The sequence below is a fragment of the Mus musculus genome, chromosome 11, assembly GCF_000001635.26.
Source record: "Mus musculus strain C57BL/6J chromosome 11, GRCm38.p6 C57BL/6J".
In the NCBI taxonomy this organism is placed as follows: Eukaryota; Metazoa; Chordata; class Mammalia; order Rodentia; family Muridae; genus Mus; species Mus musculus.
In genome coordinates, this window is record NC_000077.6 from 95,949,170 (window position 1) to 96,020,491 (window position 71,322).

The window sequence follows — 71,322 nt, forward strand, 5'->3', positions numbered from 1 at the left end:
GGAAAGCAAGCAGGTTTTGCAGTGCTGCCCTATGGAATCGGAAGCTGTATGTGGAGGGACTTCAAGGGAAGCCTAGTTCATTGTCCCACTAAAGGCATAACTAGTCCTCTCTTCTCTATAGCATGTGTCTTAGTTAGGGTTACTAGTGCCATGATGAAACACCATTACCAGAAGCAAGCTGAGGAAGAAAGGGTTTATTTGGCTTACACTTCCATATCACTGTTCATCACTGAAGAAAGTCAGGACAGGAGCTCAAACATGGCAGGATCCTGGAGGCAGAAGCTGATGCAGCGGCAATGGAGGCTGCTTACTGGCTTGCTCCCCATGGCTTGGTCAGCCTTTCTTTTCTTTCTCTCGTTCTTTCTTTTTTTTTTTTTTTAAGATTTATTTATTTACTTATTTATTATATGTAAGTATACTGTAGCTGTCTTCAGAAACCCCAGAAGAGGGCATCAGATCTCATTACAGATGGTTGTGAGCCACCATGCGGTTGCTGGGATTTGAACTCAGGACCTCTGGAAGAGCAGTCAGTGCTCTTAACCGCTGAGCCATTCTCCAGCCCCTCTCTTTCTTTCTTTTGCTCTTTCCTTCTTTCTTTTTCTTCCTTTCTCTTTATTTCCTTTCTTCCTTCATTTCCTTCCCTTTTGTTTTTGTTTTTCCAGACAGGGTTTCTCTGTGTAGCCCTGGCTATCCTGGAACTCACTCTGTAGACCAGGCTGGCCTCGAACTCAGAAATCCACCTGCCTTTGCCTCCCAAGTGCTGGGATTAAAGGTGTGTGCCACCATGCCCGGCTTTTCAGGTTTCTTCAAAGAGTGAACTCCTGGCTATATAATTGAGAGACCCATTTGAATAGATAGATAGATAGATAGATAGATATTTAGATAGATAGATAGAGATATACAGTTATATAGATAGTTATATATACATATAGTTATATTTTATAAGTGTTTGTCTTCTTGTATGCATGTGTACTACATGAATACCCGAGCCCAGGTTCTATTCTTTTAGCTGATAGGAAGTAACCCTACTTCAATGGACCGAAACAAAGTCTGAATATCTCCACCTAGGATCTGGAGCTGGAGTTACAGGCAGTTGTGGGAAGCCTAACCTGGATCCTGGGTGTTGAGAATCAAACTCAGATTTTCTGGAAGAGCAGCAAGTACTCTTCACTGCTGAGACATCTCTCCATCCAACCCCTCGTGTGTGTGTGTGTGTGTGTGTGTGTGTGTTAAGATTTATTTATTTATTTTATGTATATGAGTATACTATAGCTGTCTTAAGACATACCAGAAGAGGGCATCATATCTCTTTATAGATGGTTGTGAGCCACCATGTGGTTGCTAGGAATTGAACTCAGGACCTCTGGTAGAGCAATCAGTGCTCTTAACAGCTGAGCCATCTCACGAGCCTGTGTGTGTGTGTGTGTGTGTGTGTGTGTGTGTGTGTGTGTCTTGAAATAAGGTTTCAGGTAACCCAGACTAGCTTCAAATTCTCTTTGTAACTGCCTTGAATTCTTGATCCTCATGTCCTGAGTGCTGAGAGTACAGGTATGAACCACATATCTGTACCACCTGTACTGCCACAGGATTTTGTGGTGATTGGGATGGTACCCAGTCTTTGTGCATTCTCGATAAACACTCTATCAATTGAGCTGTATTCTTGGACTCAGCTACTACTACTACTACTATTACACTTTCCCTCTCAACTTATGTTTTTCTGAATTGCTGTGAAGTAACATCTTTGGGTTTTCGTTAGGTTTAACTTTGTGGTACTGGAGATGAAACCCAGGGGCATGCTGGGCAAGCCTGTTCACCTGCTGCACCATCCGAAAGGCTTCCCTGCTGCACCATCCGAAAGCCCCCCCCCCCCCCCCCGCTGTCATGTGCTAATTTTGATTTTCCTAGAGAGTTCCTGGAGATTTAATTTAGGTTTGCATTTTGCATTTTTAACTTTTTAATAGCTACTAGTTATCTCTTTTTTTGGGGGGGGGAGGGGAGGACGGAGGTGGCTTTTTTTCTTTTTTTTTAAAGAATGTATTTATTATATGTAAGTACATTGTAGCTGCCTTTAGACACCAGAAGAGAGCTTCATATGTTACTACGGATGGTTGTGAGCCACCATGTGGTTGCTGGGATTTGAACTCAGGACCTCCTGAAGAACAATTAGTGCTCTTACCTGCTGAGCCATCTCACCAGCCCCGGAGGTGCCTTTTCAAGTCAGGGTTTCTCTGTGTAGCCCTGGCTGGCTCTGAACTCTCAGAGGTCCTCCTGCCTCTGCCTCCCGAGTCCTGGGACCAAAGGTGTGCATCATCATGCTCAGCCAGTATCTCCTCTCTCTTCTTCAATTTGTTTATGATTCTTTCCTTACATCTTGGCTAGATTTTCCAGAATTAACTAACTTTACTGTGATTTTCGAGAGCACTGACTCTTGAGTTTGCGAAACGACTATCATTTTTTACTATCCTGGTAACGATTTACAGGTGTATAAGAATTTTTTTTTTTTAGATTTATTTACTTATTATATGCAAGTACACTGTAGCTGTCCTCAGACACTCCAGAAGAGGGCGTCAGATTTCGTTATGGATGGTTGTGAGCCATCATGTGGTTGCCGGGATTTGAACTCGGGACCTTATGAAGAGCAGTCGGCGCTCTTAACCACTGAGCCATCTTGCCAGCCCCAAGAATTTTTAAGGTAGGTGTAGGAGTGTTCTGTTTATTTGTGTGTATGTGTGCCACCTATGGGCAGTGCCCAAAGAGCTCAGAAGAGGGTGTCAGATTCCTGGGATCGGAGTTACAGATGTTTGTACATGGCCATGTGGGTACAAGGAACCAAACCTGGGGTCTCTGCAAGAGAAACAAGTGCTCTTAGCAAGGGAGCCATCTCTCCAGACTCAAGGATGTGCAAACTGTGCATCCCTGTCATTGAACCCCAAGTCTCAGATGTGCTAGGAGAGAGCTCTATTACTAGCAAGTTTTAATTCTCTTTCTTTTTTTTAAAAGAAGATTTACTTATTTATTTGATGTATAGGAGTACATTGTCGCTGTCTCCAGACACACCAGAAGAGGGCATCAGATCCTATTACTGATGGTTGTGAGCCACTATGTGGTTGCTGGGAATTGAACCCAGGACCTCTGGAAGAATAGTCAATGCTCTTAACCACCCAGCCATTTGTCCAGCCCTTCATTTATTTTTTAATTAAATGTATGTATTCATTTTATGTATGTTAGTACACTGTAGCTGTACAGATGGTTGGTTATGGTCAACCCCTTTCGCTCCAGTCACCCACTTGCTCCAGTCAACTCCACTTGCTCAGTCCCTTCTCACTCTGGCCCAAAGATTTATTTATTATTATACCTAAGTACACTGTAGCTGTCTCCAGACATGCCAGAAGAGGGCATCAGATCTCATTATGAGTGGTTGTGAGCTGAAATTTGAACTCAGGACCTTCTGAAGAGCAGTCAATGCTCTTACCCACTGAGCCACCTTACCAGTCCCCTTTCTTTCTTTCTTTCTTTCTTTCTTTCTTTCTTTCTTTCTTTCTTTCTTTCTTTCTCTCTCTCTCTCTCTCTCTCTCTCTCTCTCTCTCTCTCTCTTTCTTTCTTCCTTCCTTCCTTCCTTTCTCTCTCTCTCTCTCTCTCTCTCTTCCTTCCTTCCTTTCTTCTTCTTCTTCTTCTTCTTCTTCTTCTTCTTCTTCTTCTTCTTCTTCTTCTTCTTCTTCTTCTTCTTCTCTCTCTCTCTCTCTCTCTCTCTCTCTCTCTCTCTCTCTCTCTTCCTTTTCCTTTTCCTTCTTTTTTTGGTTTTTCGAGACAGGGTTTCTCTGTGTAACACTGACTGTCCTGGAACTCACTCTGTAGACCAGGCTGGTCTGGAACTCAGAAATCCACCTGCCTCTGCCTCCCGAGTGCTGGGATTAAAGGCATGCGCCACCACACCCGGCACCAGCCCCATTCTTATAGAATTAATCATTTCTTCAGGTCAAACAACCCAGAGTGACTCATTAAGTATCAGTGGTTACCATTTTCTAAATATAGAAACAAGTCTACAAATGTACCTTTCCTTAAAAATTGTGTGAGAGGGGCGCATACACTCGTCATAGCTCATGGGTGAAAGGCAGGGCACTACTTTGTGCCTTTAGTTCTCTCTTCCTAAATAAAAACAAAAGGATTACATACGTTTTAGGTTTGTTTCTATTGTAGGTGTATATATGTTTTGCCTGGTTGTATACTAAGTTCCGTTGTACTATGCACATGCAATGGCCTTGGCAGCCACAGAGATCACCTGGGTGGTTGTAAGCCACCGTGTGGGTGCTGGGAACTGAACTAAGGTCCTTGGCAAGAGCAGTACACCCTCTTAACCACTGAGCAATGTCTCCGGCCCCTCCTTCTGCTTTTATGTGGGTTCAAGTTGCCAAGCTTACATGCAAAGCAAGAAGTGTCTTTACCTGCTGGGTCATGTCACTGGCTCCTACATCAACGGATCTCTGAAGACAGCTTTGGTGGCATTGCCACCCAGTCTTGACACAAAATATCCTCATTCTGTACTTTCCTGTCAACTTTACTGATTAGCATAGTAAAGGTAAAGTCACAGGGATCCTGTACTTCAAGAAAAGAAACTGGATGTGGCAGCTCACGCCTGGAGTCCCAGCACTCCGGTGTCAGAGATGGGTAGATCTCTCAAAAGTTTGAGGCCAGCTTGGTCTACATGATGGATTCTAGGACAGCCAGAACTAAATAAAATAGACCCTGCTCAAAAAAAATTGTGTGTGTGTGTGTGTGTGTGAGAAATCTGGGTCAGTAATAGATGTGTGTGTAGCATGCCCAAAGCCCTGGGTTTGAACCCCAGAACCAAAAAGAGCTGGGAAAGAGCGAATAATCCACCTGCTACAAACCAGGTACTTGACGTGACTCGGTTCTACAAATGAGGTCGGTCAGTGAAAGCAAGCTTTGGCCCACTTCCTCAGATACCATGGTCGTCTGAATGAGAATGTCCCCCCAGGCTCATGTTTGAATTCTCTGTCACCAGAGCATAGAACTGTTTGAGACAGATTATTAGGATTAGCAGGCACCAGGATGGGCTGAGGTTTCAAAGCCCCATGCCCAGCCCAGTCTTTCTTTCTCTTTCTGCCTGGGGATCCGGATACAAAGCTCGCAGCTACCACTACCACTCTAGCACCTTGTCTGTCTGCTTTCTGCCAAGGTGTTCACAGATGAACCCTATAAAATTGTAAGAAGTCCCCAAATTAAAGGCGATTTTGTTTTTGTTTTTTTCGAGACTGGGTTTCTCTGTATAGACCAGGCTGGCCTCGAACTAAGAGATTCGCCTGGCTCTTCTTCCCAAGTGCTAGAATTAAAGGCATGTGCCACCACTGCCCAGCAATTAAAGGGTTTTTTAAGCTGCCTTGGGTCATCATGGGGTTTTCTTACAGCAATAATAAAAACAGTAACTAAGACAGATATTTAGCACTTTGAGAGCCACAGGAACTCAAAGTAAATCAATGTAATTTTTTCGTTTGTTTGGGGTTTTTTTTTTGTTTTGTTTTGTTTTGTTTTGGTTTGGTTTTTGGTTTTTTCAAGACAGAGTTTCTCTGTATAGCCCTGGCTGTCCTGGAACTCACTTTGAAGAGCCTGCCTCTGCCTCCTGAGTGCTGGGATTAAAGGTGTGCACCACCACGCCCGACTTATCAATGTAATTTTTATTAAATTAAAAAAATATAAATTTGGCTGGGAGTGACGGTGCAAACCTTTAATCCCAGAACTCGGCAGAAGTGGGAGGATTTTTGTGAATTTGAGACCAGCCTGATCTATATATTGAGTGCCAGGACAGTCAGGACCATGTAGAGACCCTATCTCAAAAAAATAAATAAGAAGTTGCCAAGATGGCTAAGAGGTTAAGAGCCTGTATTTTCCCAGAAGCCCCAACTTCAGTTCTCCGCATCCACATCAGTTCATATCTGTCTGGTTCTCAAGCTCCCAATGCTGTGGCCCTTTAGTACAGTTCCTCAGGTTGTGGGGACCCCGGCCATAACTTTCCTTTTCTTATAAGGAAAACATTTCATTGGGGCTGAGGTTCCATCCGTTATCATGGCAGGCCATGAGGGTGTTCAGGCAGACACAGTTCTGGACAAGGAGCCTGAGAGTTCTGCATCTCGATTCCCCGGCAGGAGACTACATCCAATAAACTTATTTTTGTTGCTACTTCACAGCTGTAATTTTCCTACTGTTTTTTTGTTTGGAGACAGGGTTTCTCTGTATAGCCATGGCCGTCCTGGAACTCACTCTGTAGACCAGGCTGGCCTCGAACTCAGAAATCCGCCTGCCTCTGCCTCCCGAGTGCTGGGATTAAAGGTGTGCACCACCACACCGGCCAACACCCGGCTTTTGCAATCTTTTTTTTTTTTTTAATTTTCCTACTGTTATGAATCCTAAAGCAACTCTGTATTTTCTGATGGTCTTAGGCAACCCCTGGGAAAGGGTAGTTTGACCAATCCCGGGGTCGAGGTCCACAAATTGACAACTTGTGTGTTAGCTCTTCCTGCCAGGATCTCAGATGACAACTGCCCTCCAGAGCATCTCTCACTTTGTAGTTCAAGAGTTTCTGTGTAGGGCTGGTGAGATGGCTCAGTGGGTAAGAGCACCCGACTGCTCTTCCGAAGGTCCGGAGTTCAAATCCCAGCAACCACATGGTGGCTCACAACCATCCGTAACAAGATCTGACGCCCTCTTCTGGAGTATCTGAAGACAGCTACAGTGTACTTACATATAAAAAAAAAAAAAAAAAAAAAATTTCTGTGTAGACCAGGCTGTCTTCACACTCTGCCATCTGCCTCCCAAGGGATAGGATCAAAAGGCCACCATGCCTGGCCATTTCTCACTTTTTAAGCTTAGGATTTAACTCAAACTTTAGAAGCCAAATCCTCGCCAGGTGTGCTATTATGTACTCAAAATGCCAACAGTGAAGACTAAGTAAGAGCAGGTGATTTAGTCTGAGGCCAGCCCAGGTGTGGAGTGAGAGCCAGATGTGGGTGGGGGAACATCTGTAATCCAGCACTTGAGAGGCAGAGGTAGCTGGATCTATAAAATTCAAGGCCAACTTGACTATTCAATGAGACTAGCAAAGGGGCCAGAATGGCCGGGTGACAGTCCTTACAGTCCAGTAATGGGTAATTATGAATGGTCTCATTCTGCCCTTTGCAGAAGAACTGGTCACAAACGCGCCAGAAAGCATCGTGCTGGAACAGGAAGTTGATCAGTAGACCTCGAAGAGGAATCCAGAAAAAGCTCACCTACCTTCCAGGACAAATCAATGGTTCCCACATCTAAGTCAAGCCAACTCCCCTTTGGTGGCCTCAAGGCCCTCACAGCTAAGGGTTGAAAAACCACTGAATTTTCATGTGGCCAATGATGGTTGAGCCCAGAAACTATAGCCCAGGCAGTAAAAACAGACTTGGCGCTCTATGCTATAAATGGCAATATTTTTGTTGGAGTTTGCCAAACAAGAAACTGTGGTAAGAACAAAGAGGAGGAGCCACTAAGACAGGAGAGCAGGGGAAACCCTTCAAAGGCACAACATTGCAGACCAGGTTTGAAACACAAGGGAAATGGCTGCCGGGTGGGTTTGCTCCGACTGGCCAGGCTGGGCTACACAGTGAGAATGTACATCAAAAACCAAATGGGAAAAAAGCTGAGTTTGAAAGTTACCTCTTACTATATTAGCTACTTTTATTCCTGTAATAGATGACAAAACAACTTAGTATTGTAACCCAGTGTTCTAGGTCTATCAATGCAAAGGCCTGGCAGAGCAGAGCTGCACCTCATGACAGGGAGAGCAGAGGCAACCTGGCTCTGAGCATCCTATCCCAGCCCAGCCTAGAGGGGGTCAGGCCAATCTCCCTGCTCTCCCTGGCAACTCTCTGGGACTCTTTTCCTAGCAAAGCCCTCCCCTCATCCCGAGCACCCAAGCTCCCCAACTCCCAGAAGCACAGACACACTCAGCTTTCAATATAAGTTTCCTTTTATTTTGAGGCTGAAAACAGTGGAATGAGATTGCTTTGTGGCTGAAACAGCTTTCCCCCGGAAGGGACCCCCGGGAGTGTTCGTTCATCCATTCAATAAACAAACTAGCCAAGTCCGAGCCCGCTGCCCCTCCCCCAGCTTCAAGAACAGAGAAGGGAGGGAGGAAGGCACAATCAAATTCAGGGTCAGGATGGCCGGCAGAGTTCTGGTAAAATACAATCCCAAAGTTATCGCAATTACAGAGTCTAACAGTCACAAGCAGCAGCCCCCCAATGCCTCCCAGACATCCACTCAGAAAAATAAAGCCCTCCCCGGAAGCCGTGTCCTCGGACTGCCTATCAACCCATTCTGCCAGAGTGGGCTCTTCTCATTCAACTCTGGTTTCGGAGAACAGAATCACGATTTCTGAAGAGAAGGGAGACTCCAAATGGTGGTAAAAGGTATTTATTCATCATGCAAATTTATAATCTGCTTAAATTCATTTCCAATGAGCTTATAAGCAGTGGTTCACATAAAACTGTGGTCACATGAGGTTCCCTAACGAGTCCAGAAGCACCCCTGCCCAGTGCTCCTGTTTGAGATGTCCAGGTCACCTGGCCAGAGCTGTGACAGGAAGCACAGGTGAGTCTCACTGGCACTCCTTGGGGTGGGGATGTGACCAGACAAGGAGATCACTGGGAAAGCCGTATCATTACGTGACATGTGACAACTGCCAAAGAGGAAACCATATGTATGGGGGAAAAGAGTGTAGGAAATTAATCCCATGGTTACTGGAAATTGTCTCCCTCCCTTAAAAGAAAAAAAAATTTTTTTTGGTTTTTATTTTTTTTTTTTTTAAGATTTTTTGGAAAGTATTTTTAAGGTAATAGTTTTTCCTTTGGAAAAAGAAATCTTTCCCCCGCCTAACCTAAGCAAGTGGAGTTGCCACTACCTAAATTTCTCTATATTGTTTTGCTAAGAGGTAGATTAAAACCAAAAGTGAAACAGGCTTCTATAAGGAGGTCATTTAGGGGTGGGGAGGGCTAGGGCACCTGGCGGTGGTCAACTACAAAGGTGGCCTGAGCGAGCCTGGTAGACTGGACCAGGCCCCAGGGCAGAAGGATCCTGCTCTATCTCAGAGCGCGCCCCCTCCCCCCATACACACACACACCTCCCGAGGGGACTCAGTGGAGGCAGAGGATCTTGAAGAAACCCTGTTGAAGAGGCCCCGGTTCCCAAGTTAGGAGCTGACTAGGGGATTCCAGGCCGGACCCAGAACCACCCTCCATCCAGCTCTCTAGGGAAGGAGCCCATTCCTTTCCTCACATCAAGCTTAAGCTTAAGCTCTGAGAGAGAGGGGGAGGAGCTGGAGTGAAGGGATGAGAGAGTGGGGGAGGAGAGCAGAAAAGGGGATGGGGTGGGGGGGAGGGGACACGAGATGACGGAACCCTGCCAACCCGACCAATGTGAGTGGGGACCCGGGCAAGCCTGCCCGATCCCCATGACAAACCTAGTGTGGCATAAGCCAAAACTCTCTCCTGGCTGGGATTCATCCCCGAGGCATGAGTCCCTGCCCTCATCTCCAATCTTACTGTGAGGACTGAGGTAGTTCATCCATTTATACTCGTAGTATTCATCATCTGTGATTATGAAAAACACACGCTCCAGGAGCATCCTGCTATTTAAGAAAAACAAATTCTCTTCTTTTGTCAGTCCATAGTCACCCATTTGAGGGCATCCGTAATGATACCACATCAGGCCGTGCAGGGTTGAGGCTTTGGCCTAGCCTCTAGACCATGAAGCATGTGGCCTGTCCCGGATCTTGAACCCTCACTGAGATGTATCCAAAGGAAAGAAACACCATGTTTCAGCTGGTATTACTCTATGTATGTCTGAATACAAGAACAACATTCTGCACCTAAACCATTGAGTATCTGGAAGGAAAATGGCTTTTACATCCCCTGGCATTGATGAGGGGGTCTCTTCCTGCAATGTCCTGCCAAGCTGGTCTCCTTCTATTGGTTTTCAACAAACAGGCAAAAACAGTTGTGTGGTCTGAATGGCAAAGCCACTAGGATCTCCCCCAGGAGCACTTAGGACAAGGAAAGGCGACCTCGTCCCGAGAGAGGGGGAGAAGAGTTGCCTAAATCGACAGCTCCTCCTGGGGCTCAGTTAGGCTTGGCGCCCTCTGGGGCTGAGGTAGTTAATAGCACTGCTGGTTCCCAGTTTGGCAGAGGGTGTCTGGGAAGGGAGGAGGGGAAGGCACCCTTGAGAGCTAACTGAGGCCCCTCCTCACTGCCAGTCTGCCAGGCCTGAAGGGAACTCCACGGTGCCATCTCTGCAGTGGGGACAGGGGAGGAGAGCAGTCCCACAGGGAGCCCAAGAGTCCCTCCTTCCCCAAAGTGCAACAGGACCCCCTTTTCCCTGCTCCCTAGCCCTGGGCAAGCACCACACCCCAATCCCCCAGGAACTTAACAAGAGTGGTGCTTGTCTTTAGTGTAGTCTCCAGGACCCTCCCCCTCACAGACAGGCCTAGGAGATGTAGAAAGATGGCCGGCCACTGCTTTGTCTTAGAAACAGCCTCTCAGCCTCTGTCTGTCTGTCTGTCTTTGGCACAAAGGAAAACGGACATACAGAACCAACTGGAACATCCTGTCCCAGCATCCTCGGGGTTTTGACATGGTGTCTCCAGCCAATAGCGAGGCAGGAGTTTTCCCCAAAAGCGGAGAGTTTAGGGAAATGAAAGACAGAAAGGACCGGAAAGAGTCAAAGGCCACACGACTTCCCTCGTACCTAGACCTCCTTCCAGCAACTAAGTCCACAAACTGCAAAAGGCAACCAGACCCCAGAGGGGGTTAAAGCCACTGCGGTGTAAGCGGCAGATGCAGCTTCAAAGTCAGTCAGTGAGTCAAACCATTTGGCTTTTTATGTGTTTCCAAGAATTTAAAAAATAGACCCAAGAGATGATCCTTTCATTCATAAAACTACGTGTGTAGTGCACACACACACACCTCTATACATAGACCTCTGAGCACAGAAGCAGTTTCTTCTAAAGGTTGCTTTTCTCAACTGTCCAAATATCCCAAGTGCTTTTTGTAATAATTTGCCATCTTACCTAGGACAGGGTTTGGAAAAAAAAAAAAAAAGAGGTGACAAGCAGGGTAAGGAGCTGCCCTAAGATCTGGCCTTTGAGTCACCAGACAACCCAAATAAGCCAGGCTCTCCCTTCCTGCTGACCTCTGCCCCTAGTCCATATTCTTACTTTCATTAGGAAGCCAACTTTCACAATCTTGCTGCTGGGCAAATCCAGCCATGAGTGGAACCTTGCCTAGTCCATGTAAGTTTTCAGGTCCCTTGTCACACATGTTCTGATCTCTTCTGGGAGCTCAATCAGCTAAAGGGAAGGACTTGGACTTAAGGTGTGAAGGGGGCAGGTCCCCAAGGAACAGACGCTCCAGCAATCTCATTCCAGGTACTATGGGATCCCCCCATGGTCACTTGAACCAGGTATCAAAGCATGCTTGCTGCAAGAAATCCACTTGAAATCACTAAATGGCCGATGTCTGAACATTGTCTGCTTTGAATGGGAACAAAGCACATAGAGCCAGGTGGGAAGCTTAATTCTACTGGCCTGTTACATCCTAAAGACTGTTTCTCTCTTTGGACTAAATGGTCTGGAGCCTATGAGAGACCGTGGCTGTGATGGGGACCAAGTGGTAAGACCCTGTCCCAACCACACTCAGCATTTCCTCTTCCTCCTCTTGGCTACCCACCACTCTAAAACCAAGAATGCCCTAACAGGTCCACTTTTAGAATGAAGCAGATCAACCTAAGGAGGCAGGGAGACGGGGAGGGCAGTTATGGAGGGTCCGCTGGCCTTGTGGTCTATGCAGAATGACACAGACAAGAACAAGGTGGGGTGGGAATGAAACAATAACCAAAAAATCATCAGGAAAAGCACTGTAATGACAAACCAGGTGGCCCGATGGGAACAGAGTGGCCTTGTCTTTCCCATAAACGGAGTCTTGGCTCCCATATTTTTAAAGAAATACAGGTTTCTTTTAAAACAGTATTATTTTTTAGTTATTATTTCTTTCCTCGATAAAACGGAGGCAATATCATAAAATAACAGCACCGCTGGTGGGAAGAGCCGGCTAAGGTACTGTCTCACCAGAGGGGAGGAGGGGTGCCCACAGTTTGACCCCCAAGGGCTAAAGCTCTGCTAGATCTTAAATCCTACTTCAAGGTCAGAGTCTAGAACCCAGGGAGGACCTGGGCTCCTTGGAGTTTTCCACTTCACCATGGCCTCCTCCCCTGGATCCAGGCCCCAACCCCCACCTTTCCCCCACAGGGCCTTTTCTCCACAGAGCCCCAAAAGAGTTACTGGCTCATGTTTTAAGAAATTATGAAACATAACTTTCTCATTTTTTCTTTTCATTAAAAAAATAAAATATTCAAGACTATCAGCTTCTCTTTTGCTTCGCTTTTCTTTTTTTTTATATAAAATATCAGCAAGCCGCAAAAAAAAAAAAAAAAAAATTAAAAAAAAGAAAGAAAATTAAAAACCAGGATTTAGGGAACAAAAGGAAAACCATTGCTGAGGTAACTTCACACCTTGAGGTAGTTTACTTCGCACAGCACTGCCTGACTCCGCCCACACGTCACGGTAGCTTTGTCACTGTTGTCCTTGCAATATCAGGAAGCGGGGACCCCGAGCACAGGCAGAGAGGCCTTCCTTTCTTCCCAGCACACTTGACAGCATTGTCCAGGGTAGCTAAAGTGCATCACCTGGCTAATATGCATTACAGTCAGTACAGGATCGGGAGGGAGGCTGAGCCTCACTTAACTGATGGCCGCTGCCCTCCACAAGGGTTAACTTCCAACAGGATCTCAGTGAGCCTGGTAAATTAATAAATTAAGTGTGCTCACCCCTCTGTGCATAATGCGGCTGGTACTCTGGTTTGTTTTCAGGCACACCTTTCATAATAACAATGACATTCACGGAGGCATAAGCAGTCAGTTAAATACTCCTCTAGATAAAAACAGAAGCGACATTCTCCAATTTACTAAGTTTGCCAGATGATGGACTAAATTTTAAGCTTTATCAGGAGCTCAGGGTTGGGTTGTAGTCCGACCACCACAAGGGAACAGTGCCGTGGTGGGGACACACACACCGCAACAGCTGCCTCAGCCCTTGTCAAAGCACGCGGGTGGAGCGAGAGCACCTTTGGGCCACTCAACTCCTCCACAGAACCGAGACTTTACCAAAGGGAGCTCACACCCCCTTCCCAGAGCTCATATATCCCATCATTAAAATAGACTTTAAAAAATATATAAAATCCGCCTGAGAGAGAATGGTGGGAATCAGGGACCGTGGTCAGCCCTACCCTGAAGCACGCAGCACCACTCCCCTGTACCAGGGCACCGTGCAGGACTCCCAGGGTTACAGGGGCATAAGTGAGGTGGGGAAGCCCCAGCTGGCCGGCCAGGAGGAATTTCTGCTGTGCCAATTTTTCAAGATCTGCAAGAGCTCAGCCATAAGGCATGCTTTTTTTTTTCTTTTTCTTTTTGTGATGCCAAGGATAGAAGCCAGGGCCTCGTCCGTGCCGGGCAAGCACTGTGCCCGGCGAGCTCTATCCTTAGCCCAAGGACTCCTTTTAAACGTGGATCGGTACATACTGTAATTATTAACTCTCTCCTTTATATCTTGCTGTTCCTAATGGTTGGTTAAGGAAAAATCAGAATTAGACTATCCAGGATAGGGCTCTCCAGAGTTAATATTGTAAACAAAGCTGTGTTCTAGCCCTCCTCCCGCCCCTCCCCCACCCCAGCACAACAAGGCTGAAACAGTGTGAATGGATCCAGGAAGAGGTAAGTTACTGGTCAGGACATTAAGAACGGGAGGAATTTTCGTGAATTAACCAAGAAGGTTAGAAAGATTTGGAGGGGTTAAGAAACAAACCATCCTTTGAGGTTTTATAAAACCTGAAGGAAATTTTATTTCTCTTCCCCACTGGGATCTGACCCATCCTTCCATGGAGGCTGGAGAACTTCAAGACAATCCACGTTTAAAAGCAACCCAAGCTATGATTGCAATGGTGATATTCCAAGGGGTGGGCTGTGGCCAGCTGGCTCAATTGGGGGCGAGAGATCAGGATTCCTCACTGGAACATTGTTCTCAAGACAGTGTGCAAACCTGATCTCCAGCCAGGCCCAAATGCCCTGATTCCCACTCATTCTCAGGCCTGCTGGGAAGAGCACACCGGCCCTCCACCCGCCCCTCCAGTTCTGTGTTCCTCCTGCTGATCTTGGAGCCAATGGGACAGGAGGGGGCGGGGTCACTTCCTCCGAGCCTGGGCCAGGTTGCTCTGTCCCTTCTGGTGCTGTTGCTTAACTTGAGCCAGGATGTCTCGGATCTTCCGCTGAGCCATCTGCATTCAGAACAGGCAGGTGAGGACCTCCAAAGGGAGAAGCTATGCATACCAGCAACAAATGGCATTTGCAACTCAACAGACTATTAAATAGAGGGAGATCTAAGGAAGGGTGTGTCTGTTTGTCTGTCCGTCCGCTCGCCCGTCCATTCAAGGGAGAGTTGACCCTCTGACATGCTACTGAAGATGAAATGCAGCTTCATGATATCCCACTTACAAATTAGAAGGCACTACTTCAAACTGCTATGGAGAGAAACTGCAGGCAAGAGAGTAAGATGCCCAGACACCGCTGGTTACCAGCAGTGATGGGACAATGAGCTCCCCTATGAAATGGATGAAGCACCCAAGAATAGCCTTCACTTTCCCTCTTAAAAGCTTCTTCCGGGGACCTGAGTTCAATTCCCAGAAACCACATAGTGGCTCACAACCATCTGTAATGGGATCTGATACCCTCTTCTGGTGTGTCTGGAGACTGCTACAGTGTACTCATATAAGTAAATAAACCTTAAGAAAAAAAAAATTTCGCGGAGCGTGGTGGCACATGCCTTTAATCCCAGCACTCAAGAGGCAGAGGCTGGCGGATTTCTGAGTTCGAGTCCAGCCTGGCCTACAAAGTGAGTTCCAGGACAGCCAGGGCTATACAGAGAAACCCTGTCTCAAAAAAAAAAAAAAAAAAGAAAAGAAAAGAAAAAAATAAATAAATAAATAAATAAATAATTTCTTCCGGGCTGGAGAGATGACTCCGTGGTTAAGAGCACCGACTACTCTTCCAGAGGTCCTGAGTAAGTGTTAGCAAGAAAATCAACTAACTGCAAAGTGGGCTCCACATGTAAGATTTTCCTGACTGTCTTCTTCCCATAGACCGAGTGTTCCACTGAAGAGAACACTACTTCATAAGCAGTGTGACTCAGACCAACTATGGTGACCTCACATGATCTCAACATGGGAGATGAAGGCAGGACTGTCTAAAAGTTGAGGCCAGTTCAGGCTACATATTCAGTCTGTCTGGTCTCAAACACTCACACATGCACACATACACAAGGAGAAGGAGGGAAAAGATCTCAACAGATTTCCACTGACTCCTTTTCAGAGCAACCAAAATAATGTCTGCAATGCACCTACTACCAGGCTCAGCAGTTAAGAGCACTGACTGCTCTTCCAGAGGTCCTGAGTTCAAATCCCAGCAGCCAAATGGTGTCTCACAACCATCTGCAACCTTTTCTGGTATGTCTGAAGACAGCTACAGTGTACTTGTATAAATAAAATAAATATATCTTAAAAAAAAAAGAAAGGTGGCGGCGCACACCTTTAAACCCAGCAGGCGGATTTCTGAGTTTGAGGCCAGCCTGGTCTATAGAATGAGTTCCAGAACAGCCAGAGAAACCCTGTCTTGAAAAACAAACAAACAAACACACCTACTACCATCCACCATTTATCCTTACAAGTCTTATTCCCCTCATTTGAATAATGTGGTACTATAGGATGTAACGGAGCTAATAGACACAAAGCCCATGAGACAGTGTTAAGTCTATTATAACCATAAATCTTAGCTCTCATTGCTGTGGCTCTCACCATTTCTCAAAGATCCTTAAGAGAAAGCTACCAATAGGTAACAGAGCAGAGAGGGTATGTGGGGCTGAGTTCAAGGCATGTGTCCTGGCCCTAATTGCTCAAGCAGCCCCTGGGGGCCACAGCACATGAATAAACTAGATAGAGCTATAACACCATGGTGATATTTGGGGGCTTAAGAGCCCCTTTGTCAACCTTAGGAAACTTTCTTTTCCGCCCCTTGCTGAGGGTCAACAAAGTTTGAACATGAACTTTCCTGGCTTCATAGCCAGTGACTAACTAGTAGGAAAGGGGATCCAAAGGCAGGCAGAGCGACACACGTGTGTGCCCAGCTTTCAGGAGGCTGAAGCTGAAGGACCAGTGCATGAGAGGCCGGCCTCATCCAGACACTGAGTTCCTGGAGGGCAGAGCATGGACAGGGCACAGAAGAAAACCAAGAGGGATCTGAAAAGAAACCCCAGCCCTACTGTCATCCTTCTAGGACCAAAGCTGAATGCTGACTTCCTATTCAGTTCAAAAGGGGTCCAGGACAACCACAGAGACTATGAAGAACAGATACAATCGTTAGTATCAGACATAAACCTTTATGAACTATGATTTGCAGAAGTTGGTTCTCTGCCACCCTGTGGGCACTGGAGACTGCGCTCAGGTTTGTGTTTAGCAAACATTATAAACACTTTTTAAATTTTTTCCCCCTAGACAGTTTCTTCTGTGATGCCTTGGCTGTCCTGGAACTCTCTCTGTAGACCAGGCTGGCCTTAAACTGAAGAGATATGCCTGCCTCTGGAATTAAAGGTGTGCACCATCACACCTCACGGAGCCACAGCAAAGTCTAAGAAACACATCCCCATATTCACTCTTGCAACTTGAACAATAGCAACGCAGCTCAGAGCAGGCAGACTGTGGGGAGGTCGTAATGGGGCCTGGTGCGGGTCCCACTGATCAACCTTGAGAGCACTCATTTCTCTGCTGCTGGCTCCCGAGTCTTCTGGAGAGAGGGGAGCATGATACACACCTGGCTGGCATAGAAATGTCCGATGATCTTAACAATGACTTGGTCGTTCTCATCCGGGGTCTGGTCTCTTGGCACTACCACCTCAGCTGCGGTCAAGTTCTGCAGCTCATTCACCTAGGGGTGGGATACAAGACAAGAGAAGCTCGGTGTGCAACAACGAAATGCACACGGCGGGGTGTGTGTGTGTGTGTGTGTGTGTGTGTGTGTGTGTGTGTGAGGGCAACTCAGTTGTAGCTTGTTTTGCTCAGGTCCTAGGTTCAATATGTAACACCACAAGAAGGAAAAAAAAAAAAAAAAAAAAAACCAAAAAACAAAAAAGCCATGGTGGAACTGGAGGGCAGATGAAAGGTGGACGCGTGGACTCCACACTGGGGTTGGGCAGTAGCCAGAATCAGGTCAGTGGACAAATGACAGCAGGGGTGACAAAAGCCAGACGAAGGTGTGAATTTAGAGGCCACGGGTTGGGGCTCTCACCGTTTTGCCGCCTTTGCCGATGACACGGCCGGCTGCTGAAGCCGGAACCCGTATGTGGGTCTCTAGCTTTACTTCCTCCTTGGGACCAAAGAAATTCTCTTCTTTTAGTTTGCCATAGATTCTTCCCTGGGCCTAGGGAGAGGAGATCACAATTAAAATCAACTATGTATTTAAGCAGGAGTGTAGCCCTGTGTTCTGGTCCAGCCTTTTCTATCTAGCTGGCCAGAACTCTACCTAAGAAAACCAAGCAGCTAAAAGCGCCAGTGAATAACCTTCAATGGTCCCCCTGATTATCTGTAATGCTGAATTATGACCCATGAGTAAAGGAACAGCTCAGCACTGCAGAGCCTGCAGGATCACAAGTTCACAGCCAACTTGGTCTGCACAGCCAGTCCTGGGCTAACTAGAGCCAGGTACTAAGACCATGCCTTAATCTCTTCCCAACCACCTCAAAGGACATAGCACACTCATAGGTTCTAGGATGCCCTATACGGATGTGGCAGTAACACCATCCCATCACAACCATGAACGGCATGAACTGACACGCCTTGGGTGCCTAGGAAGGCCCAGCCTCCATCCTCACAGAGATCAGGTGAAGCAGCACAGACAGAAAGAAGGGCCTTGCCATCAAATGCAAGCACCTCAGATTCCTTCCTTCTCACATGCCTGTGAGGACCACGAGGAAGGAAGGAGGGAAGAAAGGGAGGGAGGGAATGAACAGGAACTGAGCTTGGGAGCACGAGAAAAGCAGCCGTGTGTCCTGTAGGAAAGGCTGGAAGATGGGGCAGGAATGTGACAGGGAACAACAGAAGCTGCCACATGGTTTTCTTGCATGTGTTAAGTTCCCAACTTCAGTTCCCCTACCTAACCCATCGAGGAAGAACAATATTGATCAGACCTTGAACTGAGCCTCTGGGGGTCCAGTGATGACGACCATTCGAACTTTGGAGTCAGGTGTTTCTGGTGGTGCAATCTAAAAAACAGCTGGTCAGAGGGTGCGGGTTCCAGGGGAAGATGAAGGCATCTCCAGCCCCTCTAGTTCCCTCCCAGTGCACGCTCTGAGAAGGGAAGAACAGAGAGCCCCAAGCCCAAGTTCCTGACTGTACACAAGAACTGTGATGATGGCATGGGCAGCATGCGAGGAGGACCTGCCTCAGTGACCTGCACACAGTAGGACTGCATCGCAACACCAAACCCACCTGGGGGTTTTAGCAGATGAGTGCTGGCAAGAGGCAGGGAATTACGAGATGACTGACTGGGTAGAGCATGCAGAGGCTACAGCTCTCTTGGGGTTGGGAGGAAATCACAAAGCTTTAAACACCATTGAAAGAAACCTGTGAGGTTAACAGCACTGGCTTCCTTGCTCTCTGGGATCCTGGATCCAGGATGGTTAAAAGACAACCAGCACAGGCAGTGTTCACTGTGAGGCACCACCTGCTTCCTGGCCTCCCACACAAGGACACTGACAGACTTGCCACACCAGGCAGTGTGACACTGAGACTCGGCAGCAGGCGATAAGGATGGGGTTGGGAGGAGGTCTATTGTGGCAGAATCTCACTCAGCCTGCTGTGTGTTAGTCCTGCTACCTGTCCAGCCTGGAAACCTAGAAGCACTGAAGACACCCGCAAGGGACTGGGCTTTTCACTCCCAGTGTGACGTGTGAAGGGGGCTGGAGTTGATACTAGACCTAGGAGAACTCAAGAACAAATCACCTTGATGGAGGCGCTGGCGAAGCGGGAGAGTTGTTTGATGTGCTGGCCCTTCTTGCCAATGATGGCGCCCACAGCCTGGGCGGGGATGAACACTTGTACCATCTCCTGCTCCGGAGCCTGCTGCCAGAACAGGGGACTCCTTACCAAAGGCCCAGGGAAGGGGGCGAGGCAGGACCCAGGAGCCCCTCCACTGGGCTGCCATACAGCCTCCAAAAGTAACAGGTGCAGATACCTAGCTGCGCCCTGGGCTATAGGAGGACGCCATGAACTCTTTTTCTCTCCCTTCCAACTAAAGGGAGCTAAAACCAAGTGGAAAGCTGCTGCCGACGCCTCAGCTGGGCTCTTCTCCTTGTAGCTGGCATTCTGGCTGCAGAGGCCTCTCTTCCCTCCCTCTTGCCAATGTCCCAAGCCCTGGGTAACAAGACCTTCCACCTACCATGAAGGAGCTATAGGGAGCAGCCCCGGTGACACTGCTGGGAGGAGGAGGGACAGCGCTGGATGAAGCTGGGAAGAGACCTACAGCAGCCAGGTTAAGCCCAGGGATGAGGTGGGACTGCAACTGCGGAGAGAGGCGAGGCACAGGTCAGCCTGCTGACAGAACCCTAGCATGCGGCTCTGGCAGGATTTCTAGGTCTTGCTGTCTGTCACCCACCAAACTCCAGGCTTGGTAAAAGCCATGTCTATATGAAATAAGAAGATGACCCCTAATGTCCCCCTCAAGCTGCTACATATGCACGCCTAACCACCCACCCACACGCCGAACTACCCACACAGACACATTAAAAAAACGGAAAATCCTATGAGCAGATCGTGGTAGCACATGCCTGTAAGGCCAGCACTCGGGAAACTAAGGCAGGAGTGAATTCAGTTCTAGCCTACAGAGCAGAGCGCAGGACTGTCTCAGAAAAAAGCTGAAGTTGGGATCCTTCATCTCCTACAGTATACAAGCTTAACTAGATCAAATCACACAGATCACAGAGTGGTTAAAGTACAGAATCCATGAAACCCAAGACTTTGCCCCCAATCCCAACCCAGCAGCCATGTAACGAGCCCTTGTGAGTAAATACAGCTACCCACGCCAACAACAGACTGTTTACCTACAATGTACAAGACGCTAGACTTCATCCCCAGCACCACCACCTCCACAGAAACAAACTTAGATGAGTTAAGTCCAAAAGCACAAACTAAGGGGCTGGAAAGGTAGCCCACTGATCAAGGGCACTGCTATTCTTCAAGGACTTCACATGGTGGGCCACAACCATCTGTAATTTTAGTTTTGGAGAATCCAATGCCCTCTTCCAGCCTCTGGGAACCTGGGACGCACACAGTGTCCTGAGATAGATGCGAGCAAAACCCTTGCTAAGTTCAGAGAAGGCTGCAAGAGGAGCTTGGGATATAGCTCCTCCAGAGGTATCACTTTCGCCTGTCTCCAAGGCCTAGACTCAACTCCCAACAACACACGCAGACGGTGCCGCCTCGCACTCACGCTCATGGCGGCCACGTCGTTCTCGTAAGCCTCTCGAACTTTCTTCATGATCTCCTGCTCGGCCCTGCAACAGTTCTCAATGGCGCCCTTCACAGTGATGGTCCTCTCAGGGTTATAGAGCGTGAGGTCCTGGAGCCTGGCAAGAGAGCAAGACAACGTCAAGCAGTGGGCAGCACAGGGCGGGAGCCAGACCCCAGCTAGGGGCAGAGCCGGAGACAACTGAGTTACTGGTCCAGCAGTTCTAAAGGACGTCTAACTTCCGGCAGGGAAGCCCTATCTCCAGGCTTCAGGTAACCAGGGCAAGGAAACTAAGCATACTCACAACAACTCCGTCTGTGGGAACACAGGCTATCATGAAAGGCTGTGGTCAGCAGACACACAGAGGCTGCAGGCAGAACTTGATGTGCTACTGTGCAATAGTTACTCTGCAACAGCTCTAAGGAATGGAGAGGCAGGCTGCTTACAGGCAGCTAACCCACTCCTGTCACTGCTCTTCAGAGGCAGCCCTGTGTGCCACAGCTGAAAAGAACCAAGGTTTGTACACCTTGTACAATGGCAGACACACCTAAAGGCCAGACCTTCGCTGCAGGCTTTCGTGGGGATGCGTGTGTCTAGAATGTTGTACCAAGGGCAGGTATTAGGGTGCTCCAGCCCTCATTGAGCAGGACAAAATGTTCTCCTCACGTCTCCGATTTGATTGTCCCAAGAGGGAGGTGCTAAGGCCCAGTGGCAGGTCCCTCATCCCCAGCCTGAGCTCGGCACTGCTGTGACCCCAGCCTGAGCTCGGCACTGCTGTGGAGGGAATCACGGAGAAACTCACGATGAGATGGTGATCTTCGTCTCTGTGTCCTGCTCCACCTTCTTCAGGTTCCGCCCTTCCTTGCCAATGAGTCGCCCGACGAAGTTGTTATGAGCCAGGATCTTCAGGGGAACTTCATCTGCCCTGGAAAGGAAGTAGGGGACAGCTCGGTCAATGATGTCAACAAAGGTTACCCAACTATGTGATGAACCCAGAAAAAACCCTGAGCCAAGTGTCAGGATACAAGCCCAGCAGAGATCGGTGTTCTGTAAACAGAAATGGCGGATGAGGATGGCAGGGTGACATTTGGGAGCCACAGCATTATCTCAACTGTGATCACGGTCAGCAGGTACATTATCAACACATACAAATCGAAATCCATACAACTACACACTCAAAATATATGTGCAGTTGTGTTTGAGGGTTTAGCGCAGTAGTACTGTTTAGCTTGTCCAGCATGCATGAGGCCCAGGCTCTAACCCTAAGTTGAAGGGGGTAAGGGAGCAGAAAAGACACCCAGTGTATCCTGTAGGCATCTGCCGATAGTCCCAGCTAATAAGGCTGAGGCTGGAGGATCCAGAAATTCTAGGCTAACCTAGGCAATGTCCTCAAACAAACATAGCATTGTTATACTAGTTGAACCCTAATAAACCTGTATAAAAAACAAGACAACAACAACAACAACAAAAACCAGGGGCTAGAGAGATGGCTCAGTGATTAAGAGCACTGACTGCTTTTCTAGAGGTCCTGAGTTCAATTCCCAGCAACTACATGGTGGCTCACAACCATCTGTAATAAGATCCAATGCACTCTTCTGGCGTGTCTAAGAGAGTGACAGTGTACTAATATACATAAGATAAATAAATAAATCTTAAACAAACAAAAAGCACAGAGAAACCCTGTCTCAAAAAACAAACAAGTGAAAAAGGAAACCAATGAAAACTTAGCGTGATGATGCATGAATTATCCATCAGCAGACTCAAGAGGACCATGAGTGCACAGCCTGTGGAGACCCACTCTCTTTAAAAGATTGTGTGTGTGGTGTGTGTGTATGGTGTGTGGTGTGTGTGTGTGTGTAGTGTGTGTATGGTATGTGTATGGTGTGTGTGTGTGTGTGTGTGTGTGTGTGTGTGTGGTATGTGTGTGTGGTGTGTGTGTGTGCGTGCGTGTGTGTGAGAAGATACCCATGGAAGTGTGTGTGTGTGTGTGTGTGTGTGTGTGTGTGTGTGTGTGTGTGTGTGAGAGAAGATACCCGTGGAAGTCAGTCAGAAGGTAAGGCATTGGATCGCTGGGAGCGTAAGTTCCAAAGGTTTGTGAGCCGCCCCGTATAAAGGTGGATAAGACCTGAATTTTGGTCCTAATAGGACAGTATCTGCCTTAACTGCTGAGCTATCTCTCCACCCTGAGCCATTCTCAAGAAAACGTAATAGAAACGGAAGCCAGGCGTGGTGGTGCAGCAGTAAACTGGATTACAGCAGTTCAGGATTGACTAGGGTATAGTGGTCCTGCCTCAAATACCCCACCCTACCAAAGGACCCAGGACCAAAGCCTCAGAAGGCAGCGTAAGGGAATCGCTGCACTGTCCTGCATCAGCGGGGCCCACACTCAGGTCCTCACACGCGCACAGCTCCCGCAGGCTCCTGTGGGGCCCACACTCAGGTCCTCACACGCACACAGCTCCCGCAGGCTCCTGTGGGGCCCACACTCAGGTCCTCACACGCGCATAGCTCCCGCAGGCTCCTGTGGGGCCCACACTCAGGTCCTCACACGCACACAGCTCCCGCAGGCTCCTGTGGGGCCCACACTCAGGTCCTCACACGCGCATAGCTCCCGCAGGCTCCTGTGGGGCCCACACTCAGGTCCTCACACGCGCACAGCTCCCGCAGGCTCCTGTGGGGCCCACACTCAGGTCCTCACACGCGCACAGCTCCCGCAGGCTACTGTGCAATTTTTAAGCCCTCTGTCGCTTCTCTCTCTGTAGCTTTATATTGACAGATATGTTGACAAAAAAATTATAAAAGGCACAGAGAGGGATTTCAGCCTGACCTTTGTGCTAACACAAGTTTACCTGCATACCCCATTTATGACAATGCTAATGTATACACATCCATACACACACACACACACAGAGAGAGAAATATAAACATTGTGACTATATAAAATTTCTATACAATTGTACAAGGGAATGATCTCATCTGCCAGCTCCTATGTTTGTTTGTGTGCAGTTTGTGACTCTCTCTCCTAATCTCAGTTCCGCTCCCATGAATGAGTAGAGGCTGGGTGGGGTATGGTTCAGCAGCAAGGAGTCTGCTTGGGCCTCAGCCCTGATGAAAAAGTGTGTGTGTGTGTGTGTGTGTGTGTGTGTGCGCGCGCGCGCCAAGTACAGCCAGATCTTACGTTTTGGTGTCCTTTGCCTCCTTGTGCATAATCTCCAAGATCATCTTGCACGCGGAGGAGCAGCCTTCAGGGGTTGAATGCACGCTGATGGCCTTCTCCGCAGCGCCCGCATTCTCCTTCCTATGCACGTCTATTCTGTGGACCACCAGGAGAAAGCTGGTTAGTTGTCTCCAACAACATGGGAATTCCTCCACCTCGTATCAATTAAAAGCCTAGAATCCACCCTCCTTGGACTAGGCCTGGAAAGTCAAGAAGGGGCCTGAGAACCACGGCCAGGTGTCACTCTGCCCACCTCTGAGAGGACAATGCAGGACACCTCACAGCCACTAGATGGGGACTCCAAGCTGTTTGTGGCTGTGAAGTTATTTTTTTTCCTTCTAGTGTCCTTTTTCAGAGACACACTCCCAACTACAAGTAAATGACAGTGATTTACTCTGTATGTTAAGGGTAGACGAGCTGAGCTGTTCTTCCCCATAACCGCCGTTTATCTGTAACAACAGGAAACCAGGTGGCTGTACTACAACGGGAGTAGGGACATAATTATGACTTATGCCGAAGAGACTCAGCTGCAGCCAGGCTGTCCAGCTTGTGACCACTGTTAAGTGGCTACTTATCACAGAGTACCCGACAAGTGGCTAACCCCAACTCACAGGACAGAGTATCCTGGAGCAACTTGATATGAGCAACTCTTCCTTCTGGAGACAGGGAACCCAGGCTCCCAACTGCCTCCTCATTTGCCCAACTCCAACACAGAGGTAACACTGGCGACAGTGACCATTCATGTCCTGAGCAACAACTCCCTAGACAAAAGTGCTGATGCCCAAACCAAGTGTTTTCAAGGGCCGCCCGGGCCCCACTCTCCCCTGCACCCACCCTCCCTTTCCCAGCACTCACTTGGACTGCGTCTGTTTTGTGATGTTTCGGATGGTGGCACCCTCCTTGCCAATGATAGCGCCTACATACTGCGTAGGCACCAGGAGCCGGAGAGGGATGTCCACTGGCTGCTGCTTGGCTGGAGCCCCTGCTGCCACGGGCGACCCTTGCCGGGGCTGGCCCCGAGACCCAAAGCCTCCACGACGCCCATTCTCAGGACCTTGCGTTATCTGCTCATCAGGTATGTAGGAGACCTTCAGGGCATGGTTCTCCAGTTGATGGCCATTTAGCTTCATGATAGCTCTAGGAACAGGGAGTCCAATGGTCACTCTGACTCAGGCCAACCACACCAAGTGCCTTCCTTACCCAAAGCACCTACTAAGTTACAGATGGGAACACACTGGGGATACTGTGGAGCTAACCATCTGTCTCCTACCCTACACCTCCATCACTAGGGAACGTTCTGGTTTGCGAAAGAGAAGACACTAAGGGGAAAGTGATACAGCAATGCCACTAGCTCCCTTGGGACTTATTGCTCACAAAAATCTTCCACTTAAGACCACTGGAGCCTGGCGTGGTGGCGCACACCTTTAATCCCAACATTTGGAAGGCAGAGGCAGGCAGATTTCTGAGTTCAAGGCCAGCCTGGTCTACAGAGTGAGTTCCAGGACAGCCAAGGCTACACAGAGAAACCCTGTCTTAAAAAAAAAAAAAAAGACCACTGGAAGATGTTGAAGCATGGGGAAAAAAATGTGCCAATACCCTGTGACAGTCAGATAGAGCTTAAAACAATCAATGTATACAATGTGTTCTGATCACTTCGGGAAGAGAGAATAGTAAAGGCTGGACCTAAGGGCTAAGGAGCTGGGACCTGTGGTGGTGGTGGGGACTCAAAGGACCTAGAAACCCATCACCCAGGCTCTTAAACCATCCAGCATCATACCTGATATAGGCACAGTAACCCACACCCACAATCACAATGCTCTGAAAATGGGGTAGAAATCAGGGTTGCCCTTGGCTACCAAGGCAAATAAATTAGAGGCCACTATATATTTCAAAAAAAGAAATATATGCAGTTTTGAACGAGGCAGTTTCCCCCTCATAACCAAAAGATGGCACCATCAACACAGACAGTGCAGGACTCTGTTGTTCCCAGGGACCCAAAAGCCATCTCTTCTCCCAGTCATCCCCCTTCCTGCAGATCATTTTTACTGAGAATTTTCTGATTTCTGAAACATACCCCTAAAAGACCTTTTGTGGGACCTTAGGGCTAGCTGAACCAATATCAGAAGCCTGGACCCACCCACAGAACAGCCCCCAGCCCCGCTTCTGAGGTACTCACTGCCTGGTCTGCTCCCGGTTAGAGTAGGTGACGTTGACCACAGCTGTCTCACTTTCAGTGTTCACTGTGGAGACAACAGAATAGTCCACCAGAGTTAGAGCTCTGCTGACAAACCCCAACCTGTCTGTAGGTTAACAGGATAAGCAGCAGACTACCACGCTGGGAACAGACTCAAAGGACAAGCAAAAAACAATTCACAGATGACCTCCCTCACACACACACACACACACACACAAAAACACACACACACACACAAACACACACACACAAAAACACTGGAAGCAAACTTACCCTGGGAAAGTTCAATTAGCAAACAAGCAACACCCAGTGGGTGGGATTAGCCATTTACAGAGGTAATATGTCAAGAAAAAAATGGTTTCCTTCTCTCAATGGCTCAAGAGATTTGGAATTATCTAAATCCATTCTGTAAAGCTTGGATATCACACACTTTCCCAGAGAAGGAATTCCAGGCTCAAATATTCTAAACTTCTTGACAGTGGACATGGGACACATCAGGCCACCATGCTTACGGGTCCCAAGAATGATTTCCATCCCAAAGCTTGGATTTGTGGGGTTTTTCTTTACGATTTATGTATTTAATGTATAGGAATGCTCTATCTGCATGTGCACCTGCATGCCAGAAGAGGGCATCAGATCACATACATTACGGATGGTTGTAAGCCGCCATGTGGTTGCTGGGAATTGAACTCAGGACTGAGCTTGGATTAGCACCTTCCTTAATCAATCAATTAATTAATTAATTTTGCATCGATGGAGACTGAACCCAGGGCCTTTGCACATGCTACACTCTACTAATGAGGCACATTTTCAACTCTCACTTTGTGAGACAGGGACTCACTAAATACCTCAGGCTGGCTTGCAGCTCGACATGCAGCTAAGGATGGCCCTGACCTCACCACCAGGACTAAAACTAACCCACTTCAGTAACGGGCAGAAGAGACAGAAGAACTTCAGGCAAAGCACTATAGCATTTGCCTGCAGTCTTGGCACTTGGGAGATGAAAGAAGTTAGGAGTTCAAGGCCATTCTAAGCTATAAGAGGCTCTGTTTAAAAAAATAAAACACACAAAAACCCTAGAGAAGACTCAGTGACTAAGAGCACTGGCTGCCCACAGACAGGTCACAGTTTAATCCCAGCACCCACATGGCAGGCAGTTCATAACCTTTGGTAACTCTACTTCCAAGGAATCAGGCGCCATCCTCTGGCCTCATTGGGCACTGCCCACACATGGTGCATACAGGGAGAAAGGTGGCTGAAATCTCCTGGGCAACCTGGGCAAAGCGAGGAGGGTAAGACCAGCCAGGACTACACTGCAAGGCTCTGCCTACTCTGAAAGAAAACCTGACAGTTGAGATGACTGTGGTGGCACAGGGTGACAATCCCTGAGAAGAACTATTTCTGAGGCCAACCTGGGCTGGTGAGACCGTTGAACAGGTTTGGTGGATCCTTTTGTGGTTTATTTTTAACCAATTGAAATGATTTCATGCCCATCTGTCTGTGTTCACATGAGTGGAGGTCAGAGGACAACGTCAGGGAGTCAGCTCCCTCTCTGCACCACTTGGGATCCAGGCGGTCAGCCTGACACAGCCTGAGTTTACAGCCCAGACAGCTGCCTGCTCTAAGTGGCCACCAGTCTGTCTGACTCAAGAGTCTAGCTGCAGCAAGACAAACTACCAGCAAATCAGCTATGCCCTGGCATTTAAGATGAAAGGCAAGTTAGAAGGTTAGAGGCAAGAACACAGCACATCGCTGCTGGGCAGGTAATGCCAGCATGTACAGCTTGCCCCTTCCCACAAAGAATCTAAACATGAACACTTAAGGGGCTGGAAAGATGGCTCAAGTGGTTAAGAGCACTGACTGCTCTTCCAAAGGTCCTGAGTTCAAATCCCAGCAACCACATGGTGGCTCACAACCATCTGTAATGAGATCAGATGTCCTCTTCTGGTGTGTCTGAAGACAGCTACAGTGTACTTAGATATAATAATAAATATCTTTTTTTGTTTAAAGAACACTTAGACCTCAGACAAAGCAACTACTGCTTCTTGAAGAGTTTCCCAAGTGGGCTGCGGTGTAGTTCACATGGAAAAAAGGCACTAGTCGTGCGCCTTTCCCAACCCACAGCGCACACACAGGAATACTATTTAGTCGTAAAAATTTGAAATCCTGTGACAACTAAAGGGAAGTAGAGATTACTCAGTTAAATTAAAAAAGCAGGTTCTGAAAGGTAAGAAACTCTCAGGACCATAAAAGCCGCCAGGAAGAATGAAGCCTGGAAGGAGGAGTGGAGGGTGAGAAAGGAGGGCAAAGGAGAGGAAACAACAGAAAAAAAGGAAAGTAGGGGAAAGAGAATTAAGACTGGGAGGGGGAGGAGTCTGACTGAAGGGAGAATACAAATTCCCATGGCCAAGGGAGCGACAGGGAAGGAGGGAGGCTTGGGAGAGCTGACTGCCGGGCCAAGTGACAGTCAGACAGACAGACAGAAGAGTACATCAGGAGCACTCCTTTCTATGTGATATGACAGCAGCAGACCACACTGTCCTACAAACTTTGGAGGGTGACAAGATGTTAAATGTTTTCACTAAGAAGTGATTGAGGAGACTGGCGGGCCTGCCTCAATTTAAGCAGGCCATGATACCCAGGAACATGTAATGTCCCTACATGATGGTTTAAAAAACATCTAAAACAACCTCATCTTGGGGTGTGCAACCAAATCACTCCAAGCTCATTTCCTCTGGAACAAACCTGACACCACAAGCAAAATCAAAACCGCAGCTGAGTTTGTTCTTTTTACAACTCAGGATCCCTATGCCTCCTTCTGTGGGCCCAATATTCAAAAAGGTTTTGCCTGCCCAAACTATTAAGGAATAAACTTTTTTCAAACTTGTCCTTCATTTTGATTTCATGTGTATAGATGTTTTGTCTGTATAGTCCCTTGAAGGTCAGAAGAGGGCATCAGATCCTCTGGAACTGAAATTACAGATGGCTGTGAGCCTCCTCTGGGTGCTGGGTCTCTGGGAGAACAACCAGTGCTCTTAGTAACTGAACCATCATCTCTTCAGCCCTCTCCCACCCCCATCCCTTTTATTTTATTAATTTTTGTTGTTGTTGTTGCTTTTAATTTGTTCTTTCAAGAAAAGGTTTCTCTGTGTAGCCCTGGCTCTTCTGGAACTCACTCTGTAGATCAGCCCACACTGGAAGAGATTCCCCGCCTCTTCATCCCAAGTGCTGAGATTAAAGGAGAACACCAACACGCCCAGAAAGGAGGTTTTTTGTTTTTCCCTTGTAAAAGACAAGATCTCTCAGGCTAGAGAGATGGCTCAGCTGTTAAGAGCACTGCCTGGTCTTCCAGAAGTCCTGAGTTCAATTCCCAACAACCACATGGTGGCTCAAAACCATCTACAATGGGATCTGATGCCCTCTTCTGGCATGCAGATGTACATGCAGAGAGCACTCATTTATTAAATAAATAAAATTAAATATTTAAAAAAGACAAGGTCTCTCTATATACTGCTATAACAGTACATACGGCTGGCCTCAAACACACAGAAATGTTCCTGCCTCTCAAAAGCTCAAACACCCAGCCCCTACAAATTTCTGTTCTCAAATTACTGAAATGTGATTCCTGCAAGCTTGGAACTGAGACTCCTTATTGAGAAGGAGTAATAAGGCCCGATGTGGTGGTCCACGGCTTTAATCCTAGTACTCAGGAGGCAGAGGCTGTCAAATCTAAGTTCGAGGCCAGCCTGATCTACATTACAAGCTCTACATTGCAAGTTCCAGGCCAGCCAAGGTTACCCTGTGAGAGCCTGTCTCATTGAAGACAAGGAGAAGGAAAAATGTGTCCAGACTGCCCATCACACAGTAGCCCAGTTTCATGGTTCTACACGGTAGGACGAATGCTGGAGCCAGAGTCCAGCATATGCGCAGGAGTGTGTCTTCCCAATGGATCTGATCACAGGATCGCTTGGTGCTGAAGCCACTTAACTCCTTGTCCGTCTTACCTTGCTCACAGTTCTCCACTGTACCGTACTGAGCCAGCAGGCTATCTAGCACCTGGAGGGGTAGAAAAAAGGTGTCTGAGTATCCTGGGGCCTGAACACCCCTTACCCCAAAGCTCTGGGCACCAGCAGGAACTAGACATTTTGACGGCCTGAAGCTCCACCCCTTAGGGCCCTACATGCTGATGCCATCATCAGTGTTTGCAGGGATGCACTGGCTCTGGCCCCAGACCCTACTAATCTCACACCCAGGGGAGACTGGTTATTTCTACCAACTTAGTCGGACAGAGTCCCATGACCAGTCTCCACCAAACCTGTACATTAACTTCTCCAAACACTTACTTCCCATCGGAGCTGAGGTGGAATATTGCGGATCTGTATTTTCCGACTCCTGAAAAGAAAGGGCAAAACATGATTTAGACAATTCCAGATGCTTTGGGCCCATGACCTGGCAGTTTCTAATCCTTGTCCCAGCTTGTTAGTTCACCAAAACCATAGGATGGTGGCTTCCTCCCCAGTGCTAGGGACTGAATTCATGGTCTGGCACAAGCTAGATCCCCAGCCCTAAAAATAGTAACCTAAACTGGGAGCAGTTGCCTTTAATCCAAGCTCTTAAGAGGCAGAGACAAGCAGATCTCTGAGTTCCAGGCCAACCTGATCTCCATAGTTAATTACAGGACAGCCGGAATAAACAGTGAGACCTCATCTCAGGAAAAAACAAAGAAACACAGACTAGCAACCCAGTAAGGATGCAGACTTTCGAGCAAACAAGGCTTCACCCTATAAGCCCGAGCACTAATAGGACGTCAGAGAGGAACTCGGAACCAGATGTTCTCAGCGTAACGGCAGCAGAAGATCGAACATACTGTTTTGATGCTTGCTACAGCGGTCCCATACTTCTCTCTCCATCAAAACAAAGCCAAGAAGCTAGAGAAAGGGTGCTTGGGGCTCTTATAGGACAGGAGTCCCGCTCCTAGAGCCCATGTGAGAGGCAGCTCACAACTGCTTGAACCCCAGCTCATCTCCAGCACCTGACCCACTGGTTACATACCCACACATACGTACTTAAAATAAAGCAAATCCAAAGTCAAGTAAGACGGTAACTATTAATTAATCCAACACCTCTTTAACTAGCACCTACTTCAAGCTGTACTTTGCTCGCAGGACTGGGGCACAGCAATGAACAAAAGTGGCGGAATGCCTGACCCAGGCGCTCACATCGTATTAAGGGAAACAATATATGCGAACAATTGCATAAGATAATAATAGTACAGTGGTTAAGCCCTTGGCACAACTAGGGATCTAAACCACTTATTAGCACATTAGAAGATTACTTAAGTTCTTTGAGACCTGGTCTCCCCCCGCTTTGTACAACAAGGATAAACCCCATTCACAAGTGGGAGGTGGCATTAGATAGTGTTTGTAAAGCGCTTAGGAAAGACTTGGGGTGAATTCTTAAAGTGTAACAATAGATGCATCTATGAATGGCTAAAGTTCTCCAGAGTGATCAACACACAGCGCAGCATCAGGACCACCTTTTTTCTCCCAGGTGACTATACTATACTTACTCCATCCCAGCTTTCAAATGGCTCTGAAAAAACTGATTTCCCTTGAGGAATGCAGGTTCAAGGCTAAGGTCCAGAGTGACCCAGAGAGTCTGCTCACCACCCAAATCAATACCTTAATCTCTGAGCTTAAGACATTTAGATTGACTTGATGGGTTAGTCAATTGTCATTTAGATCTCTGTGTGTCTTTGATCCCGTACAAACCTTTAGTTCAAAGACGAGATCCAGGGCGGAGATCCAGGGCGTTGGAGAGATGGCTCAGCGGTTTAGAGTACTGGGAGCTCTTCTAGAGGAGCAGGATTTAATTGCCACCAGGCCCAGGATGAGTTACAACCTTCTATAATGAGGGGGATCAGATGCCCTCTTCTGGCCCCTACAGGCACTGCATGCACAAGGCACACAGGCATACAGGAAGGCAAAATACCGGTGTAGTGTACCCAAGGTGAGAGAATGCTGAGTCACGTATGCTCAGTGGGCTACCAGAAGAGCTGGCATCAAGCTGTGGGGTGGGGCAAGCAAAAAGGAATGCAAGGCCCTAACAGTGGGTGTGTTGGCCTTAGTTGTCCTAGGCAGTCCCTACCAAAGCAGGGTCTAGTGTAAAATAGAAGGGTCTCTGTGATCCACTGAGTCTGAAATTCTGAGAGCGACAACTCCTTGTTGACAAGCTACAGCAGGGAAAATCTGGGAATGACATAGCTAAAAGAGTGGAGCAGTGGTGTCCCCGGCTCCTTTAGCTATGTCACCCCTGACCCAAACCCAACCTCTTCCTCCTCAAACTCAGCACTCAAGAGGCAGGGGCAGGCAGATCTCTGAGTTCGAGGCCAGCCTGGTTTACACAATGAGTCCCAGGATAGCAAAGGTTATACAGAGAAATCCTATCTTGAAAAAGAAATAATAAAAAGCTAAAGGAAAGGTGGATCTGTTTGAAGGAAAACCTTGGTGGTTTGTGAACTTGACCTAACAAAGTTAGAGTAGATACAGTGAGGATTGGAAACAGTCAGCTGAGTCTGGAGGCTTGAGCCATGATTCCAGGCTAAAGCAGGACTGATGCACGCACAGGCCAGTCTATAGAACAGTAGGCCAGTCGGAAGGTGGCGTTGCAGTGATAGAAGAGGAGGGGAAGACAGACAGACATAACTCCACGAGTACAGCATTTGTCTAGCAGACACAAAGTCCTGCGCTCAAGTCCCAGGACTGCACGGATAGATAAGCCTGTCGACCCTCTGTAATCCCAGCACCCACAGTACTGGCAGGAGAACCACAAAGTCAACACCCGGTCCAGCGGCGTGAGGCGTGCTCTGTGTCAGACACACACGGGAAGCCAACAAGCCCATTGCTGAGTCCTTAGACCCCATTCCACCAGGTACCAGATCCAAGGACTGGCCAAAAGGCAGCTTTGGATCTCCCTGGTAAGGGTTTCTCACAAAACACCTTTGCTAACCAAATAGATACACCGAGTATGTTCAGATGGGTGAAGAATCTGGGAGAAAATGAACAGTGCCCAGCCCCGGACACCTCCCCCCAGGAAGTCCTTCTGGATAGAGGGGAGATGAAGGCAGCCTGCCTAGGAAGAAACAAGGCATACAGCAACCCCAGAACAGGAGCCTAGTTTGAAAGAACCCATTAGTGCAATCCCAGGTCAAAGGCCAAGACTTGCCTGTCCAAACTCTGATTTGGGGCCTTCTATTCAGTATGGCAGGAGCAGGGTGGTAGCAGTGAAATCTAATCTCTGCAAGGATGTTTGTTAATCCATATCCAGAAAGCAATGGCAGGCAGATTGGCTGGAATGTCTGGAATGTTCCAGGAGCGGGAGGGGGAGGAGGGCAGGTCTACCCAACCAATGAAAGAAAGACATCCCAGCAGCCCTCCCTCACCCTCTAGGGCATACACACCCCATCCTGGGAACCCACTCTAGGCTCCTCCCAGACTTCCTTCTCAGCAAAGCCCCCAGCCCTGATTAAAACCCAAGGGGATAGCCTGGAAGAGGACCTTTGTCTTCTAAGCCTGGCTTTCCACTGAGCCTGGTGCTACCTAATTCCTTTCAGGCCCAAACCGCACAGGGCACTGCTGGGACCTGTAACCTAAATTCCCTTGCTTACATTACAACCCCTTTGGATAACTTACTCATCCCACCTATGAGAGGCCCAGAGTTGGCTGCGTTAGGCTGGTGTGCTGAGGGCTTACAGTGGCTCTAAATCTGTGGCTTACAACTCTTTGGGGATCCACAGACCCTACTTACTTACCTACCCTTTCACAGGGGTCGCCTAGGAGCTGATATCAGGACAGAACATTACGGTTCATAACTGTAGCAAAACTAGCTACGAAGTAGCAACAAAAATAATGTTGTGGTTGGAGGTCAGCACAACCTTAGGACCTGTATTAAAGGTCCCAGCGTGAGGAAGGTTGAGCTGGCTTAGAGCTCCTGATGAGTGGGAGCACAACTCACACTTCCCAGGGGTTTCTCCTGGTGGGAGCTAAGTCCAGCAAGCCCCTGACAGTATTCTAAAGGAGACCTGGAGGTAGAGTGGAAGGGGCGGTGACAGTCATTGCTGAATCTAAATAAATGTGTTCACAATGACAGAGAAAGAAAGTCTTCCACTCCTCCATCTCTGCTACATTGACCCTGCTCCAATAAACCCGGGTCTACCAAGGCCAGGCTGAGTAGTGGTTATGTCCTATAGGTAAAAGGGCACCACACCTAAGCACTCTTAGTGCCGGGAGGGCCAAGCCCAGCTCCAGCAAGGAGAGAGAACCAGCTGCCCTGACCCTCTAGCAGCTATAGCGCCGCCAGCAGTGGCCATTAAAGGCAATGGTTAGAACAGCCAAAATGGTTCCTAAGTGCAAACAGCTTTCCCCTGTTCTCTGCTCGCTCTGACCCTCAGAGATCCAGCCTGGAGGGCAGCTCAACAGACTCCTGCTAACCAGGAAATTCACCTGGGGATGTGAGGACACCTGGGGATGTGAGGACAGGGAGGCCAAGCAGGGGAAATATGCCAGGAGAGATTTAAAGAGGCAGAGAGACAAAAGAACAACGCCATACACCCATCACACCGCCATACACCCATCACACCGCCATACACCCATCACATCGTATACACACATGGGGGTGCTTGGGATTAGGAGTATCTCTCCCGGGTCCATTTTATAGAACTGTGTTCATTTTATAGAAATGTGCTACCGGCGGCTTTGTTTGACAGCCCAGGGCCGAGATTAAAATACGCCATGAGTATCCTGTCTGCATTTCATAATCACTGAACGCCAAAGCCAGGAGTAGAACCAAAACTCCATCTACTTTTTTGTTTTGGGTTTCGTTTGCTTTTTGAGACCTGTTTTTTCTGCATAGCCCTAGCTGCCCTATGTAGACCAGGCTTGCCTCGGCCTGGGTGTGCTGGGTGGTGCTGGGATTAAAAGCACGACTCACTATACCCAGCCTGAAGCAGATCTAGTTTTCCAGATGTATAGTTTTACATTTTGTTGAAAGGCCATTTTTCTAGCATACTAGAAACACCAATTAAGATAATATTATCTTCTGTTTTGGTTTTGAAATGAACTTCTATACACTGGAATTACAGGCAAAGATGAGCTACAATGTTCGGTTCTACAGGGTCCTAGGTATCGAGGTCAGGGCTTTGGGATTCTAGCTATACTCCCAGTGCAGTCCGACCCCCATTTTTTTTTCCTGTGAGTTATACTCTGTAGCCCAGACTAGCCTCCAACTCAGAACAATCATCCTGATACTCTACCTGTTCTTTTAAGGATTTAAGATTTAGCCGGGCAATGGGTGGCACACGCCTTTAATCCCAGCACTTGGGAGGCAGAGGTAGGCAGATTTCTGAGTTCAAGGCCAGCCTGGTCTACAAAGTGAGTTCCAGGACAGCCAGGGCTACACAGAGAAACCCTGTCTGGAAAAACCAACACCCACCCACCCCCCAAAAAATGGATATAAGATTTTCAGAGTTCTCTTTTTTAAAAGATTGTTCATTTTACGTGTATAAGCCTGCACACATGTAAGTGCTGAACACGTATGATGAGGTGGTGAGGCTCTGGGGTCTCAGATACCCTGGAACCAGAGTTAAGGGTGGGTGGCTCTAAGCAGCCTTGCGATGCAGATGCTGGGAATGGAACCTGAGTCTTCTTGATGAGCAGTCAGTGGTCTTAACTCCTGAACCAAGCCAACTCTCACAAAGTTCTTATTCTCTGAAAAAGTGCTCCCTTCACCTCCACACCCAGAGCGAAGTGTTGATGGCTAAGTTCCCGGGCTGTGGAGATGGCTCAGTGGTTAAGAGCACTCACTGCTCTTCCAAAGGTCCTGAGTTCAATTCCCAGCAACCACATGATGGCTCACAACCATCTGTAATGAGATCTGACGCCCTCTTCTGGTGTGTCTGAAGACAGCTACAGTGTACTTATAGTAATAAATGAATCTTTGGACTGAAGTGAGCAGGGACTGAGGGAGCGGGGTTGACCAGAGCGAGCAGAGGTCCTAAATTCAACACCCAACAACCACATGAAGGCTCACAACCATCTGTTCAGCTACAGTGTACTCACATACATAAAATAAATAAAATTAAAAAAAAAAAAAACCAAAGTTCCCTTAAACCACAGTGGTAAAAGCTGGATGAGGGTGGTAGTAACATTTTTGAATACAGTCAATCTGCAGAGGATCCAGTCTTAAGCCTAAACTTTCATCTCCTTGGAAAACAAGACTAAATTGGGAACTTCACATCGATCCCACCCCAAAGCCAAGTTTTGCCTCAGCCTGTGGCCTCACTCAAATCAAGACTCTCTGGGGACCATTCCTCAGGAGGGGGTCAGGGGGAGCAGTAGGACTAGAGCATCTCAGGTGTCCACAGACAGAGATCAGCCGGTCTACCTATAGGCAGCTTTCCTTAATAAAGGGATTTCTTTTCTTTTCTTTTCAAGATTTATTTACTTACTTTATGTATGCAAATACACCATCATTCTCTTCAGACACACCAGAATAGGGCGTCAGATCCCATTACAGATGGTTGTGAGCCACCATGTGGTTGCTGGGAATTGAACTCAGGACCCCTGGAAGAACAGTCAGTGCTCTTAACTGCTGAGCCATCTTTCCAGCCCTAATAGAGGGATTTTTTGTAACACGAATTGTCTAAGTAACTGACTCTTAGCTTTTCTTCTTTTTAGGAATATGGTAAGAGCTAAAAACACTCTCTGCCCCCCCCAAAAAAAAAATTTGTGCAGAATTTCAAGATGGACCCACCCATAAAGCCAAAGACCCTACCACACATCCACCCATCAAACTTGAGGTAAGTGAAGTCCAGGTTTTCAGTGAAGCTTGTAGGTCTCTCACTGCTCCCAGCAGGGAGCTGCAGCTGTAGTTCACTGACAGGGTACTCGCCTGATGTGCTGATGAAGCCTTGTGGCCTATCACTCACCAAGTAGCATTTAAAATAAATGCCAGCAGACCGGGATCCAAATCCCAGGACCCACCTCGTGGCTCACATCTATCTGTAACTCTAGTTACTGGGCACCTAATGCTTTCTTCTGACTTTTGTGGGCATCAGGAATGCATGTGATACACATACATGCCTATGGGCAAAACACACACATAAAATAAAACACTCAGATGGCAGAGGCAGGTGAATCTCTCAGTTCAAGGCCAGCCTGGCCTACGTAGTGAGGCCCTATCCAGACCCTACCCCAGCCCAAAAGCAAGCCACAGGGATGCTAAAATCTGTATATACCCCAGGCTATTGGGCTCAGTTGCATCTACAATCTCATTGCTCCTAACACACGGTGGGACTCTGGGGAGTCTCTAAGGCCCCTAGATCTTGAATGAGGAAGAGGAAATAGAGACCCAACAAGGCAGAAGGCCAGACCTGTTCCTCAAAGTTGTCCACTGACCTCCACACACAGCTGACCTGCTTGTGTGTATAGTATACACACACACTAAGAAACTTTTAAACAAAATGCAAAAACTTGGCTTCCATGACTTTCCTTGACATTTATGGGAAGAGTCTGTCTAACTCCAAAGGCTATTTTGGTGTTTTCCACGTGCTGTGGTAGCCATTAACCAATCAGACTCCGAGGACCTCCAACATGACCAAGGAATCATTATTTTACTTTAAGAGTCAATGTACTGGTCTACAAAGTGAGTTCCAGGACAGCCAGGGCTACACAGAGAAACCCTGTCTCGAAAAACCAAAAAAAAAAAAAAAGAAGAAGAAGAAGAAAAAAAAGAGCTAATGTAATATATAATTCTTTATGTCATTGTTCAATGTTTTAAAATTATGCATTTATTTTTAATTGCGTATGCCCGAAGATGCCAGAAGGGGATGCTGAGTGCCCTGCAGGGCGGCCAGGCATGAGTCACCCACCACTGGTGCTGTAAGAGCTGTGTGCAATTTTTGTTGTTGCTTTTGTTCTGAGACAGTCTCTCTGTGTAGCCCCAGCAGCACTGCAACTTTGTAGAGCAGGCTGGCCTTGAACTTAAAGATCTGCCTGCCTCTGCCTCCTGAGTGCTGGGATTGAAGGTGTGAGCTACCACTGTCCGGCTGCAGTGTACACTCTTATCTGAGGTGTCTCTCTATTCCTCACCTGTGCATTTTGTGGATTCTACATGTTTAGCCAGTACTACCTGTAATGTACACTTCTTATACTTACTTGTGTGTTTGAGAAGGGGGGAGGGAAAGACACAGAGACATACACAGTGCTCATTCTTGGAGCTCAGAAGACAACTGTCTAGAATTTGTGGTTTCTGAAGAACTAAACTCAGGTCACCAGACTTGGTGGCAGCTGCCTTTTATCCACTAAACCACCTCACCAACATCTATATTTGTTTTTTGTAGGGTTTTTTGCAGTATAAAATATACCAGATTCCTGACTTTAGTTGTCTCCTCCAAAGCCATAAAAAATTATTTCTGTAATTACAATATTGATTCCATATTGGAATGATGGTCTTTCTATTTGGTAAACAAATATCTAAGAGCTAGTTGTGGTAACTCACACTCAAACAGCTGAGGAGCGAATGCTGATGGGGAGCTGAGGCCTGATGGTTTAAACTCCAGACTAGGCCTGGGCTACTTACTTACCTCTGTGTTTAATGCCAAATTGGGGGTTGAGGGACTCACTGGGCTTCTTTAAAAAAAAAAAAAGATAACAAATATGTAGTTCTTATCTCACACACACACACTGAGTCTCATGATGTAGCCTGGGCTGGCCTGAACTCCCCAATAGTCTTACTTGAGCCTCCAGAGTGCTGTGGTTGCAGAATTACAGGCACGTGTCCCCACCCACTCGCCTAACCTATTTGAAAGGTGGAGACTGTAATTCAAAACTTCCATGTGTGAATACACACTAAGTTTTTGTGTTTCTTGTGTGGTTTCGGCTTCATTGTTACTCGATGGCACTGGACATTGTGAAACTGTGCTGAGCAGACTGTGCAGGCAAATAGCCTTGCTCTTAAGAGTTTCCAGTCCAGTGGTATCCAGCCCAGCTTATTGGCTTGGAAGGGAAAGAGCAGAAACGGCTGGCTGGGGGCGTGGTGATGGGTGCCTACTGGGTAGGTAATTCTGCTGTCCAACAAAAGGACCCTAAGTGACTAACCCAGGAACCACAGCACCTTTCCAGTGCTGGATCCTTTCCAGCTGAGAGCCGGTTCATCACTGGCTCTTCAGAGATGTCCTTGGTGTTCCAGATAGATCATCAGACTGTCAATACTACCTTCCAACCCTTCTAAACCACATACAAAGCGGAGAGCTGGTACCAAAACCGAGGTTGGTAGAGAGAGGACTTCAGAAAACTAAAGGGGGCCGGCCTGGCACGCTCCAGGCCAGGCAGTAGCTGAAAAAAGGGTGGTGCTGGAAGGGAGGAGGAACTGGCTCCATGCCCAGGGCTTCATGCCAGGATAATCCAGAGGTAGGGCGGCCAGACAGGCCAGGCAGCCAGCGGGCACTCTATTGAGTAGCTAGCCTCGGGTTAGGACTCAGGCTGAAAAAGTGACCTAGTATGAGATCGTCTGGATCCAAGGCAGATGCCATCACCACCACAAGGAAGGGGAGGGGAAGAGAGAGAGAGAGAACATGTATACTCTCTCGCCTAGAAGGCACAGAAATCACTGGAAATACCTATGTGCACACTGCCTTTTAAAGACTTTTTAAAATTTCATTTATTTGTTTTGTGTGTATGGGGTGGGAATGGGGGAGGTATTACGTGCCACGACATGCATGTGAGGTCGGATGACATGCTCAAATAGGTTTGGTTCTCTCTTTTAAGATGTGGGTCCTGGGGTTCAAACTAGGGTCATCAGGTTTGGCAGCCTTTGAGCTTTAAATGTACATAACACACACACACACACACACACACACACACACACACACACACACTGTCCCATGTGTACCCTGATTCCTAAGCTAATGCCAGACATAAGAAAAAAACCCTCTGCAAGCTCCTGCTCCTCTGAGCTTAACCATGACGTCCTCTCTGGGAGGGAGGACCCTGTGTGTTTAATGCCAGGTTGGGGTTTGGACATGCTACTGTCGTTCCTGTTGCTACCCAGAAGTCCTAGTTAAGGGGAATCAGAGTCGTTTTTCAGAGCAGAGAGAAGAGAAGAGGAAGCCTAAAGGGACAGTTTATAGACCCTCCCCTCATTTCATAGCCAGGAGGTCAAGGCTCAGAGGAAAGAGGACTAGCCAACTGAGGAGCCGGACTAGAACTCAGCTCTCCAGGCTGGTGTGTGCTGGGTCACCAAACGGTGCTTCGTGTTCACAGAACATGAAGTGTTAACACAGCACAAGCCGTCAGTGCTGGACATTAAGAGCAGGAAGAACGCCCATATTCTGCATGGTCAAATGCTTGCCAACTGGCTTTTAACTGCATGCGGCTCTAATTTGGGCACCAGATTTAATTTGCAGAATAGCTAACTACCCTATAATACGGCTGGATGACTGTTACAGAGGGGGAAAGGGTAGTCACCGAAGTTCTTCTCTTACAAGCTCCATCCAGAGCAGGCAAAGGAATAAAGGAGACTGGGAAGGTGCGAGCGGGAGGGAGAGAGCCTGGCTTGGCCTAATCCACTCAGGAATAAATGGGCTGATTAGAAAGCCCAAAGGTTATTTTTGTTTTGTTTTGTTTTTTAATTGTGTTTATCCCCACCCCCACCCCCAGCCCTTACTCATGGCGCAGCCCCGGAAGAAGCTAAAACAGAGGCTCTGAGGTAGCTGATCGCCTTCTAGGCAAATTCCAGGTCGGCTGGAGCTAACTGCCACCTCCTCCCCCAACCCCAGGCTTTGAATAGAATTTTACTTTTTAACTTTTTAACTGGAGGGGTCTGGCCAAGTGGAGCTAAAAAGTGGGGAAAAGGGAGGTCAGAAGAACCTGGGGACGGGTGGGTGAGGACGGAGCCTTTACTAAAGCATAAAGAACAGTAACACATAGAAAGGAGTTTGTCCGCATGAACCTCCCGGGTGGGTACAGGGGTTCCCCCAGTAGGACTGTCCCCACTAACCCGGGTCAGCCTGATGGCGGAGAGAGTTTTTGGGTCTTCCCAAGGCAGTGGGGAAGGTTAATAAGCTGACAGGTCCTCGCTGATCCCCCAGTACCCCTCAACTGAACATGTTATCTTAGCTCACCGCCCAGCATCTCTTCAGGAAACCTAGGAGCCAAATGATGGGCTGAGGGAGAAGAAGGAAATGAAATGTAAGAGAACCTTGGGAAGAGAACGCTCTCTCAAGACAAAGATTCTGAAGTTGAGTTCTCAGAGGCAAGCAAAGAAGCCAGGCCAATCTCAAAAGAAAGCAGACAACACAAAACCCTGTTGCTGAAAAGGGATTAGCATAATGCTGAAAATCCTTAGGGTTAAAAAATAATTTATCAGTAGAAAGGACACTGGTCCTTCCTGCCCAGTTGCCAACAAATACCTGTTGGTGGTGAGCGAGTTCATTTAGAGCAAGTGCTAAAGGCCGGTCTCAAATTCTTAGAACTCCTCTCCACACCATCCTGATTTCTGCTGGGATTTGGGTGGGGAAGCAAAACGCCCTCCAAAGGGCCCTGTCCCCCAGGTTCAGAGATGATTAGGAGGCTGGACCACCAACGTTTTCCAAAATGGCTCTCGGCCACCCCGACAAGGAAGAAAGGCGGGTCTTCAACAGCTCGGAGGACCCAGCCCTGGACACAGCCTTCTGCCAGGGAGGGTTGGAAAGCTGAGCAGTCAGGGCAACTGAGGAGGAGGCGGAGGCGGCGGCGGGGAAGGGCGGCGGCAGCTGAGGTGGGGGAGGTGGCAGCAGCTGGGGGAGGAGGGGAGCCCTGCAGGCCGCGCCATGGAGAAGGCCGAGCAGCTGAGAGGCCCGGCCTGCGCCCCAGCCCCTCACCTCACCCCGGGGAGGGAAGCCCAGCGCCCCCCCCCCACCCAGCCCCTGGGTGGGCTGCTGCACTGCACAGGGAGGGGGACAAGGGTGCGCCCCAGCCCCCTGCCACAGTCTAGAATGTTCACGCACCAAGGCGCCCTGGGCACCCGGGGACGCTCAGCCGATCCTGAGGGGCCCCGGCGGCCCTCGGTCGCCCGCGCAGGGCCCGTGGGGGAGGGGCCGCGCTGGGGGCTGGGGTGGGGGTGGGGACCGGGACTTTGCCCTTTGTCTCCCTCTCCTCTCCCTCTGCAGAGCCACCGGCCGAAACCCGACCCCATCGGCCAGCCAGGCAGCCGGCGCGGGGCAGGCTCCCCCTCCCGAGTTCTTTAGTAAATCCAGACCCGACCTCCCCGTGCTCAGGGCCGTGACTGAGGTGGTCCTGTGGGGGAGGGGGCTTCCCGCCTGCTAACCGGCCTGCAAACATTTAAGGGGGAGCCGGGGAGAGGGTGGGAGTGGGGCCGTTGAGGCTGGGGAGGAGAAAATGGCCCTGGAGGCGGCAATCCTAAGAGACACCGTCCGGGCTGCCCAAGGTGGCAGGACCAGGATGGGGAGGCCTTCCACAGACGAGGCAGAAATGGGATCTGGGAGTGGGGCAGAACTTCGGGGGCATTCCAGGAAGCTCGACAGCAAAGTTATAATTGAAGTCATCCTTGTCCCGATAATAAAGTATAGGGAGTGAAAAAGACCTTACTTATTCATCCCTTTGGGGTGTCATCAATTATGTTACTAATATGCAATTTTAATGATGCAGCTTTGCATGTACTGAATTTACAAGGTCCCTTCCATACAAAAATGTATGAACCTGGAACATGACGCTAATGTGATCTTCTCCATTTCCAGGTGGCAAGAGAAGCTCAGTGGTGGCGCACGCCTTTAATCCCAGCGCTTGGGAGGCAGAGGCAGGCGAATTTCTGAGTTCGAGGCTAGCCTGGTCTACAGAGTCAGTTCCAGGACAGCCAGGGATACACAGAGAAACCCTGTCTCGAAAATAATAATAATAATAATTAATAATAATAATAATAATAGAGGCTCAGAGAGATTGAGTAGCCAACAAAGCAATGGCCAGTGACAACAGGCTTGTTCCTGTTTCCCAGAAAAACAGGGTAATGCGTTCGTGCTCCCTAGAAACCAATGTATGAGTTAAGAATTATGACTCAGTAGGCATTAACAGGTCACCTCTTCATCCCTAGCTGCAGGGGGAGGAGGGGGCGGAGGAAGAAGAGGAAGAAGGCATCTCTGTCTGCCCTGAACCTGGCTCCTGCTTCCACCCCCCACAGAAACTAAATAAATTAAGTAACTAGAGACAGGAAGCAGGTACCCAATGAGGGCTGGAAGGCCTGCACAGCTTTCCCCAGGTATTGATCAAGTTTCTGGAGAAGGGGAGGATCCAAGCGAGGAGTCTAGAGGCCCGGAAATAAACAATGACCCCTGGATCCCACCACAGAATCCTCTTCCTGTGCCTTCCACACAGGGGAAGCCTGTTGACACCCACCATTTTTGTTTCCTTCAGCTTGGGAAGGAAGGAGGCTCAGGGGAGGGACAGATCCGTGTCAGGTGTGCTTTTCTTTGCAAAAGCTTCTTTACACTAAAGCTCAAGAAAGGCACAGCCTGTGTTGGGGACTGCTCTCAGGCACTCCTGCTTTAGGAAGGCCCTGGGCTGTGTTGTGTCGCCGTTCCGTGCACTTCCAGAGTTTCCCTGTGTTGCAGCAGACTGTGATGGGGTGAAGGCAAGCACACCTTTGTAGTTCTTTCGCTTGCTGGGCTAAGGGCTCTTCAGTAACCCAGGCTGACTCTGAACTCAGAGTGCCCTTCCATCCTAGCTGCCAAGGGCCAGAATTACAGCTGTGAACCACCTCACGGGCCTGCTTTGTGGGTCTTCTAGACTAGTTACTCAACATAAGCCCCTCCCTGTGGAGGAGGACCAGTTTTGACCCTTGACGACCCCCGCCCATACTGCTGAGAGGGCTCACTAAGCAGTAACAAGTGCTTCGACTCTCCCCACCTAACTCTCTAAATGCCAACTCCACTCTTAGGAGATGAGCTACCTTCCCACAAATACCTTCTGCCAGACAACCAAGTCTCCTTAGTTCACTTTACCTTTTTTTCTTGCCTATACTCCAAAATCCAGTCTAGCTGCCAGCCCTCCCCTCTGCACCCCTCCACCTGCGTGCACAACCCCCAGCCTGTCCCACAGCTTTCCTGCATCTAAGAGAAAGCGCCAGAGGGCAGATAGGTGGCATTCCTCTTCCTGTTAAAAGCAGTACCTCCCTCTTTGAGGCTCCCCCCACCCCAATAATCCCTCTGCCTGCCTTTCCCACCCTGACTGAGAGAGATCCAATGCTGCCACATAAAAACCCAATAAATAAAAAACGTGCAGGGCAGGGCGGTGGTCAGCAACAGTGGAAGAGCACTTCGTCTCAGAGGGCAGACTCCTAAGGCAAGAGTTACTTATTAAAGTTTTCCTGAAAAACCCTAAAGCTAAAGCTGCTCTTCCAATTGTTCCTTATTTTACTTCAGGTATCTAACAAAGGAAGGAAGTGACCTGCAGTAGATGAATGTGTGTATACAAGGAACAGCCAGTGGCTGATTGGAAAAGACTCTCACTGCCGACAGTGTGGAATCTGGTCCTCTTGAGAAAGGACAGCAAAGGACTAGACAGGTAGATTCCTCTTAGTCACAATGGCAAGGAAGCTACTCACTCAAAGTGGCCAACGAAAAGCAATGTCTCATCACCTCAGACAGGTATGGGGTTCCCGAAGATCCTTCCACTTCTACCCAGAGCTCATTTTCAATAAGAATCCCTCTACCCTTACAGAAGTCCAAAGCATCCCCGCTTTGAGGTGTCCTCACTGTGCATCCTGGCTGGCCTGTGACTCGGTGTGGATGAGGATGGCTCAAACTTACAGTGATCCCCTCTGCCCCTGCCTCGCCATCCTGGGGATCACGGGTGTGTCCTGGCCGCTCTTACACAAATATGTTACTGAACATTACAGAGTAAGGGGGTGAGAGATGGCTCAGCGGCTAAGCGCACTGGCTGCTCTTCTTGAAGCCCCAGGTTGGATTCCCAGCGCCCACATGGCAGCTCACAACCGTCTATACCTCCAGCCAGGGGACCTGACACCTCCTTGTGGCCTCCATGGGTAATGCAGGGTAAAACTGTCATACATGAAGGCCAAACGCCCAGACACATAAAAAGAAAGAAAATTTTAAGACTAAAACCCAAGCTGGGAGTGTTCTCATTGGTAGTAGTGCATTCAGCAAGACTAGAATTCCACCCCAGGAGGAAAAGCCACTGAAATACAGAGAGGTCAGCCACCCCCAAAAAAGCCCTGCTTCTGTAAGAGGACTACTTTGGGGACCTAGGACCTAGGACTACTTGTTTTCAAAGTCCTAGAAGTCCTAGAAGATGCAGGAAACCCAGCATCCTATATGATCATCCTTTGCCCTTTAATGCTAGGCTCTCTCTATTACAGTTAGATTTCTCCAACCAAGTGACAGAGCCTTTGGGAGAGGCAGAATAAATGCTTCTAACTCTGAACCAACATCTTCAAGTTCCCTTCACCCAGCAGCCCTAACTCCCCGCCATTTTCTCCCCCTTTGAAGGTGTACTGGGAATGAGCCTACAGCATCTCAACTATGACTCATACGTATCAACAAACTGTAAAGCCCTGCATAGTAGCTGATTAAAGTCACAACCTTGTTTAAAAGGCCAGAAACCACACCCAGATTGAAAGCTTTTCTCGTACCCATCTCGAGAAGGTTCATACCTCTGGGATGCGGACGTGCAAGTGTGTCCATTTGGAACAAGGCGGGTTGCAAGGAGAAAGGGACCAGGGATCCGGTTTGGGGTGGATTCTGTGGGACTGTTTCTAGACAGGGTACCAGGGAGACAGTGCGAGGCCACAATAGAGGGAGGAACAGTACTCGGTCACCTCCAGGCCCTAATTTCTAACTGCCTATTTTATGAGCTTAATAAAAGCATAATACAAAACCAACATCCATGCTATCTCCATCGGGGTAGAGAAGCTGCTCTTCCTTGCTCAGAACCCACTGCCCTTCCTCCCCATCTCACACCCTCTTTCTTCATGTGCAGATACAAGTGGTTGTTCTCTGTCCCACACGCCTTGGACAGGAACTTCAACAGCGAAATCCTAAGGAGGCGCCTGAACCAAGATCAGGCAGCCAAAGGAATTGTAATAAACGGCCATTTCTCCTAATAAACAATCTATGCATATAGAGCCCTTCTCCTCCATGCTTGCCCTGGTGCATCCCTCAAACCTAGGAGTTGATAATGTGGGAGCTCTGGGAGGCTGCCCACAGCTAGACATTGTGAAGGCCCACGACACAGAGCCCAGCACAATATACGCCCAGGAGCATAGGTGAGTTCTAGGCTTTGGGGCTTCACAGTGAGACCATGTCTCAACAAAGCAATAAAATAATAAACAAAGTATGTACCTAACTCACCAACTACACATAAACATCTAATATAACCATAAATAACCCAAGTTGCCATACACAGTCCAAACTTTTCATAGACATTATTTTCAAACATGAATACACTCAACCCATTCCAATTCTTCTGGAGCAACCACAGCTCTATGGAACAGAATTGTAAAACCTGAAAAGAAGGGAAAGACCTGCCAGGTCAAGCAGCAGCAGCAAGGCCCAAGGCTACCTCAGAGCAGTAATGCTTTAGTGACAGTACTAGCTGCTACAGACCACTTCTCCCACACCTCAGTCAGAGATCCCCAGAGCGCCACACAGCCACACACTGATCTCCCGGGAAGGTCTTTCCTCCACCATTTACAAAAGGTACACAGGGGATCTGGGCTGGACCAAGACTGTAGTCTTGGAAACCTTCCTCCCTCCTGATCCTTAAGAATTTTGAATAATGCCTCACCTTTGGTCAGCATGGTCTAGCTACAGGAGCTCCAGGATAGCCTTGGCTACATAGAGGTCTCAAAACACACAAAAAAGGGATTTTGCATGACTCGTGCCCTTTTTACCACCCAAAAGACTCAATAACAACCTTTAATAAGATTGACTTTTTTGTTTTTGAGGTAGCATGTTGGACAGGGTTTCTCTGTGTAGCCCTGGCTGTCCTGGAACTCTCTCTGTAGACCAGGCTGGCCTCGAACTCAGAAATCCGCCTGCCTCTGGCTCCCAAGTGCTGGAACTAAAGGCGTGCACCACCACGCACAAGGTGCAGAGGTAGCATGTTTTTACAGAGCCCTGGCTGTCTAACCTGGAACTATGTAGACCAGGCTGGCCATGAATTCAAGAGATCAACCTGCCTCTTCGGGGATCAAAGGTGTGTGCTGACACACCCAGCTTAAGACCGACTTATTTAAGGCTTTTCAACCTGCTGTATGTGTCTATGTTGGTGTAGGCCAAAGGACAATCTACTATTTCTAGGTACTTTCTACATACACATAGCTTGTGGAGGCCAATTTGGTGTCCCCAAATTGGACAGAGATGGTAGTGAGCCATTAGGAATGCAACTTTTTCCTGGGGGCTAGAGAGATTATTTTGTGGATAAAAGCATTGCCTGCTCTTTCACAGGACTTGGGTTTCCTTGCCAGCACCCCAAACGGTGTCTGCAGCCATCCAGTTCCAGGAGATCTGACACCCTCTTCTGACTTCCATGAACGCCAGGCACCCACATGGTGCACACACTTACATGCAGGGTAATCATTCATACTTACAGTAAAAAATAAGCAAAGCTTTAAGCCACCGCACCTGTATAATGAGACCCTGTCTTAAAATAAGTAAATGAATTTCAAACTCTGGCGCCAGGTGGTGGTGGTGGTGGCATACAACTTCAATCCCAGCACTCAGGAGGCACACGTAGGTGGATCTCTCTGTGTTCAAGGACAACCAAAGCTGCACAGAGCAACCCTTTCCAGTCTAACTACCCACTCAGATTTTGCAACTGAACATTTCCATTTCCTGAAATTAACTCTAAATGAAACATTTGGAAAATTCTCTCTCTTCCTTTTTTTTTGGTTTAAGATTATTTATTATATGTAAGTACATGGTAGCTGTGTTCAGACACACCAGAAGAGGGCATCAGATCTCGTTATGGATGGTTGCTGGGATTTGAACTCAGGACCTTGGGAAGAGCAGCCAGTGCTCTTAACCAATGAGCCATCTCACCAGCTCCCGAAAATTCTCACTTTTGCTAAAGAAATAATAGTCTAACTAGAATACACAGAACAACAACAATTCAGAGAAAATCAAGAAAACACTTGATGCTTGCCACTGCAAAGAGAAAAACTTCCTTTTGGCCCTCCCCAAACCCAGCAAAAATCCCCAACCTGCCCATTAGTTTCTTCTGTGCCTTCTAGCCCCTTAAGTATCAGTTGCATAAGACTGCCTGCCTAGGTCGTGAACACACTGATTAACCCGATCAGTCCTTTCTAGCCATCCCAAGTTACTGAAACAGTTGCCTGCTGGCCGGCTTTGCTCCTGGTACCTAACTTTTACAACACAACTCATGTCTGATGATTGCTCAGTGCAATCAGATTTCTCTCCAACTACATTAAAATTATGAGGTCCAGACCTACTTTGGAAAACCTCAGGATTTATCCATCATCAGCACTTATTTGATTTCAGTGGCTTATATTTTGAGAGAAGGCTTGTTCCTATCCCATTTATCCCCAACTTACTGTACGGCATGGGGGGGAGGAAAAAAACAGGCCTTACAAGGCTGGCTGTGCAATTAGTAGCATTCGCATCTATGAAGTACATGGTCATTGTTGGTCAAATCCTCAAGGGAACATTCAATTCTAGAATTCAGAATTCAGGCTGCACTGAACACTTCCGGCTAGTAACCTGTTCCTTCAACCCCGTGTTTTATCTTATCTAATCATTTCTAGCCAAATCAAGCGATCAATAACCAAAGAAGCCTGTACCTTAAGTACAGGTTAGGGTTTTTGTTTTGTTTTTACTTTTTTTCTTTTCTTAAGAGACCCTTGCTTCTGTTTTGGGGAGAAGTTTAACAGTGTATCCAGATAGAAGCAAAAGAACTAGACCCTGAGTCAGTGCCTCCCAGGAGCCAACAGCAACACCTGTTTATCTTTATACATTATAAAAAAAAACAAACAATATGGGCTGGAGATGGCTCAACAGTTAAGAGCACTGATTGCTCTTTCAGAGATCCTCAGTTCAATTCCCAGCAACCACATAGTGGCTCACAACCATCTGTAATGAGATCCTATGCCCTCTTCTGCTGTTTCTGAAGAGAGCAACAGTGTACTCACATACATAAGATAAATAAATCTTAGCCGGGCATGGCGCGTGCCTTTAATCCCAGCACTCTGGTGGCAAAGGCAGGCGGATTTCTGAGTTCGAGGCCAGCCTGGTCTACAGAGTGAGTTCCAGGACAATACAGAGAAACCCTGTCTCAAAAAACCAAAAAAAAAAAAAAAAAAAAAAAAAAAGATAAATAAATCTTTAAAAGACTCAAGGATTCCACTCATTTTCTGGGGCTTTAAAAACAAGCAAAAAATAGCAATGGAAAAAAAAAAAACAAGAACCCTGTCATCATTATTTCTCCTTGTTATAGTCTCAATCAGCCTTCAGGACAATCAGATGTCACAGCTTGTAAAGATGACAGATACTGACAGTTTATGATCGGGGTTCTAGTCCCAGATCAGCTAGCTAGTGGTGTCGGTGTAAGGGTAACATCGGGGTAGGGGTGACCCCAAGGACCACTGTACTAGCTTCTCCCCCTTTTTCCAAAGGTCTGCAAAGGGATGGGGTCCCACGGCTGCACAGCCCTCCGTCCAGGAGATAGGAAAGGTTCAGGAACTGAGTCCTGATCCAAGGTCTTGAGGACCCTGGAAAAGGAAGTGAGGCTCAGGAAAAGATGGGGTGCAGGGGTGAGGGCTGGGAGCAGCGGGGAGGTCAGGTGGGGTTCTCCAGGAAGAGCCCACAGAGCACAGCTCTCCCCCAGACCACATAACCCCCACTTTTTTTTTTTTTGAAAAGAGGAACTCCAAAACTTTTTGAGAGCAAAATGAGCCCAGCCTCTATCTTCAAGATGGCTGCATCTGTCTCCCAACCCTGTAACAGAAGGGTTTCTCCAACGGCTCCTCTTTAAAGGCAAGGTGGGAAATCCAAGGCCCAAGTCTCTAATCCTTTCATCCCTTTCAGTTTCTCTGCCTCTTTCCTCCTTAATACTCTCCTCCTCAAGTGAAAGTTGCACTTTTCAAGAACTAGCCCCCTTTTAGAATCTTTTTAAGAAATGAGGACCGCCGGGCGGTGGTGGCGCACACATTTAATCCTAGCACTTGGGAGGCAGAGGCAGGCGGATTTCTGAGTCCGAGGCCAGCCTGATCTACAAAGTGAGTTCCAGGACAGCCAGGGCTATACAGAGAAACCCTATCTCGAAAAACCAAAAGATAATGAGGACCCACAAGACAATTTAAATTTTAATAGATGGGCAAGTGTCACTTCCTCACTGGCCTTCCATATGACACACATGTTGGAGGTATGCACCAACAGACCTTTCTTCAGCATGAAATCTCTAAACTTAATAACCAGCCAGTCTAGTGGCTCACACTGTAATCGCAGTCCTCCAGAGGCTAAGGCCTGAAGATTGCCATCAAATTGGGGCTAGCCTCAACTACACTGTGAGTTCTAGGATAGCCTGGAATATACAATGAGACCCAGTCTCAAAACAAATACTTGCTAGTCTCCTTTTCACATAACCAAACCAAATGTGTGATTTTTTTTTCAGACACAGCCCTAGCTGTTCTGAAACTCAGATCAGCCTCAGCCTCCAGAATGCTGGGATTAAAGGTGTACACCACCAAGCTCTGCTCAAATATAAGGGTTTTTAAAACTGGAAAGTGTTTTGGTTTTACAAGCTGTCAATACTACCTTTGTCAACTAGCTGTTACACATTAAAGCACAAAGAAGCTATATATAAAGAGAAAAACAAAACAGAAGGACACCTAAGTCTTACTTAAAGGCAGCCCCCCGCGTGATCTTTCAGGGTAATTTTAAGAGCAGACACCCAGAAACTTTGAATCAGGAGTCTTCCCATTGCTGTTATTTATCTTACCCCACACTGTAAGACACCAAAGCCCACGCCATCAAAACCACACAACTGAACAGAGTCACTCTGGATTTAGCGATGGGAACCACAAATATTCCCTTCTTCACTAGAACAATCACCATCTGAGAAATCGCCACAGTAAAATTTTATCTTCCTAGTTTGGATCAGAAAACCCTGGGTTAAGAAAGTCACAGTGCTTTCAAGAGACAGTTTAATTACACATGCAGGCAAGTCTCGTCTTCGCATATGAACCACTGGGTGAAGAAACTATGGGTTTTAACTAGCAGTAAAGAAAATTCATAAATGCGTAAAATTCATTTCTAAACGGAATCTAAAGTGGAGGGGAATGAACTTCAGTGTTTATATTTTCTCCAAACACTACAGAAAATTAAGACAACTACTTCTCCACTTAAAAACACCTAGGCTAACATCCTTTTTACTAAAAAAGTTATGAACTGTTTCCATTTTAAACTTGTTTTCTAGATGGGGGGTCTGTGTGTGTAGCCTTAGCTGGCCTCGAACACACGCAGAACAGCCTGCCTCTGCCTCCCAAGAGCTGGGACTTAAAGTGTTCACCACCAAACTTGAGTTTGAGTAATTTATGTGTGTGGGTGTTTTGTCTTATCTGAGTTAAGGTCCTTTTGGATTTGGGTATTAATTCATAATCGGGAAGCATAAGGACTTTAAAAGCCCGGGCTGGGTCATAGCTCTCAACCTTTCTCCTTTCATTTTCAGCCCCTAACTCCAAACTGCTGTTTGCTTTTTGATTAAACGCAAACCTATTTCTGGAGGTAGTTTTAACATGCTTTGAAAAGACGTAGTGACTCAACTACTCATCGTTTCTACAGCTCATTTTTAAATCCACTGAAAGTATTTCCTGCCATGCTAAGAACACAGCCAGTCACAGCTTCTAAGGTGCTGAGTCCAGAAATTAAACGTACAAAATAGGAATCAGATTTAATACACTCTCTTTGGAGTTTACACCCCTGGAACACAGACCAAGTTTTCATTTGAATCAATGGAAATTTAGGAGAAAGTATTAACCCACTTCATTAGGAAAGAACGATTGTCAGCCTGCTTAAAGGAACCAGCAAGCTTGGGATTGCCTAGGGGTAAAAAAAAAAAAAAAAAAAAAAAAAGCAATACACATCTTTTCATATGTTGTTTACAGCAATTTTTTTTTATGACACCAGTTGACAGTAAATATACAAGGTTTAGGGCACACTCCTAAAAAAAAAAAAAAAACACGGAGGTAGGTGTAAGAAAAGTCTCACTCCCTTGAAAAGTAAATCAAGCAAGGCTAAGATGGCACCTCCTTCCTTGCCTCCATTACTCCTTAGTCTCTGGGAAGGAAATTCACCTAAACACAAACGCTGCTGCTGCTGCTGCTGCTGCTGCTGCTGCTGCTGCTGCTGCTGCTGCTGCTGCTGCGTGACCTTCTTCAACTGCTTTGGGACCACCTTTTTTTACCAACATTTGACAGTGAATACAATTCTCAGCAAAGGCTGAAATTGCTAACCAAATTCCCAACACTGGTCACGAGTGCTAGGGGAAGGTAATTGTAAACTGTATGGTCTCTCATATTAAAAATTCAAATTGCCTGCTGTTTTCAGCTTAAATATGGTGTTCAGTCTCTTGGGTTTTCAAAAGGTACAAATCACATCTATCAGGTACATTCAAACGGAAACAAATCCAGAAATCCTTTTAAATCACAGCTCATTAGCCACGAAGTATCAGGAGTTCATTTTAAACGCCCCTGAAAACACAATACATACAGGGGGAAAAAAACTACCCCTCTACAGTTCATTTAGCTCAGGTTAGCCCCGACTAAGTCCTCTTCTGTATGTCTAAGGGACTGAAAACGCCAGTACCAAGCACAGCTGAAGGAGTGAGTTCAGGCACAAACTAGAAAACAACACAACACGCTTCCCCAAGGAACACAAACTGACGAAAAGAAAACAAAGTTCTTCTAAAGCCTGGTACTCCAAAAACTGGTTCGGACTAGAAATAGTCTCTCCTTAGCCACCACTGCCCAGGAGGGGTCGGGGACAGACAATTGATTCAATGTTTCGTTCAGAAAAATTATTTCAGAAAAGGGAGCCCACAAAAAAATCTAATTTATTATGGACGTGAAAGGAGGAAATGGAAGGAAGGAAGGAAGGAAGGAAGGAAGGAAGGAAGGAAGGAAGGAAGTTAGTTCTCTCAAATCCCCTCTCCATTCCAACTCAAAAGAGCCCCGAGTAAGGCATTTGTGGGGACAAGAAGCCTGGGTGGAAATGCCTTCAGAGGCAGCAGATGGCTTGAAGAGAGAGACCCACAAATACAGGGCACTATGAAAATTAAAATATAAATGTTTTGAGTTCCACTTCACCACACTTTGCTGTTTCTTTCTCTTTTGCCTCCTTGGCTTTAAAATGTAAATCATCCCCAAGAGCAGGAAGGAAAAGTGACCACACATTTCAGAATTCCAATTATTAGATCTCCCATCAACACAGCTCTGAGTCCATGTATTCACGATCTCCACTGTATTATTCCCATCTCCATTTTTTTCAAATAAAGCTTTTTTTCCTTCCAATTTTAGTGCCTCTGTTAATTCTAACAGCAACAGCCTCAAGCATTTGACAACAAACCACATACTCTATAAACCTAGACACAAGCCATAGTGATGCTCTTCAGCTACAATAATTCAGTGACTTAAAACTCTGAAGCCAAACCACAGATGACAGACATGATCTCCAGCTAAACTTTCTCAATTCTTTAAACATATGTCCCCACCCCACCCCCCACCCCACCCCCCAAACCCCCCACCCCACCCCCAAAGCACAGCACCCACACAAGATTCCCACCTAGGAAGGGCCAAAAAAACTTCAGAAATACAGCACGTGCCCAGCTGAAAAGAGGGACTGAGAAGACCAAAACTGGACTGAGGGCTGCTCCCAACTAAGGACAGGAAACAAAACTGCACTGTCAACAACGCGTTCACAAAGTCTGATGTGAGAAACCCTGCCTCAACACTCCACTGCCAGAGTTCAACCGCAGACTTCGGAATTCGAGGGGACTGGAAATCCATCCTGAAATTTTAAAGGTGGAGATACCCCATTTGGCGGAAAAGAGAGAATACGGAGTAAAAAGAACTCACCAGAGGAGACACACACACACACACACACACACACACACACACACACACACACCCATTCATCCTCCGAGTTCTAGACCCTCCAAAGAGCCCCAGCTCACAGCCTCAGCACAAAGCTCACCCCAGATGGTCCCTTGTAACAATGGACTGAAGGAGTGGGGGTGGGGGGGTTGGAAAGGGATAGCACGGCCAAAGCACATTCATTGAAAATCCAGTTGATGAGGTACTATAAGATGCGAGGGACTGGGGATGAGGGTCTGTGTAGGGGGGCAACAAAATCCATGCCTATAACAGAAATTATTAGGCCAGCATAAGGAGATCTGAATGGGGTACGTTGCTCATTAATCACCCCCAGTAGAAAAAGAACACTCTCAAATCTACTAACAAATTGTGTTATAAAAAAGATGAGAAACATAGGAAAAAGGAGGCCTGATAGAAAGTTATAAAAAAAAAAAAATCACCACCACCATTAGTTTGAATTCTCCATATTTAAACTCCCATACAGAAAATGGTCCCAGTCCCACACTATGAACTAACTCCACAGAGTTCCTGCTCTATTGATTTTTTTTCTCTTTAATTTTTCAAGTAATGTCTTTTAGCCCACCCCAATCCCAAGTTGTTGGATTTCTTCTAAAGCTATAAAACAACCACTACACGATCCTAGCCAATCTCTCCCAGCCCCCAACATCCGGAGTTGGGGGTGGGGGTGGAAAGGCCAGTAATGGGTTTGTTCCACTGGAGACGCTATGGACCCCTAAATATTACTGTTTCCCAAAAGGAACTCTTTTCCTACCTTTGTTTTTTGGGGACTGAGTGTTCAATCTCTAGACGTTTTCCTTGCAGTTCTACTTTCCCTGAAGATTTAAAAAAAGAAAAAAAAAAGAGATGAATGAGTGTAAAGAAATGGGGGAGGGATGGGGTGGAAGGGTGAGTAAGGGACATTAGCTAAATTCTAGAGTTCCTGGGGCCTCCTAGAAATCCAGGCACCAGCTGCAGAGGCCTGTGGGGGGAAAGGTTGCTCCGGGTTTGGTAGAACCCGTAATTTCGTTGGGTTTTTTTTTTTCTTCAATTTTTTTCGTTTTATTTCCATTAATCACGTGGGCTGATTGAGCAGCCTGCTCAGATTTGGGAAAGGTGTGAGCGTTTGTGTGAGCGCGCTTGCTTCGGCGGCTCCAGAAGTAGAAGGAAGGAGACAGGCGAAAGCAGGATCGTTTCGCGAAGTGGGGCGGGAGTAGAGAATTAAAACTTTATTTTCCAGCAGAGCCACGGTGAAGGGCTTAGGCGACCAGGCCGGGTCGGGGCCACAGGGCTAGCGGAGGGCCCCCGGGGCGGCGCGGCCCGGGGCGGAGGGTCCCTCGCGGTAGCCGCGCGCCTCTCGGCCCAGCCTCGGCGTCTCGGGAAGCAGCATGGCGACCCGCCGCCGCCACCGCCACCGCCGCCGCGCCACCCGGCTCACGCCCCACTTTCAAATCAAAATGGCTCAAGCCCCAGGCCTTGGGCGGGAGGCGGGAGCCCCTTCCTCCCACGTCCTGCCTCAGGGCTTAGTCCCTAGTTAAAGCGGGAAGAGCTGAGGTGCGCGAACCCCCATCCTGGAAAGGCCCGGGACGGAGGGCAGGGGCTTTGGGGGTGCTCTAGCGCATGGGGGGCTGACTAGGGGCGGGGGGGAATCGGGGAAACCACGCCTATACCCGAACCCCAGTGTTCGTGAGACACCCCCACCCCCACCCCCACCAGTTGCCAACCGGGGCTCCCGCCCCGTCGGTGGGGAGGGGTGTAGGGAGCCGCCACGAGCGCCTCGGGCTGGGGGAAGGGGTGAGGAAATCCCGAATATCTCCGCGCCGGGAGAAGGCGTCGAGGGAGGCCGGGCGAGGCTGGGGACCGAAGACGGAGGCCGAGCCCTCCCGGACCCGGGAAGAGTTGGCCGGCAAGGAAAAGAGGAGCTGCAGGTCCCCGTTGTTCCGGGATTTCGTGTGTGTGTGTGTGTGTGTGTGTGTGTGTGTGTTTTCCGGGGAGGTGGCCGCGCTCTTACCCGAGAAAGTTTCGATGGCCTTCATCGCCCAGTGCTCGTCGGGGCAATCCACGAAGGCGTAGCCGGATTTGACCAAGAACTGGCCGCTGTAGGAGATCTTGTGCTCCGCGAATACTTTCTCCAAGTCTGCGGGGGTCACACTCTCGTTGAGGTTGCCGATGTAAAGCTTGTTCATGGTGGCGGTGGCGGGGCAAGGACACGGTTCCAGGCAAGGCCGAGCCGGGCGGGCGCGGGCGGAGAGCCTCCTAGGCCGAGAGGCGTGGAGACGGGCGGCGGGAGCCGCAAACTTTCTACGCACCCCACCCCTGAAGTTGTCCGGAGCTCCGGGCGGGTGGGCGGCCTGAGGGCACGCGGGGGTCACGGGAGAGTTTGGGTGAGCCCGGGAGAAGTGCCCGCCGAGTGCAGGGGAGGCTGACGACGACGCGGCGCGGCTCCTTCCCTTCGGTCCGAAACCCCTGCGAGCGGGCTGGTGTGTCACGTTTCTCCGCGGCCGCCCTGGCGCCGCCTCTAAATAAAATCGACTTGAAAAAAAAAAAAAAATGGAGCAGGAAAAAAAAAAAAGGCGAAGCCACGTGGTGACAGCCCCCACCCACCCTGCAGGGAAAGACCCCCGACGCCACCGGGCCCCTTGGCCCTCCAACCCGGACCAACCCAACAGTCTCCAATCTTGGGGGCGGCACTCAGCGCACCCCACGGGTAAACCAGGAAAGTGGAAGCAGAGTTCCCCCCCCAGCTCTCCTATCCCCCTCCCCCTTTGCAAGAACCTGGCCCCTAAAGCGGCGCCCCGCCCCCACAGCGACCTGCACGGGGGGGGGGGGTGGCGGGGGGAGGGCGGTGGCGACCCAAATCCCCCCAGTTCTTAGGAATAAAATGTACGGTAATTTTTTTATTCGTTTTGTGGAGACTGGGCTGCCCACCCCACCCCGGCAAACTGCTAGCGACTGACAGGCGGGGGACTGCCGAGACAGACAAAGAGAAGCTGAGGACTCTGGGGTCTTCAGGAGGGGGTCGCAGGAACCGGTTATTTAAAAGGAAAGACGCCTTTCCTCTACGTTTCTAAGTAGGGGGTCACTGTCTTTCCCGCTACACCGCTAGACTTCGCTGGCCTCCCGGGTCCTGATTCAGGGGACCCTGAGAGCGCGGGATCGGGAAGCTGCGGACACGGGACACGAGAGACAGCGCCTGAAAACGAGGGACCCGCAGGAAATCATGTTTCGGGATCCCCACTGGAGAAAAGCTGGCTTGCACCCAGTCCAGCTGCTGGATGACAACACTCCAGCATCCTTGGGGGAAAGCCTGCACGACCCGGCTCGAGAGCATCCTCGAAGATCAACTGGGTGGGGGAAAAACGACGAGGGGTGGTCGCACCACCGATCGACCCCGAACCGGAGGGGTTGGCTTCAGAAGGGAGGGACCGGGTTGAGCTCCGAGGTCCCCCTCGCCCTCCCCACGCAAGGAGCGGACAGGTGGCGTCGCCCGCCTGCGTCCGCTCTACCCGCGATGCACTGAGCGATGGTCCATGCGCAGGCTGTGGGTCTCAGAACTTAGTTTTGGGGTGCTGGATTTTGGAAGGCCGCCGGGGGAGGGGGTGCAGAGGCCCCGCCCACGTCCCCAGGTCAGCCCGGGGCGGGGAGGGGGTAATTTCCGCTCCGCGCTTGAGGAAGCGAGCAGCGGGGGAGGGGGCTGCGGCCCTCCCCCCTCCCCGTGGGGAGGGGGAAGTGGATCCGCCCAGGTCCCTTCCCTCCGCTAGGACCGACGCGTTCCGGATCCTCAGGCTCCGGGAGCCCGAGGGAAAGACCGGACTGGGCGAGGGGCGACACGTGGGCGGTCGCACCCCGTCTGTGAGGTGGGGGAGGGGGCCGCGCGCTGGGAGTCCCGGACGCGCAGCGGAGCGCGGGACGCGTTGCACACTCAGTACCGGGATCCCCGGCTCTACGCGGGGGACACCCGAGGTTCCAGCGGCTGAGGCTGGATCGACGCCAGAGGGAGGTGGAGAGCGAGGCACGGAGACCCTGGAGAAGCCCCCTGCCTGGCCACCGCGGAGAAGGGGCCGGCGACAACACCCCTAGAAAAAGGGATGGTCCTTGAGCCGCTCGAGTCTGCAAGTGGGAGGAGGGTTGTCGGGGCACGCGTTTGAGAGGGCAGGTGAGGAAGGGGGTCACTCTCCCCTTCCCCCGTCCCGATCCCATTGTCTCAGTCGCCTGCGGCCCGGGCCGCCTCCGTAACACGTGTTGACTGCACCGATATAAATGGCTTGGATTTTTTTATTGTTATTTTTTTCGTTTGCAGAGTCTATAAGCCAGTTCCGACTTCGGCTCACCGCCCATCTGCCGGATGATTCCCTACCATTCGGAAAGTCGGGAGTTAAAACACAACACCCAGCACCTTTGTCCCCCTCCTCGTTTTCCCGGAGAGCCGGGAAGAAATGGGGCGGGGGAGGGCTTCCAACTCGGCTTTTGAGTCTCCCTCCACCACCTTCAGAACCCACTCTCGAATCAGCGTTTTGTTCTAGCCAGCCACGTGTTTGTCGGGTTTTTTGTTTTTGTGACATTTTTCTTCCCATGAAGCAACAGGAATCTAAGTATTACAAGCTATTAGTTGCTTAATAGGAAAAAAAAAATGTTTTCTGTCCAGGAAGATGTGAAATGTCTGTGTCTCTGTCCCCACACGCCCTCCCCGACATTCCCCCAGCCCCCACTAACTTGGTGTTTTGTCAGCTCTTGATCACAGCGAAGTTCTTAACAAACTAAGCCAATGAGCTGGAAACAGTGCCTGCCGCATAGTAGACACTCACAGAAAATATTTTTGAATGCAAAACAAACTTAAGAGAAAAGGAATTCAAGAAAATTAAAAGTCCGGTAGGGAGGGACTTTTCTTAGTGATGTGTGGATTTTTGTTAGGGCTAAAAGATGGTCTTAGAAGCTGTCTGTTACAGTCTTTGGGTCTTCATAAATAGTAACTGTCTCCAAATCTTTTATGTTGGGGGGCAAGGAAGAAACTACCTTGGCAGAACATCCCAGCTCCCAAAAACTTTAGGTGCTGTTTGCTTCGTTTACTTTAAATCTTTAGGGGTTGATAAAAACATCAGATAATCCCCCTGGGTAACCTAACCAGTATTCTCTTTATTGCTAAAACAAAAGCAGCTTAACCCTCAAAAAAAAAAAAAAAAAACCTCCTACCCAGACTTGTAAACTGCAAAACATAGTGCATCCTTTACCATCCTAAAGCTCAAAAAAAAAAAGCAAAACTTACAAATAGCAATGTAATTCAATTCACTTTTAAGTTGACTCCCTTTCCATTTGAGAAATAATTTAAAGTTAGCTGGAAGTAATCAGTTTTTTTTTAAATGGCAATGTAAGGGAAACAGATTTCAGAACAGAATACTTACACAGTCTATTTTTTAAATCTTTTAAAATTATTTCATTAACAAAGTGCCAATTATTTCTATTCACACTGATTCTTTTTAGAGTTAGCTGTTTCACTAAATTCTAATCCTCTCTCCACCCTCCCCCTCCCTCCCCCCCTCCCCCAATACAGGGCTTCTGTGTTGATAGTCAGGAACTGCAAACGTTTGTTAAGGACACAAGAGTAGATAGAGGCTGCTGGGGTGAGGTGCAGTTTTGAAACCTCCACATGAGTTTTGCCTCAGTGACATGACTCTGTAGACTGGAGCTGGGGGAACTACATGGTATAACCTGATGCTTTATTCTGCTATGAATGTGCCCACCACTAAATGAGCCTGCCAGAAGGCTTATTTCTTGTTACAACTCACATTCCTAGGTCAGTGTAGGAGAAGACAGAAGACATTTCAAAGCATTTATAAATGTTTTGCTTTGGTTTTGATATTAAAGATAGTCATGGGGGTTCCCTACTGTTCTTTTTAAGGAAAGATAAATCTTCACAGTAAATGGGTATGAGTTTAAAATCCAAAGATAGATAGATAGATAGATAGATAGATAGATAGATAGATAGATAGATAGATAGATAGATAGATAGATAGATGGAGGACAAAAAAGTAAAAATAAAACTGAATGTGTAAAAAGACATCTGAGGCCGGGCAGTGGTGGCGCTTGCCTGTAATCCCAGCACTCGGGAGGCAGAGGCAGGTGGATTTCTAAATTCAAGGCCAGCCTGGTCTACAGAGTGAGCTCCAGGACAGCCAGGACTGCACCGAGAAACCCTGTCTCAAAAAAAAAAAAAAAAAAAAAAAAAAAATCTGAAGGAAAAATTTCTCTTAATTACATTTATTATAGTCACTGTAATATTCACTGTTAATATTACTTGCTTCTAGTCTCCTCTTCCATTTCTTTCCTAAATAAGTGTTTGGTCAGCTCTCCTCTTACACAGAAAGTGGATTCCATTTTAAAGATAGACTTCTGTCCATTTTCCTTAACTTTGAACATGCAAAGGGAAAAAAATTGGAAGAGTAAAGCCACTTTTCATGAAGTTGAAAATTCAAAAAGCAATCCCCCCCAAAAAATTTCAAAAACTCTATCCTTGCACAAACACAAAATTCAACTTATTTTCAAGTGTTTCTTACCAACCTTTTTCAATCTGTCATCATTTTCTACTTTTTTTTTATGTCTTTATTTTTCTAGCTGCTGTACCATGGCAGTTTGTTATGCTGCCTCAAAGTTTTTGTAACCATGTATTTTATTTAGGCTAATGGAACAAATATTTATTGCTGTTCTACATATAAGATACCACTTTTTTAAACTTTTATAAGTAATACTTTTTTAAACTTTTATAAGTAATGGAGGAGGGAAAAAATAATGCACAAAAGATATTTTTGTTCATAGAATTCTTTCTGCTTTTGTATCAACTGCTTTGGATGAATCTCCAATATACACATTGCAGTTTAATCTAACATTTACCCGTGATTTATATCTTAAAATGTTGATATGTTCTATAAAAGAGAGGACATGTACAAAAAGAGAGAGAAAAAAAAAAACCTAGAAAGCTGTTAGGGAAATATATTAGAATATTTTTGTGTTTTCTAATAAATCACAGTTAATTTTGATATAATCATGGTTGCTATGAGATACAACAAAAGCAAAACACTTCCTGACAGCTTTGACTTCAAAGTTTCTGGGCATTTTGAGAGTTGTTTATTTTTGTTGTTGTTTGCCTGTTTTATTGTTGTTGCTGCCTTGAGATGTTTTCTCCCTTCCTGCCGTCTGAAGTGTGGTTCTTTTTAAATGCCTGTAAACTTTAAGAAAATGTAAATTAGTCCTAGTTTTAAAGGACAGGCAGCATTTTCTCCTGTCAAATAAATAAGGATAATTATGTGTTTAGGATATCTCAAGAAATAGACGAGAGTCATAAGCAGAAAAGAACGCTTTCTTCATTCAAAGCATCATAAACTCAAAAGTGTTTCAAAGTTTTTAAAGGAATGTTTTTTTCAATCGGAAATGTAGGACTCAAGGAGGGGTGGGGGGAGGGTTAAGAACAATTATTTGTTTTGCTGAGTCAGTTACTGTGACAAAACCTTAAATTTTATTTTTGATTCAGAATTAGTCAAGGAAATACTTTAGTAACTTCTTAAAGATACTTGTTTCCACATCCATCTTGCTAATAAAACAACCCTGCTCAGCCTCTTTCATAGAGGTGAAATCTTCTAAGCCTTTCTTCATACTTGTGCTGCTGTTGGGTTTTCTGGTTTTCTCCAAAGTCATTTGGTCAAAAATAATGAGCAGTTTGGTGCCCTGGAGCACAGAAGGCAAAGTGGACCCCTGGTTTCTGCTGTAGGAAACAAGAGAGACAAATGCTGTTGCTCCAAGGAAAACAAACGCTGAGAAGGGGGATCCACACCTAACACTATTTAACATGGAGGGAGTAAGGAAGCAAAGTTCGGTTCCTGAAAGCCGACTAGCTTCTAAGTATTCAAAGCATCTTCGTTCAAAAGGATGCTTTAGGATGTCAAACCAGACAAAGTTGACTCAAGCTGAGCTTCTCTACATTTTTAAGACAATATTTTTCTACCTAAAAAGTAACTTCTTTTTGTTTGCTTTCTACAGGTTTTATTCTTGTTAGGATTAATTGATTTCCTACTGTTACTTGTAAATATTCTCCACTTCACCCTACACCCCCCACACCCCGCACCCCCAGGGACTCCCTCAAATGTCCCCTCAAGTTCTTAGGGGGAAATGTTGATGGTAGGTTTTAGTTTTTAATTTTAAAAAAAATTAGTATATAGCTCATTTTCACTAGTGTTTCATCTCTCAAACACACTGGGAGAAAAAAAAATCACTGAAAAACACTTTACTCTGTTTCCATGTACAAACAAGTTTCATAAATTGAAGAGATCCGACCTTAGTGTTTTGTTTTCTTTTTTACAGAGCTTGTTTGACCACACCGGGATAGGATTCCTGTTTTTCAGCAGTTAATTTAGGATTTTTTTTTTTCTTTTTGGTTCATCTGTCTCTCCCAGAAACACTCCAGATTTTTTTTTTTAATTTTATTATGACAACTAGGATGTCCACTCTTTGACCATAACATGAAAATATTTGTTCAACATTTTTGTGATGTTATTGAATGGTTTATCTTTTACCCTTTCACGCCTGCGATGTGTTTCTAAAGTCTGTAGGAGGCAGATATTAGAGTTGTTTCTGAATTGCTTTCAGAGGAGGCTTCTGCTCCCATGCCATCCCCTTCCCTTCCTCTTCCTCCCTGCCCCTCCCCCCTCCCCTCCCCCTCCCCCCTCCCCTCTCCCCTCCCCTTCCCTTCCTACCCTTCTCCTTTTGTTCCTCCATTTTTCTTCCTGCTCCCGACAGTCAATTCCTCTCCCCCCCCCCCCGCCCCCTTTACCTTTACCAACTCTTTTCAGTTTTGCGTTTTTCTTTGTTGCTTCTCTCTCCTCGTTTATTGTGCCGCCGCCCCCTCTGCCCCTCAACTTTTGTCTCCCCTCCTGATAATCAATATGTTTCCCCACACTTCCCTTCCTTCCCCCTTCCCTCTGCTCTCCCACTTGTTAGCATGCAAACCGTTATCTCTGGTACCAGAGAGATGCAGAAATGCTTTAATGATTTCACACACCAAAATGGGAAAAATGGGAAAGGTGTTTTGTTTTTTTTTGTTGTTTTTTTTTTTTGTTTTTTTGTTGTTTTTTTTTAAGGGGAACTCCAGGGTGACAAGACCCCAGAAGTCCTTCACCCCTACATTCCTAGCATTCACTGGAGAACAGTCACCGGACATTTTGACATCTTTGTATGGTTGATCCCTGGCTCATGTGGCTTAAGATTAATTTTGTTATTAGTTATGTTAAAAAAAAATCTTTGAGAACAAAGACTATGTATCACTCTGGGAGTTAACACGTTGCTGACAGATGTCCACCAAAAATACATTGAATAAATGTGATTCTCTAAGAGAAGAAGTGAGCACGGTGGGATTAAATAAAATGCTGCTTTGGGCAGCTGCCTTTTTTTTTTTAAGTAAATAATACCACACTGAAGAGGCTAATTGGTCTACACAAAGAATAGCAACTAAGGGGCATCTCTGGGCTCCTAATGTCCTAGCTCTGTGCTCAGGGAGTCTTGTGCTGTGTATCAACTGCTAAGCTGATTTCCTGAACTGAGTCAAACGGCCTGAGACTCCTTCTCCACGCCAGGCTTCAGGTAGGCAGGCAACCACATCAGCTGCTTGCCACATCCCTTGTTGTGCCCGGTTCCCCTGGGACCAAACAAGCAGGGTAGCAATCTCAAAGAAAAACTCTACTTAATGCTTTCTGCTAAGAGCCATCTTAGCTCTCCCTTCTGGGAGTGTCACTCAGACCCCATTAACCATATAAAGATGCCTATTTTCTTACGTCACTCAAAACTGTCACTTTGAAAGAGCTTCTCTTCTCGGTGATTCCCCAAACCCTCTGGGGTTCCCTTCTCGCTCATATTAGATGGTCCAGCTATCAGTTCTGCCACCAATACTAAGAGAAAGCTGAAAAGCAATTTTTATGGTAATGTAAATTAAACCTAAAATTAAGCAGGTCATGAAAGTAGAATTGGTTTTTAAAAAGAATTCTAGGGGCTGGTGAGATGGCTCAGTGGGTAAGAGCACCCGACTGCTCTTCCAAAGGTCCAGAGTTCAAATCCCAGCAACCACATGGTGGCTCACAACCATCTGTAACAAGATCTGATGCCCTCTTCTGGAGTGCCTGAAGACAGCTACAGTGTACTGACATATAATAAATAAATAAATCTTTAAAAAAAAAAATAAAAAAAAAAATAAAAAGAATTCTAATAATCATTTCTAGGAAGAGCAGAGTAAAATAGTGTACCTTCAATCCCAGCACTCAGGAGACAGAGGCAGGCACACTTCTGTGAGTTCGAGGCCAGCCTGGTCTACATAGCGAGTTCCAAGAGAGCCAGGGTTACGTAGAAAGAACTTATCTCAAAACAAATAATCAAACAATCAAAAAAATTATGAAATAGCTGGGCATGGTGGCACACACCTTTAGTCCCAGCACTCGGCAGGTGGATTTCTGAGTTTGAGGCCAGCCTGGTCTACAAAGTGAGTTTCAGGACAGCCAGGGCTACACAGAGAAACCCTGTCTTAAAAAAACAAAACAAGGGCTGGTGAGATGGCTCAGCAGGTAAGAGCACCCGATTGCTCTTCCAAAGGTCCTGAGTTCAAATCCCAGCAACCACATGGTGGCTCACAACCATCCGTAATGAGATCTGACTCCCTCTTCTGGTGTGTCTGAAGACAGCTACAGTGTACTTACATATAATAAATAAATAAATCTTTAAAAAAAAAACAAAACAAAAAAAGAAAGAAAGAAGTAGCATCCTACATTCCATATGGTTGTATAAAAGAATTTTGTAACCAATTGAATAATCAGGGGAAAAAAAAACAATTTTAAAACAAAAAGGGACATTTTTTAGCCAGGTAGTATGTGTACTCGAGATGCAGAAACAGAGGCAGAAAGATCCCTGCGAGTTCCTGGCCAACCTGGTCAACATATCTAGTTTCAGGACAACCAGGACTATATGGTAGGAAGAAGAAAGGAAGGAAAGAAGAGAAGGAAGAAGGGAGGGAGGGAGGAAAATAAAAGACACTTGAAAAGCAGGGCATGCTGCAATATCTGTAGACATATACAACTTAGCACGGACAGTGGAATGTCTCAAAGGTAGATACAACAGAAGCTTAAGTTCAATCCCCAGGACCCATATAGTGTAAAGAGAGAACCAATTTCTCTTTATTGTTGTTGTTGTTGTTGCTTTTCAAGACAGAGTTTCTCTGTGTAGTCCTGGCTGTCCTGGAACTCACTCTGTAGACCAGGCTGGCCTCGAACTCAGAAATCTGCCTGCCTCTGCCTCCCGAGTGCTGGGATTAAAGGCGTGCGCCACCACGCCCGGCTGAGAACCAATTTCTATAGCTACAAGCACCCACACACCCATCTGCACATGTGCACAGATCCACAATAAAGAAATGTAGCCGGGCATGGTGGCGTACGCCTTTAATCCCAGCACTTGGGAGGCAGAGGCAGGCGGATTTCTGAGTTCGAGGCCAGCCTGGTCTACAAAGTGAGCTCCAGGACAGCCAGGGCTACACAGAGAAACCCTGTCTAGAAAAACCAAAAAAAAAAAAAAAAAAAAAAAGTAATAAAGAGTTTTAATAAAATAATATTTAGTGCAACATGTGTCATAACAAAACTAGAAACCCCTAAAGTTGGGTATAACCACGCCACAGAACAGCCATGAGCAGCGGCCGTGTAGGAAGAGACATGCACCCTCGTGGCTGACTCCCACAGTGACCCAAAGCTCTGGAAGTGAGGAATTACACGCATTATGGTTCTAATTCTATAAGTGCAAGAATGCATAAAACTAAGCAGTAAATTGCTTAGCTATACATGCGGAGGAAGTGAAGCAAAGAAAGTAAGCGAGCACTAGACACCCAAGTGCAGAAGGTGTTTGATCCCTGCAGAGCCAATCAGGGCTGATCATGGAAAGACAAACGAGGTACTTCAAAAAAATATTGAGGTTGTGTGGCAGCTACGTACAGGTTTTTGTTTGTTTGTTTGTTTGTTTGTTTTCAGGAAACTAGGCACGGCTTATAAAGATCTATAATCTTTATCAATTATAGATCGTTCATAGTAGAACCCAGTGTCTGCATGCTTGCAATCTCAACACTTGGGAGGTGTCGGTAAGAGGAGGCTCAGGAATTCACATTCCTCCTCAGCTATCTAGTGGTAAGTCTGAAGGCAGCCTGGGCAACGGGAGACAGAGGGAGAAGGAGGGGCTGAAACTACAGCAATGGAGGGTGGCTGCAAACATGGAACTAGAAACTCTGATAATTCCCTTTAGGAATATTCCTCATTCACCTCCTTTCTCTTTATGAGTCTCTTTCCTTCCCTCTTTGGAGTTTTCAAGATGTCCAGACCGAAACCACTATAGTTTTACGGCCAACTATTAAAATGTCAAATGAATATTCAAATGAGCCATCCAAACATATGCTTATAAACCAAATCAGGAGTTGCTTAGGATCCTTTGCTGTCCCCAAGATGTGATGCTACCAGAATGTCTCCCATTAGCACCCAGAACAGAAGGTTAACTGCAACTCCCCCAGATCAATCCCGGATGTGGCCTGACTTTAGCTAACGGTCTGATTAATTATACATGTCTTCATAGTAAAATGAGATGATGTGCCCTGAGACTCTGAGCCGACAGTACAAATAACAGAGGAACAAGCGGCCAGATTCGCGTGTGGCTCCTATGTCCTGGACCCTGCAGGCAGACACATCTCTCCTCTCAAACCCTGAGCCTTTTATCTCATACACTGTAATCCTCTGGAGGCGAAGCCCCCAAATCTCCTTCATCGGTCCTGGGATTTCTTGCTGTGGGATCACATTCTACAACACACTGGAAACCACAGGGCAGCGTCCACATCACCTCCTCTTCACTGAGAGTATATTGTTTTCACCACACAGACCCTCTGTCAAATCTCCAGGAGCCCCGTGGTTTGAAAAAAAAAATTACCTATCTGAAAACCCCACTGATCGAGTAATAGCAAAGGAGTCTGTGGCCACACAGAACTTCTACTCCTGCAAAATCGCACCAAAAGCAAAGACATTGAATTTTGCCCAGAGGAGCCTGGTAAGGTAGCACACGCCTTTAATCCTGGCATTCAGGATGCAGAGACATGTGGATCTCTGTGAGTTCCAAGACACCCTGGTCTACATAGGGAGTTCCAGGACAGAAAGGGCTGTGAGAAAAAATGAATTTGCCTCTGCAGCCTTGCCGTGTAGGAGCGGACGCCTCAGTCCTGTGAACATCCTGGAGGTCACCTATGGCTTCCAGCATGCCTTTCTTCCCTCTGAGAGTCGGGTGGCTCTGGAGTAGGATTTTAAAACTGTAACTCAGAGACAGTTCTCCTGTTGTCGAATTTTCTGAGGAAGAGAATGCAAAAAACTTTCCAAAATATGGCAATTAACCGTGAAATGGGCTATGTGATTGTTTCTATTACAAATGTGCTCCACCACTGCCCAGGACACTTTTATGACAACAACAGCCACAAGCCACTGGGGGCAGGCAGGCAAGATGAGATGCAGCTTGGAGGGGAAGGGTGCTTGCTTCCAAGCCTGAAGGCCTAAGTTCAAACACCAGGACCCACACAATGGAAGGAAAACTCACTTGCAAAAGCTCTACTCAGACTTTCACACCCTGTGCTGTGTATGTGCCCCTCCCCCCACAATCAAATACATGAAAATTTAAAATGTAGCTCGGTGTGGTGGCACACACCTTTAACCCCAACGTTCAGGAGGCAGAGGCAGGTGGGTCTCTGAGTTCGAGGCCATCCTGGCCTACAGAGTGAGTTCCAGGACAGCCAGAGTTACAGAGAGAAACCCTGTCTCGAGGAAAAACAAACAAACAACAACAACCACAAAACCAATAATGCTAAGCATGGAGATGCATGCCTTTAATCCCAGCACTCAAGAAGCAGAGGTAGACAGAACTCTGGGAGTTCCAGGTCAACCTGGTTTACAAAGCCAAGAGAATTGCAAAGTGAGACAGGGTCTCAAAATTAAATTAAATAAACTCTCTCTCTCTCTCTCTCTTTCTCTCTCTCTCTGTGTGTGTGTGTGTGTGTGTGTGTGTGTGTGTGTGTGTGTGTGTGTATGTGTGTATACTGCCCACAGACGTCAGAAGAGTTTTTCAGATCCCCCACCCCCACCCCACCCCCAAGCTAGAGGCAATCTGTGAGCTCCTGGGCAGTGGGTTTTGTTGTTGAGTGGTTGTTTTTGTTGTTGTTTTGGGTTTTGTTTTTGCTTGTTTGGCTGTATTTTTGAGAGAATATCTCATATAGTCCGGGGTTAGCCTCACAATTCACTACCTAGCTAAAAATGACCTCTGACTCAGGTTTATAGTGCCAGGATAGAACTATAAAGCACCCAGGTTATATAGTGCTAATGAGCAGGGCTTCATTCACACTAGACAGGCAGGCTATCACAGAGCCACATCCCCAGATGGAATAGCTAAGCTGATTCCTGTACCCAACGGGCCGCACCGCAGAAGGCTGTAGGTAGTCCATTCTGTTTTGAAGAGCCAACTGAGTTGGACAATGGGGTAGGGAAATGTGTTAGCGATTGTGCCCTAGGCAACTGGGGAGTAACCGGGGGAGGAGGTCCTTCTGGGAATCCAGGTAAGCAGAGGCATTGTGTCACCTCTGGTCCCCTGCGCTGCAGGAAGTGTAAGGGATCAGAGAGGGACGTGGCTTTCTGAGTCAGCCTCAGAGTTTGGAGAGAAGAGAACTTCAAAAGCAGAGGCCAAGGCAGGGAAGGCCTGTTCTGAGTCAGCCTGTCACTGAGGCACGCTGGGCCTGGAATGTCTGCAGTGTCTGCAGGGGGAGGTGGTGGTGGTGAGTCACCGGTGGGGGCTGGAAGAGTCTGCAAAAGCCCTGAGAGAAAACTCCTGTTTTCTCCTGAGAGAAAGCTCCTGCCCCAACTCAGAATCCAGGAAAGGCCGAGAGGTGAGAGCCTGCTTCGTGCCACAGTACACAACACCCCACCCCACCCCTCTGTGAGAGAGAGAGAGAGAGAGAGAGAGAGAGAGAGAGAGAGAGAGAGAGAGAGAGATTCGCACTGTAGCCCAGGCTAGCCTGGAACTCACTTTATGTATAGGCTAGCCTGAAACATGGAGTAGTTCTTCTACTTCAGCCTTGCAAGTATTACAGGCACGGCCCACCACACCAGCTTCTCTCTACCTTATCTTAAACCTTTAATTTTCAGGGTCCCCTAATATCTCCATCTGCCTAAGTTTAGGGCCAATTAGGGTGTCCTTGAGACTCACATTGCCTACATCATTTGACCCCTCACAACCAAAACTTTTCTTTAGTGAAATAGGCGGGAGGGGACTCTGCTCCCTTCTGACATCCCCCCACCCACCCACACACACAAACACACACATACACACAAACACACAAACACACACATACACACACCTGAAGCCACACAGGATCTAAGCATCAGAGCTCTGCTCCTTTTGGTGTGGTCTGGAATACTGAGCTGCCGCTTGGGTTTATTGAATTATTTTGATCAAGTCGTCCAGCAGGCCTGTGCTAAAGGTTCAAGTGGTAAAGTGTGAACTTAGTTAACATTTGCAAAGTAAGGGGTTTGATCCCCACCCGCAACAATTAAAAGGAAACAATTCTAGCCGGGCAGTTGGAATTAAAGCCATGCCTTTAATCTCAGCACTTGGGAGGCAGAGGCAGGCAGATCTCTGAGTTCTAGGTCCAGCCTGGTCTACAGCGTGAGTTCCAGGACAGCCAGGGCTATACAGAGAAACCCTGTCTCGAACACCCCCCCTCAAAACAAAACAAAACAAAACAAAACAAAACAAAACAAAAGGAAACAATTGGACCATTCCTTTGAAACCTCCAGACACTTCCCAGAATCAGTTTCTCCGCTTTCCTGCCTCCCAAGAGGGGCTTTGGGGACTCATGGGGTGTATGGATTTTCTCTGGTCTTTACTGGCCCTCTCCTCTTGGTTGACCCCAGCCCATGACCTGCCCTTTCCAGAGCCCAGGACACCTCCTCTTTGATTTGCCCATTTCAGGAACATGGGTAGACTTTTGATGGTGTCACATGCCTGCAGTCCCAGCACTGGGGAGACTGAGGTAGGAGGACCAGATGTTTGAAGCCATCTTGAACTACAAAACAAAACTCTCTCCCCAAAACCAAACAAGCCGGGTGCTAGTTCCTGTAATTGCAGCATGAAGGGAAGCCGAGGCAGGAGGATTTCTGTGGGTTAGAGCTGGCCAGCCTAGGCTACATAGTGAGTTTCAGGAGAACCTAGGCTACAGAGTAAGACCCTTTCTCAAACAAAACAAAAACAAATAAACAAAAAGAAAAACGAAGCAAAAAACTGGGTATGGTAGTGCACACCTATAATCCAAACACTTGGGAGGTAGCAGCAGAGAATCAGAAAGTCAAAGCCATTTTTAGTTATACAGCCAAGTTAGTTAGTTTGGGGCCAACCTGGGCTATCTGAGACTTTCTCTCAAACAAACAACGGTTTCCAGGTAGTGGTGGCGCACACCTTTAATCAAAAACAGGGGCTAGAGAGATGGCTCAGTGGTTAAGAGCACTGGCTGCTCTTCCGGAGGTCCTGAATTCAATTCCCAGCAATCACATGGTGGCTCACAAACCATCTGTAATGGGATCTGATGCCCTCTTCTGTTGTGCATGAAAACAGCTACATTGAGAGGCAGAGGTAGGGGGATTTCTGAGTTTGAGGCCAGCCTGGTCTACAAAGTAAGTTCCAGGATAGCCAGGACTGCACAGAGAAACCCTGTCTCAAAAAACCAAAGAAAGAAAGGAAGAAAGGAAGAAAGAAAGAGAGAGAGAGAGAGAGAGAGAAGAAAGAAAACAGCTACAGTGTAATATAAATAAAATAAATAAATCTTTAAAAAACAAAACAAACAAACAAAAACATCAAGGGGCCACCGGGAGATGGTTGCAAAGCTGGCAGAAAGGGAGCGAAGGCTCCATCTCGGATCACAGAGGACTCAGTGGCTCTCATGGTCTTGAAGACTTACCACAGA

The 71,322-nt window shown here is 47.5% G+C and overlaps 1 protein-coding gene and 1 non-coding gene across 2 annotated transcripts; both read right to left on the reverse strand.

Moving 5' to 3' along the window:
• Positions 1 to 7,993: 7,993 nt before the first annotated feature.
• Igf2bp1 (insulin-like growth factor 2 mRNA binding protein 1) lies at positions 7,994 to 56,775 on the reverse strand. Its single transcript, NM_009951.4, has 15 exons — positions 56,290 to 56,775; positions 55,054 to 55,114; positions 30,452 to 30,500; positions 30,113 to 30,164; positions 26,091 to 26,154; positions 24,770 to 25,051; positions 23,876 to 24,010; positions 21,500 to 21,622; positions 20,680 to 20,815; positions 19,630 to 19,752; positions 19,194 to 19,313; positions 18,380 to 18,454; positions 17,482 to 17,613; positions 17,008 to 17,121; positions 7,994 to 14,423 (listed from the first exon to the last, which is right to left on the reverse strand). The coding sequence occupies exons 1-15, from the start codon at positions 56,462 to 56,464 to the stop codon at positions 14,331 to 14,333; spliced, it is 1,734 nt and encodes a 577-aa protein (NP_034081.1). The 5' UTR covers positions 56,465 to 56,775; the 3' UTR covers positions 7,994 to 14,330.
• On the reverse strand, positions 14,123 to 14,214 carry Mir3063 (microRNA 3063). The gene has a single exon (NR_037223.1). It is a non-coding gene; the product is annotated as a microRNA 3063 (primary transcript).
• Positions 56,776 to 71,322: the final 14,547 nt, after the last annotated feature.

Excerpts from the sequence above, each read along its gene's own strand:
- Igf2bp1 (NM_009951.4), bottom strand. The coding sequence starts at position 56,464 with ATGAACAAGCTTTACATCGGCAACCTCAACGAGAGTGTGACCCCCGCA. Across the intron at positions 20,816-21,499 it reads ACGAAGATCACCATCTCATC|GCTCCAGGACCTCACGCTCT; the intron begins GTGAGTTTCTCC and ends CTCTCTTGCCAG. Across the intron at positions 19,753-20,679 it reads ACGACGTGGCCGCCATGAGC|TTGCAGTCCCACCTCATCCC; the intron begins GTGAGTGCGAGG and ends CTCTCTCCGCAG.